Genomic DNA, 66566 nt, shown 5'->3' with positions numbered 1-66566 from the left:
ATAGTTACTTGTTCTGGTAACTGCTTATTCGGTATTTAAATTACAGCAAAGGATACTCCCTCTGACGCTGTACCGCAGCCTGCAATCTTCCGCTTGCTTTATGTATTTGCCACGAGGTACCGCGCAGCGATGCCACGGCCCTCTCGGGGGAGAAGCCGAACCTGCTCCGAGATGTTTTTGCAGCTGGAAGAAAAAGGTCTTGTAACGCTTAAGGATAAATTGGTTTCAAAGTATTTTTGTAGCCCATAAAATAATATTTTATATAGAGAGAACAAAACAGGCGAGGAAAGGATGTAAATTCCTCCAGTAAATTGCTCGGGGAATTTTTGTTCGACTCTGTTTCTACTGGAGGAAAAAAAATCTGCCCGTGACCACGGTGTTAAGTGCCAAGCAAAGGGCTCGGCCAGGAGCCAGGGCTGCCCGCCCTCTCCGGCGGCTCGAGGGTGAAAATGGGCGCAGGCGGGTGATGCTGTGGGTGCGGGTGGCACAGGGGACCGCGGGTGAGGCGTCCTTCGGGCACGCGATGCCCTGCTCCCCGCGGCACAGCCCTTGCAAGGAGCGGGGGGGTGCAGAGCTTCGCCCGACCCACCTGGGGACAACCCCTCCGATGGCCCCCTGGGCTTCCCGTCATCCTCGCAGGACGATGGGCATTAGCTCGGGAACCAGCATCTTCCTGGCAGAACGTTTTCTTAAACGGAAAAAACCATCCTTAAATCCGGTTGTTCACAGAATTTGAGTTTCCTGGGGAGTTTGCTCAGCTAACTTAGGAGAAAGCAGCGCTCCTGAACAAGCCTTTCTCTTGTCTCTCTCACTCGAAATAGAATTTTCGTTTCTGAAGTAAAACAAAAAAAAAAATCAGTTTCGAATCGACGTTTTGACTTGAAATGTCATTTTGTTTTTAATTGAAGAACCAGAGTGAAATGACATTTTAAGTCAAAATGTTAATGTTTTGTTTAGACATCTCCCATGGGAAAATTTAAATGTTTCATCCGAGCTGACATTTGCCTGTGAAAGAGTCCCCAAACCCAGGGTTTTCTCCAAACAGGGGGGAGCAGGTTTTCTGTGCTGGGGGTTTGGAGGGGCTGCGGGGGTGACGTGCTGGGTGGCGAGGGGCGGCGGGGCCGTCCTCAGGAGTGTCGTTAACCAGACGCGCTCGGGCTGCTCCCGATGGCGGAGAAGGAGCGGATTGAACACTCCTGCGGCAGAGGTGAGCGGGTCACCAGGCTAATGCCACGCTGTTAAGCTGCTGCATCTCAACGAAATCCTCTGGCACTTGAAATAATGAGCTCTGCTAATTCAGTGTGGTTTATATGCCCTTGCTTAGATGGAGAGATCCTGCCTTCCCTCCGCTCATCAGGCTGAGCGGCCCATCCCCAAAACTGTGGGTTTCACTAATTCCGTTTCAAGGAAACGCTCAATTACTGCAAAGTAAAGGTTTGCTTTGCTGGAGAGCCCCGTCCGCAGAAGCACCCACTTGTGCAGCAGCGAGACCCCCCTGCCGCGGGGCTGCAGCCGGACCTGGGGGCGATTTCCAGGGAGAAAGGAACAGAAAATAAAACGCGCTGAAGAGGATTTCTCGCCTGCATCACCTGAGCCGTGTTAGTGGTGAGGTTTCCTAATCCCATCACGCTCCCGTGGCACAAGGGCATGGGACGTGTCCGTGGCTGAGGGGCTGCGACGTGCGGGAGCGGGACCTGGGCTGCCCTGGGAAGGGCGAGGGATGGGGTGGGATGGGGAGGGACACCCTCTGTCATGGCAGCACCGGAGCAGTTCCCTACTGCCTGGGGTGTGAGCAACACCGTGAGGATGGGGAGGGCTGGGAAGGTCCTTCCCTTCGGCCGTCTCCCTGGGCTGCCCCTTGCAGGAGAGGTAGAGGAGGAGCAGAGGCAGGAGCTGCCCCAAGCGCTGCCCGGCGTGGGGGGAGCGTGGTGGTCTGTGCCTGCTCCGTGGTGTCCCCGCCGTGAGGGGCAGGTCCCCAGCTCCCACGGAGTCTGGACCGCAGCTCCACCTCTTCTTCCTCCCTCTCAGGGGGAGGCAGCTCAAGGTCAGCCAGAAATTGCAGGACCAGAAAAAAAAAAAATCTCAAAAGAGATTTTGGCAGAGTAGATCATCTCGGCGGCAGGATCAATGAACTGGAAACGTTCAGGGACAGGAGAGGGAAGAAGTGCTCTGGGGGAAGGGGGTCTCCATGGGATGGAGGGCTGCGTGTGCCTCCGGCAGGCTCGGGGCAGGGCTCAGAGCGGGGAAGGATGAACCCTGCTAACGTCCACCAGCACGAGCTGGTTCGTGGCTGCGGTGCCGGGTCTCGCTGCCTTGTGTTTAATGCCTTTGTGCAGGCGCTGTGCTGGGGGGCGGCTCCCCCGCCATGGCCCAGCGTCACCAGGGATCCGGCGTGAGGGCAAAACTCCAGCCAGAGCATCTTTAAACCACCAGCTCTGGGTGGCGTTTGCTCACAGTATCTCCAGTTTGATACATGCATCAGTATCAAATAAAGCAAAAAAAAACCCCAATCCCAAAATAGAACGAAAGATGACCCTTCCACGCCGCCTGCTTTTCTTTCTGGCCAAACTTCGAAAATGCCATGAGTCTCTGCAGACACCGGGCAATGGCTCCAGCAGGCACAGAAGCAGTTGACAGATTTGCCTGAGCCTCCCGAAAGACCCAAGTCCTGGCCAGTTCAGGTGGTTTTGGCTTCTCTGCACCCGGGGATACGTGAGCCCGCAGCACGCCGGCTCCCAGGAGCCAGGGACAGTGCGGAGCCTCTTGGGAGGAAATTAAAAATACATCGATTCTCATTCTCAGACATCTTGCCTCGGGGTTAATGCGGTGTCTGGTTTTTCCCCCTTAACCAGAAAGAAAATATCTTTCAAAAAAGCTTTGGTGGTTGCTTCTGCCGTGGTAGCATCTCTGGGGGGAGCGTGCTGGAGGGTCGGGCTGGCAGGTGACAGCGGGGGCTGCCGGGGGACGGCGCAGGGCTGTCTGAAAGGCAAGACGGGATCTGGCCCTGGGAAAGGGCACGGGGACAAGGGACTTCGGCATGGGCATCACTTCGGGCTGTTCAGGGCCCATCTTCTGCACAGAAACACACTTGTAGCCTCTAAATGACATCCCAGTTTGGAGCTAACAAATGCTGCCCGCACAGAAAAACAGCGTTTCCCACGCCTGCTTTCCAGCCTTGCCCCGGCTGCGCTGGTGCCCTGGGCGATTGGGTGCTTCCCGACACAGTGGGAGCATCGCGGCCCTCTGCCCTTCCCAAGACACAGGTTTTCCACTTCTTTTCCTGTTTTTGTTTTGTGACAACAAAATCCCTGTGGCGGCGCAGAGCTCTGCAAGCAATCCCTGCTGGTAAAAACACATCAATCCGCATAGCATCCGCTGCGGGCCAGGGAGATAGCATTGTTCTTCGTCTTCATTGTTTAGTTTTGAGGTGTTTGCAAATACTAAAATTATCTTTAATTATTGCTCAAAACCCAACAAACAACGTCTCCCGCGCACACAAAGCCCCGCCGTGGTGGAGCGCTGGGCTGGAGCGGGCTGGCAGGCGCTGCGGTGTGCCGGCGTGCGGTGCATCCCCGCTGCCAGCAGGACCAAAACCCTGGAGGGGCCATCAGGAGGAGGCTTTTGGCTTGTCATTTTGCTCTTGTGGGTTGTCAGGCTGCTTTGCCTGCCTGTTTGCCTTCACCGGGGTTTTCTCCCCCCGCCGTCTCCTTTCGGTGAAGCTTGTAGGGAGGAGGCGGCGTTGGTGTGACAGTGCCGGGCGAGCGCGGGGCGCTGGGAGGAGAGCAGGGTGCGCTGATCAAAGGTTGAAGCTGAGCAGTTGGTTCCTTTTGGCTATAGCACACGGCTCTTAATTTCACTTGAAGGGCGCTGCAAGCGCGTGCGACCGTCACCTCCTATTAATAACGCGGCAGGGCTCGCCCAGCCTCCTCTCTGCGGGGGGTATCGCAGCTCGCACCGCCCGTGCCGAGCGTCCTCCCGAGCTGAACGTCCTCCCGTGCCGAGCACCCTCCCGTGCCGAGCATCCTCCCCCTCATAGAACCATAGAATTGCCTATTTTGGAAGGGACCTTTCCGATCGTGGAGTCCAACCATCAACCCAACTCTGACAAAACCCATCACTAAACCGTACCTGTAAGCACCGCGTCTGCCCGGCTTTTAAATCCCTGCGGGGATGGTGCCGCCACCACTTGTCGCCGGCGTTTTGGCTGGGGGAGGCCGGGAGGGCGAGCTTGGGCGAAGGGCGAAGTTCCCAGCTTCAGCTGGACATTTCAAGTTTCCCATTACCCGGAGAAACCACAGACCCGTCTGTACTTTAGTTTAATTGCTGCTTTTCTGAAACACTTCAAAGAATGTTTCTAACCGCAGTATGTGGCACATATTATTAGATTTGTTTTTGGAATATAATGATAAACTGTTGCCATTATGGAGGTAGACGTAATTATCTGAAATCTATTTTAATCTATTCTGCCTTTTAAATATTCTATGTTCCCTTTTAATAAGAGGTAGCAGCCACCCTTTGATGTTATAGCGGAGGTGTAGAAAGCTCTCCTCTCCTTGCTGCAAATGTTAATTGAATAGCCTCCCTTTCTCTTCATTAGCTGCATTAGCTTGCATTAACACCTTTTAATATCTCTTTAAAATCTTGTTCAATTTACTTTCTTTAATCTTTTCCTTTCCCAGAGTGTTGCATCACTTTGATCCTCATCTTCTTCTTTTCTTTGATGACAACTTTGAGTTTAATTTGTATTTGAATTGAAATGGAAATTTACTAATTCCCCAGAATTCAGCGTGCATTTTACAGGGTTTTGGCATCCGCATTAGCATTTGGTGCTGCCTGTGCGGGGAGGGGGAGCCGGGGGGGGAGGGAAGAGCACAGCCGTCGAGATGGCTGCCCGAAAAGGCAGCGGCTGCCCTGACATCCCCACGTCCCCTCGCACACACCGGCGGGCGGGCGGCGGTGCTGTCAGATGCCTTGAGGATCACAGACAAGGTTAATAAAGGGCTTTCTGCAACGCCGCCTTCTCGAGGGCCCGGCTCCCAGAGTCTGGGTGTTCTTGGTCGTGCCGTGCCAGGTCAGGGTGTGCTGAGCTGTGCCAGTGCTCAGCACCGTGCCGCACACTTCCACGGGGTGCACTTAGGAGCGATCCCCGCTCCCTCCACGCCAGCCGGGCAGCAAAGTCTCCTGGGCACCGGCACAAAGCCATTTATCACCGCCTGCCCCGCAGACACAGCAAGGTTAAGCCTCCTGGGGGTTTTTGGGGGGAGCAGGATGGGTGACAGAGTGCTCTCCTCCTCTGCCGGCCCCCTCCTCGCTGCCGGCTGGGCTGGTGTTGGTGGGGGTTTGGGCAGGGGAATCGGTGTGGGCAGCACGGCCGGGCCCCGTCTGCCCATTGCAGAGCCGCAGGCTGCACCGCGGAGCCCTGCCAGGGATGCACGAAGAGGGGCGAGTGCCACGTGCATCGGGTGGGAGCGTTTTTCTGTTTGCCAGTCAGTGACCTGGAGATGGACGGTGTGACGGAGGGCGCTGGCTTCTCCCCTGCCTTCTTTTCCCAGGCGAAGTTGTGGAGTAGGACCTGGGAAGCCCTTCAGCTGCCTCAGCCTTGCTCATGAGTGAGGAATATCTCTACTTATCTCGTAGTTCTGCACGTGGTGTTGGGAAACAAGTGGTAGCAGCTGCTGGTTTATTGCTCAGGGATCTTTCTTTGCTGTTCCCCTGGTGCCCGGGCCGTGACTCGCAGTGGATTTCTGCTCCTGTCCTCTGAATGGTGGAGGATCCTCTTCGTTGCAGGCTGGTCCCGGAGCTGAGAATGGCTGCATCCCGCCCCATTCTCCAGGGGTGGACGTGCTCATTCTAGGTATGTTGTAGACCTTTAATAGAGGGCTTGGTGTCCTCTCTGCAAGTCACCTTAGCATCGCCTTAACCTCAGTTCTTCCCAAATCATTTGGCCTTTTAATCACAAACTCTCTCCGACGTTGATGAGCAGTCTTCAGCCTGGACCGAAAGCCGGGATGGCGACGCAGTGATTTCTCCGCTCCACGGCTGACGGGTCGCAGCACTGGGTGGATCTCGATGCCCGCAAGCCCCTTTCTGCTGAGGGTGGGTGCCGCGAGCTGCGCGAGGACGAGGTCTGCAGGGTGCAGCGGAGACCCGGGCGGTCGGCAGAGCAGGTGAGTCTTACTGAGGGCTCTTGGCCACCACAAACCGGCACCTTTCTGCCTCCCACCCCTTACACCGACGGGTGCCCGGCGACAGGGAGCTCCTGCAGGGCACAGGCTGGGACCCGGAGGCTGCCGGGGCTGGCAGGGCACTCGTGTGCCAGCTCCTTGGAGGAGTCTCCCAGTGAGTGGCGTCCCTGATAGTCATCTCTGGCGTTTGCTGGTTTCCCTTCACGTTTTTCACACGCACAGCGGTCAGGCTGGCGAGGCTGGCCGTGACGAGAACGGAACGAATGTGTTTAGAGGTCAGGAAGGTTTATTGCTCTCTCTGCAATTAAATTAAACGCCAGCCATGGACGTTCAGGGTACATATGGGCGGTTAATTGAGTTCTTCATGCCCACCGCCTCCGCTGTGCTTTTGCCCTACAGATACCTGCGTAGTCCCCGGGGCCCCGCGGCTGACTCCGTCCCCACCGCGCCTGTCGCTGGCAGACGTGGAGCCCTGCTCTGAGCCGCTGCCGCGCCAGGAGCTGCTTTGGCAGAGATGCAGAAAACGTTGTGATTTTTTTTTTTCTTATTTTAGGCTTAAAGCGTAATAAATCAGCTTACTCTTTAGAAAGATATATGAATTTTTAAAAGACTTTATTCCTGATGCTCTTCATCAGAGCACTTGATATCCCTTAAAAACAAATTGGTGTAGATTTTAACAATAACATCAGAGATGAATCACTTTGTTCTGAGCGCTTTGAATAGTACTTGTTGAGTCCACAAGAAAAGGTTGTTGATTGATATATTATTCACAGGCTCGATTTCTTGATTTCTACAAACATTTTCTTTCTTTGTGTACATTGGCCCAGTCCTCCAGCTGAATAACTTTGCTGTGGGGAAGGCCGTTACCACGGGCTGCCGGGTTACGTGGCCTGGGGCTTGTTCTGCAGCGGGTCGCTTGGCACGCAAGATGGATTCGGAGCAGGGATGAGCCTGCGATCCGCCCTCCTGCCTCCCCCAGCCCAAGAATCGGAATGGTGGCGATAGCTTCTGGCACCGCCAGGTGATGCCTTGTCTCCGCGTTACCCATCCCTGCATTTGCCCTTGACGCAACGAGGGACCAGAGGCCACAGCACCCCCAGGACCTCGGTGTCACTGTGTTGTCCCTTACGTAGAGCCGGCGCAGGAGCGGTGTATCCAGCTGGATGTGCTCCAGCCCACCCTGCCGCCCCGTGTCCCCCCCCTCAGCCCTTTCATCCACCTTCCAGCCTCCTCCCAAGCCTCCCAGCCCCTTCCTTGTGGCATGGGGGGGGGGGGGGGCGCTGCCGGTGTCCCCCAGACCCTGCGGGGCTCGACGCCTCCATCGCTGCTCGCTGGCGCGAGGACGTGGCGAGCGCTTTCAGCAAACCCGAAGCCATGCTTGCTTTTCAAATGAAACTGTCCGTGTTTTCCGGGGCTTGACAGCAGGGAGACGACGTTGTCCCTCTTAAAGCTGACAAACGATCTCTGTCTCCAGTAGGGAAATGAATTGGTCTCAAATCCCCGGGGAGAATGTGTTACGGTCACGGAGGACTGTGCCGTACCGTGCTGCCCTTGTCAGACGACTGCGTGCTCTCGCTTCTGTGGCTCTGCCTCGGAGAGATGGGAATTTATAGGATGTTTTGCATCTTTTTCCTTTTTAATCCCTGTAAAGGAAGCTCTGGTTTTTGAAGCATTGCTCTTTTCCTTCTTTTCCTTTTCTGGGCAGAGGAGCCTTGCTTGGAGGCTCGCGCTTTGCAGATGCTCCTGGGGAAACGGGAGATTTGTCACTTCCAAATAGCTGCGTTTTCCCCCGCTCTGTGTGATCCTCCATTTAAACCAGAGGCAGCATCTGAAAGCACCTCCCAGGCTGGCGGAGAAGAGCTGTGTAAGATGGAAGGATACAGGGAAGTGTCTTTAAGGGATCACAGCTTATCAGTGAGAATAATAAATTCCCCGGCTTGGGAGGTACCTTGATGGCAGGTTACGGAGCACGACCTTCCCCCAGGCACCTGTCCCTGAAATGGCAGAGCAGGAGCGTGTGGCAGATGCGGTTGTGAAAGACTGAGACAAACGGTGTCTGCGAGCCAGAACTTCCAGCGTTTTCTGTCTTTTCTCAGCCAGAGACCTGCTCCTCCTCCTGCTGCAGCTGGGGTGCCCGCTCTCCTGGGCACCCGTGTGCCTGCTCTCCTGGGCACGGGTGGCCTCTCGGATGAAACGGCATGAGATTGTCCCCATGTCAGGTGGGGGTCTTCTCAGCCCTTGCGTAGCTTTTGGACTGAAATGAGCCCGGGGATGTCACCTACCTGGGTCACCTACCCGGGGATGTCACCTACCTCTTCAAAGGGCTCTTGGCAAGTGCTGGCTCTTTGGGACGGGCAGCGGGGAAGTGCCATCACGGCTGAGCCTTGCACCTTGCGGCGTCCCCTCCCCAGCTGGGTCTGTGTGAGGGTGAGGACGGGAACCCAGCGTCACCTCCGCTCACCTGGGTCTCGCTGCTCCACGGCCAAGGGTGCGGGGTGAAGAGGCGGGTGTTGTATGAGGACAAGGCAAAGTGCTGTTTCAGTCCCAAATTTGGAAGGAACCTGGTGTGTTCCGTGCTGTTTCGGCTTGCTGTGGTCCTCTGTTGAGAGGGAGAGAGAAAAAGCCTGGAGCGTTGTTGGTCGTCCTCCCTTCTCATGTCCTGGGAGAGATGTGTCTGTATGCTGCACTTGATTGAAGTGGACTTCTACCTTCCTGCTTATTTGTCCTGTTTCTGAACCCCTCAATAAACCTCATGCACTGGTGAAAACCACCAGCCCTGAAACCCCAGATGAGCCCCCGCCGCTGTGCCTGGGTGGGATGGAGGGTCTGGGGACGGGTGGGTGCTGGTGCTGGGAAGCATCAACCCGTGCCCACCTCGGGCTGCCCTGCCCGGAGCACCAGCGACGGGGGATGCTTTATGTCCCCTCTGGGAAAAAAAAAAAACAAAACAAACCAACCAAAACCAAAACAAACAAAAAACACGGCTGATGGAGCTTGCGCAATGCCCCGTAACAAATTACTGCAGATCCCAAACCCCAGCCCAGGAGTCTCCCGTTCCAAACACATGTTGCTGCCTGATCCTGCCCGCCGGGGCTGCGGCGCTGCGCCCTGCTCTCGTGGGAGCTGTGCGTTAAGGAGGCCGTGGAACCCAGAGCTATTTCATTATGAGCATTAAGTAAAGGTCTGACGACTCCATGTCGTGAGAAGCTTTCCTTGCAATGTTTACATTGCTGTTGAGACTGTACTGTATTTTTTGCGCTCAATGGTATTTCTCTCATGATTTCCAGTAAAAAAAACCAGAATCTGAAATCCTTCCTCGGTCAGGTTTAATTAGTTTCTAGATTTGACAAACAAAGAGCTCCGAGGTGTCGAGGACCACATCAAATTAAAACTTCGCTCGCTGTGGAAGCGGTGATGGAGAGGTGGCGAATTGGCTGTGCCGGGGATACTCTCTGCCTGCGCCGCCTCTGAGATTTCCACGCCACCGCCTCGGCTGGCGGCAGGGCGGCGCTGAGAGCGGGCGCAGGATGCTCTGCGCAGAGGTTACGCGTGTTCGCAGGCTCCGAGACGGTCCCTCGCGCGAGTGCGATGGTGAGGGCTCCCGGCGGCCGCGCTGCCCCGGAGCACCGCTCTCCCACCGCCCGCCCGCAGCTGCTTTCAGCGGCTTTTATTCCTCTCATTGCTGGTTTTCACTGGAAAATAGAACAGGATCCTTCTGTGCCCGAGGAGCGGTGGCTGGGATTTTAAATGCTGGTAGACCTGAGGACCTCGCTGCGCTGGGGGGCTTTTGGGGGGGCTGGCTTGGTGACCTCTTGAAAAAAGGCTGCAACAAAGCGGCTCCTCGATAATTTTTAAGACTATAAAGAAAGGAGATCTGAACGCTGCCATGAGGTTGTGCCCACATGAAGGGAAAATAAACACGGTTTTCCATGTGCTTTGCTCCAAACAGCAGTGAGCATCCAGCACAAACTGCTCTACTGGAGAAGGATGTCTTCTACGAGGGTGGTTTTACTTCAGAGGCCTGTGCACAAGAATGATGAATATTTCCCATTATTAAATCCAGTTTTGTTTGCTTATAACTTTGCCGTTAGCTTGGGGGGAAAACTTTCTGTGGGCCATGTCTGCTTTAGGTTGAAACTTTGTATTTGGGAAGTTTTGGCGAAAACAATTCAACCACATCTGAGAGCAACGGGAGGGAAACGGTCTGCTTTGACATGTTTAAAAAGCAAAATAAAACGCACGCAACAGCACCGCTGACATGCTCGCCTGCACGGAGGGTGCAGCGAGGCGGGCGCCGGGCTCCCCGCCGGTGGGCTGGGGAAAGCTCGGCTCGCTGGCCCCGCGGACTCGGTCGCCCCGTTTGCTGCCCTCGGTGGCCGCATGTGCCCCGGTGCGAGGCTGATGGGTGAGATGAGGTGCCGGGGGCTGCTGAGGGCAGGCAGACATGGCAGCAGCCCTCCCCTTCAGCATCCACCCTCTGTGCTCCCTGCGCGGATGCCCAGAGGCTGCGTGGAGGGGAAGGGGAGAGCAAAGCAGGCGGAGAGCAGAGGGCTGCAGAAGAGCAGGAGATGGGATGCCAGGAGGAGCACTCAGGGAGTCCAACTCCTCCTCCGCCCTTACCACAAGGCTCCTAGAGGAAAGCGTAATGCTCTTGTATTGCTCGGGCACGTAGCAAGGAGAGAAAGTTGCTCCCAAGTCTGGGTTTCCATCGGCTAGAAGCCAGCGCCACAAATAGCCAGCCCGTTTGATTGTTGGGGGTTAATCTCAGCCTGATGTGCCCCACGTCCTGCAGGCTCTGGGTGATCCGCCGAGCGCCTGCGAAGCCTCTCCGGGGGCTGGGGCAGCCAGAGGGGGCTGGCAGGCGCCTGGCATGCTCCTGCGCTGCACCCTCGCACCGCTGAGCCGCCAGTTCAGGCGTGCAGGAGGTTAGCTCTGTGGGTGATACCCGTGTTCAAAGCGCCAGCGCCGCTTCCTCGGCTCCTTGGGTGAGCTCCTCGTAGCCCCAGATCCCCTCTGCCTTTTGTTCTCCCTTTTGAATGTGCTTTATGTGAACGCTGAAACAAAAGAGGCCGTGCTGACCTGGGCACGTGCCTCCCTGCGGGAAGTGAAGGTCTTTGCGAGGTCTCCAGGGGCCGCGTCTCCTGGCCATGTCCCATGGGATGCTCCAGCCCGTGCCTGCTCAGAGCTGCTCTCTGCTCAGCCTGGTGGGGCGGCTCCAAAGGTGTTTCTGTGCACCTCTGGGACCCACATCCCCGTCTGCACAGGGGTCCCGGGCTGTGCTGGCCCCCACGTGCCACATCCCCGTCTGCACAGGGGTCCTGGGCTGTGCTGGCCCCCACGTGCCACATCCCCGTCTGCACAGGGGTCCCGGGCTGTGCTGGCCCCCACCTGCCACATCCCCATCTGCACAGGGGTCCCGGGCTGTGCTGGCCCCCATGTGCCACATCCCCGTCTGCACAGGGGTCCCGGGCTGTGCAGACCCTGACCCGCCACCCCGTGTGCCGGGGGCAGCAGGGGTAGGAGGGGTTGTGCCGTTGGAAGGGCTGCCAGCCTGCGGGAGGGCAGAGACCTGCTGCAGTAGGGTGGTTTGGTGATGGCCCGCTTGTTTTGTCCCACTTTGCGGTGGTGGGAAAGTGGGGTTTCTTAGGCTGTAAGGCCGCGTCCTGCAGCTGAGGCGTACCTCTCATCTGGGGTACCATGCTCCATCCCCCTCCAGGAGCCACCACCTGAAGCACACAGCCACCTTGGGCCTGTAGCGTCTTCCATACGAAGGCCAAGAGCCATTTGAGCTAAAACAAGCCTGGGAAAGAGCAGCGCATCCCCAAGGACAGTGCGGTTTGGGACTCAGTGGGGTTGCAAAAGGACTGGTGTGCAGCAGGATGGGCCGTGCTCTCCCAGCACGGCCGCTCCATGCACTGGGCAGGTCAAACAGGGTTTGGAGGCTTAATTTCACGCTTTGGCCTGGGGGCTCTGCTACGGCCTCTTGTGGGCAGGGAGCATCTCAGGACCAGCTTCACTGTTGTTGTGTGGCATCTCTGTAGCCGTAGTCCTGGTCCTGTCCCTGGGCGTGGAACCTGATGGTGCTGCTGGCCAAGGGAGCCAGGGATCAGCAGCGGCAGCAGTTACCAGCTGCAAATACCTGATGGGGAGTTGAGGGTGGGGATGCTTGGGCTGCATCTAAAGAGGAGCACATCACTGATACCGAATTTATTCAACCGGTCCCGAGCTTCTCTCCCTCCCTCTGCGGCAGCTTGGTCCTGCGTCAGGAAAAAAGCACTTTCCCATTAAAAGTTGGGCCAGGTTCTCCCGGGCTGTCTCTCTGCAAATGCGGCGCTTGCATTCATCTGAAAGGCTCATTGAACAAGGCCCCATTTCTTTGCAGATATTTAAATGGAAATCCGATAGGGTTATTAAGCAGAGAGCAGTGAATTTATTCTGGTCATTTATTATTGATAGGTAACATGACACTATTTTAATAGTGTTCTCTGATCCTGCTGCAGCACGGCGCTGTGGGGATGGGAATAAGCTCAGGGGGAAACCAAATCCGTTTCCCATGTCGCTGCAACGTGCTGGTTCACCCGGGAGCCTGGGCCATCCTCGGCGTGGCTCCTTCCAGCCCAGCTCGCTCTGGTTCCTGGAGCGAGCCGGGGGCAGAGGGGATGCTGGAGGTGGGACGTGGCTCAGGGGCTCTTGCACAAAAGCCTGTGAGGTGCTGCAGCCGCCGGGGCCGAATCCTGACCCTGGGTCCCACGGCATCTCTGCAGGAGCTGGGGTGCCATGGCAGAGGGGCTGGGAAGCTGCGGGCACCCTGCGTGAGCCCCCGGGGCTCTGCGGGGGCTTCCTCCCCCCGCCACTCGCCGGCCGACAGCCTTTGCACCGCGACAGCCCTGCTCTGCCCAGGAGCAGATAATCCCACCGTCGGGTGGGGGCTGAGGGGTTGTGTGCGGCCCCCCCGGCGGCACAGGAAGGCGAAGTTGCCCGGGCTGTTCAGAGCCAAAGCCCCAGCAGCTGCGGGAGACCCCCCGGCCCTGCCCAAGCTGCACTAATCAACTTGTTAAGCCTCGCTAAACTAATCAAACCCTCTGCCTCCGAATGGGACCCCCGCTCCTCGCAGAGCTTGGCCGGCCAGCCGTGCCCGCGCTGAGCCCTGGCTCCGGCTCTTCCTGCCGCCGGCCCGGGCAGGGAGACGGCTTTGGCAGCACACCAGCCAGGCCTCGTTTGTCCCACGGATTTGCCTCAGCTCCCACTTTGTGGCTGGTTTGCGATTGTCCTTGTGAAGGAGCCATGGCCTCGAAAAGCATCCGCTGCTCAGCCGTTTTCATCAGGCTTCCCGGTGAAAGCGGGAGCCCGCTGCTCTCCGCGAGCCCGTTTTCTCTGGGGTGCCGTTATCAGACGCCTGCTGCGTGGCCGCCGGGGTGCGGGGGTTGCTGCAGGCACGGGGAGGCACACGCACCCATAGCGCTTCACCGGCCCCGAGCCCCCGCTCCCCGGCTGTGTGATGGCGCGATGCTCCCCATCCGGCTGGGTGCGGAGCAGCTCCCCGTCCCGCGGGTGCGAGCTGCGGGGGCAAACTCCTTTCCAGAGGAGCAGAGAGACCTCCAGGACTTCTCCAAGCTATTTATTCTGACACCGAACCACAGCATCGCTGTGCAGCTCTGCGCGGAGTTTGCTCTGGGTTATGATGTACAGGGGTCTGGAAATGAAAGGGAATATTTTGCCTTTGAAAAGGAGAAGGATCGTGTCTGCTGTGTTAAATTCAGAGACCTGGATATGAAAAAAAAATGTGCGTGCGTGTGATGAAAAGCGTCCTGCGAGTTCATCCCATGTAATTGGGATGAGAGCTCTTGCATTGTGCAAAATCGTGATGTTGGTCACAGAGGGGATGCGCGAGCGCGGGGGCATGCGGAGACGCAGCCCGTCCTGTTGTTTGAACGCTGCCTGCAAATCCCAGAATGGGCCATTAGAAATTAAAGAGATGCTGTTAATCTGAGTTGGAAATAAAACAGGACACACATGAGCTCATCTGGTTGGTCTGGACTGCTGCTGGTGTCAGCTTCAATTGGAATAAACAAGTGTTGCTCCACTGTACCGAGCTACTGGAAGGCAGAGCATTGCTGGGAGCGAGAGGCTGCTCCGCTCCCAGATGAGAACCGCTTGCCCAATTTCTGCTCATTTTTAAACATAGGCAGTTGTGAAACCGAGAGGGTACTCAGGGGTACTCATTACCACTTCTTCTTTGCAAGAGTTTTCCTCCAGCGCCCATAAAAACACTTCTCGCTCTCGCAAGGGATTCCACATCAAATATTCAAGGCAGATTACAGCGAGAACCACACAGGAGAAGGGGGAAGAGGGGGGAAAAAAAAAAAAAAAAGGTCTAAACTGTTCAGTTGCTTTAATAAAGGAGCCAAAAAGGTTAACACAGAGGAAGGGAGGTGGAGGGGAGGGGAGAGGCTCCTCGTTCCTCCTCGGGGCAGTGCTGCTGCTGGTGGATGCCAGCGCAGCCGGGGTTTTGAAGCGGGCGCTGCCGCTGCTGAGCCAACTCGGGGCACAGGTTGTTACCTGTGGCCAAGAGCTAAACCTTTAGCAGGGCTAAACGCGCACGTGGCGCTTCCCAGAACCGCCGTGCAGTGCTGCTTTAATAAAAAAAAAAAATTAAAAAAAAAAAAAAAAAAAAAAGGGTGGTGAGTATTCCTGCCCCGGAGGTGCTGGTGGCCTGCTCGAGGCGGGTTTGTTTGCTGTTGGTCTGCGCAGAGAGATCTGGGCTGTCGCTGCTGCGCCGAGGCTGGGGGGGGGGCTCCTGCGCTGCACCCGCCGATTGCCGCGGGGCAGGAGCCCCCCACCCCTGGGGCTGCCAGCCTTGATTTGAGGCACGGGGGGTGAGCAGGCCCCCAGTCCCCTGCTAGCTGGGCTCTTCCTGCTGTTTGCGTCTCGTTTTGCAGCTGGGTCCTGGCTGCCCACGCGGGTGAGGAGCCCGACTTTGGGGGGATGCTGGGGCGCGGGGAGCTCCCCGTGCTGGCACCGGCCCCGGCTCGCTGCCGGGTCCTGCTGAGCCTCCTCGGCACCTCTCGGGCACCTCTCGGGCACTCGCAGGCACCCGTTCGGGAAACGGCCCTGCTGAGGAATAAACTCGGCTGAGCCGAGTCCCCCCTCCCTTTGCCTTTGCTCAAGTGGGCACGGGCGCAGGGACATGGGGCGGGCAGGGACGCAGTAAACGGCTTTGGTCCCATTGCATCCGTGGGGATTTCGACCATGACGCTGGCAGGCGCTGGGACTTCTCCAGCCATTTGTTCCTGCTGCAGTTCTCTAAATCCTCTCTCCCCACCGTCAACCTGCGGTTGCTGAGCCTTGTTTTGTCCCAGGGGATGGGGCGGGGGGTGAGCAGGGGACGGGGCAGGGGGTGAGCGGGCGATGGGGAAGGTGCCGAGCGGGCGACGGGGCAGGGGGTGAGCAAGAAACAGGAGATGGGGCAGGGGGTGAGCTGGAGGCAGATGGGGCAGGGGGTGAGCGTGCTGGGGGGCACTGGTTTTGCAGTGGGAGGTGGGGAGAGGCGGTATCTGACCGCAGGGACGTGGCTTTGCCCGGCAGTGTGGGTTTTCTCCTGGTGATGCCGTGCCACACTAAAACATTCAAAACCTGTCAAAGCTCCTGAGAGTACAATTTTGCTTCACAGATAACATCTCCCCCCAGAAACACGCTTCGCTGTTTCTCTCGCATGTTTTTCTACCACGTAATTGTTTTTCTCCTCCTAATTGCGCTGCAGAGCATAACCCCGGCTTGCAGGGAGGAGATGCTGCTTTGGGTGAACCCGGGGCCCGCTTTCGGGGGGGCTGCACCGCGGCGGGTGAGGGCAGGGAGCGGGTGCGTGCCCGGGGGTGCGCGGGGGCACTTGGCACTCTGTCACTGAGCAGCGCCCGGGTTTATTTTCCCTTCTCGCACCACCTGGAGGGAGGGTGCACGTGTGGTCTCCGAGCCTTTCCCACAACTACCGTGTGTTCATTAGGGGATGCTTTGCTGTGCTGGTGCTTGGACCCGGGGTACCTGTGGTGCCCAAAGCCACCCTCTCCAGGGCCGCCCTGCTCTGCCTGGCTGCTGGGAGGTCTCCTGGGAGCGAGAGCTGGGGGCAAAGCCACCAAACCCGCCGGCTGTGGAGAGCTGTTTGCAGCAGGTGTGGTTTGGAGGTGGCAGTGAAGTGGTCCTGTTCCCCCACCACCAGCCCCGGGGAGGTCACGTTGCGATGCCCCGGCAGCCCCCCGCACCGCTGCCCCCCCGCAGCATCACCCGGCGGGTGGTGAGGGGTGGCCCAGGCGATGCCGCGGCCGTTTGCCATCGCAAACGGAGTGTTTCATGGAGGAAGCCAGGGGGGACCCCCGGTGTCCTTCCCAGGGCACTCAGCACCTCCTGCGGGGTCCTGGACGGCTCGTGTTTGCAGCCTCTAATTGCTCAGGATTTTCTTTCCCTCTTCCAGTGCTTAATTGCTGGATTTCTCCACGCCAGCAGCACCTGTATCGCTCTGCAACGCAGCTCCTGAGTCACAAGCCACCCACGTCGAGTGTTTTTTAACCCACAGGGGAAAAGCACCGGGCTTTCAAAACGCCGCATACCAGGAGAGTTACCCGGTGCCTGCCTCCGCCCCGCAGCGAGGGCGACGGGCCCAACTCTGCCCGGTGAGGGTGGCAGCACCTCCCTGCGGCGGGGGCTGCGGGGGCTGCGGGGGCGCGGGCTGGCCCCGCTCCGCGCTGCAGGTGCGATCCCTGAGCCGCTGCCAGCGCCGGGGCACGGCCCGCGCTCCCCAGAGACATCGCTCCACCGCACTGCAGGGGGGTGGGCTGGGGAGCCCCCGCTGCGAAACGGGGATGCCGTGGGGCAAATGACCCGGGAAGCGGGGGATGGCACCCAGCACCACTGTCCCCTCCCCGCCTGTGGCAGTGCAATGGCCCCATCCCTGCAGCCGGGTGCTGGGAGGGCTCAGCCCCCGACAGGGCACGGGGTCCCAGCCCAGGGGAGCATCGGGGCCAGCTCACGGGGGTTGTGGCAGCGTGTCCCGCCGGGCCGGCAGCACCTCGCAGCGGGGCAAAGCAGCAGGCAGGTGGTGGCACGTGTGGCCCTGAGAAGCAGCACGGGTTGCTGTGGTTTCGTGCTCATAAGCAAATGGATTTGTGGCTTCAGCCGACTGAGTCATAGCTGGAGCGTTACTTGGCAAGTGGAGGAGAGCTCCCGCCCCCAGCGCCGCTCCCCGTGCAGCCTCGTCGGCAAATAACACATCACGAGCGACAGTTTGAGGCAGGATGTGGCCATGGTTTCTTTTTCTTTTCTGCTTTTTCTTTTTTTTTTTGAAGGGGGTATTTTTTATTTTTTTTTTCCCCCCCTTCAAGCTGAGATCCTCTCTAAAGAAAACAAATCCCTGCGGTCGGGCAGCTGGCAGCGGCCCCCGCAGGGCAGTGATGCTCTCGCTGCCGCCAGCTCCCTGGCTGCAGGTGGGGTGCAAGTGGTCCATGTCAATGCAGGAGCAGCAGGTCCCACTTGTCCCCTCTGCTGCCAGCCCCCGGACGCCGAGCTCAGGAGGACGTGGGGACAGGGACAGGGTGTTCTGCTCCCCAAGGAGCGTGGGAGGCGATCCGGTCTGCGGCCGCTCGAGGGCTCGCCGGAATAAAGCTGGTTTCTGTTGAGTAATTTGAGAAACTCGTCTGGGTGCTGAAGCAGCCCCATGTCCCACTGGGCCCCCCGTCCTGCCTGTCGTGGGTGACGGGGATAAATCCTGCCCCGCAGCCCCGCGTGTCCCAGGCAGGGCTGGCTCCCGGGCAGGAGTCCCCGGTGATGCTGCTCTGGGACGGCCGGTGGCTGCAGGCTCTGCCCGTGTCCCTGCGGAGCCGGGGCAGCGCGGGGCTGACGGGGAAAGGCGGTTGTTTAAAAGGGTGAAATTTTCTCGTTTCACTCCCATCGGGCGCGGGCTCTTGCTGCACCGTTGCATTGGCCTGGGATGCAATCCCGCACCACCCCTGGCACGTGTGATGCCCAGAGGAGGGTTTTGCGGTGCTGTGTCCCTCCTGGCTGCTGTGACTTTCACCTCGGCTCTGGGGACATGCTCATGGCGGGCAGTTCACGTCCTCAGCCCGGTGCCATTTCTGCAGCAGTGAGCTGGACAAACCCACCGGGTTTCTGCCCCTCTGCTCCCTGTTTCCTCCGGGCATCCCTCAAGCTCTTCTCCTTTTTCCTTTCTCTGCTCTAAATTTTCCAACTCCAGCTTTTGGGAAGCACCCCTGGGGGAGCGGTTGGGATTTGGGCTTTGCCAGGTGGGAAGGTTTTGCAGCGTGGGGCGGGGGGAGGAAGGGGAAGAGAGGAGCGCAGCGGCGGGGCGGCAGTTTGCGAAACCACCCACTGAGAGATACAGCGAGGCGCTGCACGTTCCCGTCCACAGCCAGTTCTTGTGAAACGCTAATTTTGAGAGCAAGTGTCTTGCTGGCTGTGTCTGGGGTGGCCGTGACTTGTGGCTCTGCTGCGGGGGCCATGCCACCCCCCGGACTCACCCACACCTCCCGCACCCGAAATCCTGTTTGTGCGAGCCGAGGGTTTGTTTCCGCAGGGAGAAGTGAGGAGCGTGAGTGTGGCGGTGCTGGGTTCAGGTCAGCGGCTCTGGCTCGGAGCTCGATGCTGAAACCACTGTGGATCATGCGGTCGGTGCCGGGCTCTGCCTGCCCCGAGGCCACCGCCTGTCCCCGTGCTGGGGCAGCATCTCCAGTACCGTGAGACAGAGGGGAAGGCGTCAGGGCTGCCACTAGATATCTGCGGTGGCTGTGGCTCAGCTGTCCCTGAGCTCCTCCAAACTTCCCAGGTGGATCTGCAGGGCCGTAAAAGCCCATTTCCCCCCAAGAAAGGTGCTTCCTTGATGTGGGGCCGTGCTGCAGGATCTGCAGCTGCCCCAGCGCTGGACCAGGGCTGATGTGACCAAGCTCCTGGTGAGCCGAGTCATAGAATCATAGTACGGTTTGGGTTGGAAGGCACCTTAAAAATCACCTACTTCCACCTCCCTGCCCTGGGCAGGGACACCTCCCACCAGCCCAGGTTGCTCCAAGCCCCGTCCAACCTGGCCTTGAACCCCTCCAGGGATGGGGCAGCCACAGCTTCTCTGGGCAGCCTGGGCCAGGGGCTCACTGCCCTCACAGCCAAGGACTTCTTCCCAATATCTCATCTCAGTCTCCCCTCTTCCAGTGTAAAACCATTCCCCCTCGTCCCATGGCTCCCCTCCCTGCTCCAGAGTCCCTCCCCAGCTTTCCTGGAGCCCCTTTAGGCACTGGAAGGGGCTGGAAGGTCTCCCCGGAGCCTTCTCTTCTCCAGGCTGAACCCCCCCAGCTCTCTCAGCCTGTCCCCACAGCAGAGGGGCTCCAGCCCTCCAGTCCTGTGGGTTTGGGTTGGGGCTTCTCCATGTCTGCCCGCAGCGGAGTCGTAACCTCGCACCTCTCTCACACCCTGCTGCGTCCTCCCCGCCTGCACCCACCTGTCGCAGACCCCCCCCCGCCGCAGCTGCCCGCCTCCCGAAGGTCGGGGCTGGGGGTGCACAGCTCCTGGCCACCCGCCGGGCTCCTGCCCCTTCGTCACACGCTGGGAGCGGCTGCCAGTAACCTGGAAGGAAGTGGTTTGTGGAATGGTGGCAGCGACGAGCTGGTTCAGAAATGTGGCTATGGCTTGAGGTTTCTGCTCTGGAAAGCTGACTAATTTCCACCAGAAGTAAGGCCACAAGAGAAAAAAACCCAAACCATCCCAAGAAATGCCTGTGCCACTCATCTGTTGTCAGAGACCTTCGAAAGAGGCCGAGGGGCTTGGGGACATGGGGGTGCCCGGAGCTGAGCTTTTGCTCACGCAGCCAGCGCCAGGGTTGGTAACAGAGAGGACTCTCCTTAGGGACGTCCGTGCTGGGGGTATAAAGTATTTATTCCTCCTTGTTTATCTTATATTGGAGCAAAACCATGTGCTGGAGCGCTGCTTCCTCAGCCACAGCCCTGGTCCTGTCCCTCAGCCGCTGTCACGGGGATGGGGAGAACACGGAGACCCTGGGAATGGCTCTGGCCCCGGGGAGCTGAGCCTGGGTGCTCCCAAACCCTCTCTCCCCCGGGTCCCTGCCGCAGCCTGCAAAGGCCGCTGGTTTTACTTTTCAGGGCTGATTTCCTGAAATGCTTTATTTTGTAGCCTGCCTGTTGTCTAGCACACAAAATCTCCCTTGTTGGAATTTGGGCTTTTGGTTTGGTTTTTTTTTTTCTTTTTCTTTTAAATAGAAGATTCTGATATGGGAGTACCAGGATAACAGGAGGAAGTTAAGGAGCGGTTCTTCCTGCATTCCCGCAGCCGCTGCCGTGCCGTCGGCCCTGGCTCTCCGTCTCCCCGCACGAGCTGGACACGGGCTTCTCGACGCTTGCAGAGCAAACGGCCACGTCGTGGGTCTCCCGGTGTCCCCAGCTGGAGCCTGGAAACGCGGCTGCTGGGGGCCCTGGGGAGGCACCGAGCACCTTGCGGGGGTAAAACAGGCCGGTTCCCCTGGCTGCCGTTTTGGGTCTCTTCCAGCGGCACGGACACCTGCAAATGGTCCGGCTTTGCTGTGAAGAGGGCATTGAAAAAAAGGAAGGTGCTTGCTGAGATGTTGTTTTTCCCGGCGCTGGCGCAGGGAAGGGGGATGTGGAAGGGAGCTGTAAAAAGCCCCCAGTTACATCTTCCCCAGGCCCAAAGCGCGGCCCCTCGCAGCAGGTGCGGCCCCGCTAATTCCTTTCCTCGGTGCAGTTCGGTTTCTTGGGTGGCAGGATGCAATCTGTGTTCGGGTTTGGCTTTCTAGAGAAACTCTTGGCTTGTCACTCTCAAGGCACAACATGCTCCTTAAATAGCAGGCTAAATTTCTCCACCTAGCCTAAAAAAAAAATATAAAACACTCCTCTGCCAAACGAGAGGACATATTCCAGTATTCTTTGTTGTTGCAACAAATTGGGTGGATACTGTCAGACTTCTGTATTCTGGGAATACTTCCAGAGCCTCTCTTTGTGTGCAAGTCGGTTACCATGTAATTGTCAGCTGAAATTGCAGTGTCGGATAACTCGGCTCCGGCTCTGCCATCATCTGCCCCTCCTGCGCCGCAGCCCCAGCCGCGGGGGGCGAAGTGTGGGGCTCTGCTCCCCCCGCCAGCCAGCGGCGGGGGCTGCCCCGGGTCCTGCCCCCACGGGGACGGGGGGCGTTTGTGGCGGCACCTTCGCTAAAGACACCTCTGCCCGGGGGGCGAAGGAGGGATCCCGCCGCCCGCAGGGAGGGCGGCGAGGGCAAGGAGGGACGGGGGGGTCCCTGCCGCCTCCTGGCCCCTGCCCGCGGCCGTCGGCGGCGCTGCGGAGATAAAAAGGTTGCTTTCGATGCGATGGGAATCGTCTTCGCCCTCTTCCTTCCCCTTTCAAATTGGCAGCTCGTTTTGTTGTGTTTGTTTTAGCCCGAATCCCAGTGACAATTAATGCTAGAAGGCTAGATTAAGCTGTTTTTACTTGTTTTCTTTTTCACTTTGATTTCCACCTCCTCCAAATTCTTAATCCTACTGAATATTTCATCTCTCGTAACTCCATCAATTGAAAGTCTCCCAGCGGGACATGCAGGACCAGCACTATTAGAGCTGCTTTGCTTTAGCTAATGCTTCTCAACGCCGGGCTGAGTTTGTTGCGCAATTTATTTCAGACAAGAAAACCACAGCATCCGCCTCGGCGAGAACCGCGCGAGCGATTTGGGAACAGGGCTGTGCAATAAATGAGAACTCGGGCGGCTGATGAGAAAGCGGAGCACCCCTCGTTCCCACCTCGCGCCCTGCGCCAACGGCAGGCGGCTTCTGCAGGTGGGAAACCCCTGGTGTGGCCGGGAGCGGGGGATCCCGCCCTACACGTAGGGGACTTGCCGCGGGGAGGTGGCCGGCGCGGTGGTTACCCGGCTCCTGTCAGCCCCGCGGCGGGTCAGCCAGCCCGGAGACGGGCTGCTCCGGGTGAAAGGGGTTTGCTGGGGTGCAGAGAGGTGGCGGTGGCAGATCCTGCCCATCTGTTTGTGTTTCCCCAGCAAAAATCGCACTTTTGCCCCTTTTTCTGTGGTGACGCTTCCCGGGATGCATTTGGACGTATTGTTGGGTTTTTGCCCTAAACGTACACTGTCGACAAAAAAAAGCTTTCGGATGGGGAACTTCTTTTTTTCCCCCCTGTCAAAAAGGCATTTTCCAGCTTGAACAAGCCCGGGCTGGCTCCGCACGGAGCTGCCCGGCAGGATGGACGCGTTCCTCCCAGTCTGCCGCTTTCTCCTGTCTGGAAAGGAAAGCTGGGCAGAGGGTGGGGGTTCAGTGCCATGCCGGGGGCTTTGCAGCTCCCTGCGTCCCCCTGCCCTCTCCGTTATATCACCCCGGGGTGCCTGCTCTCTGTAACGGTGCCTTTTACCACCCAAATCGCCGCTCGCTCCACAGTATCCCAAGCGGTTTGCGGGGCCGTTTCTCTCGGAGGAATCCGGCTGCTTCTGACATGAAGCAGGGATGGGGCAGGCTCTGCCAGCGGGGCCTCTGAAGCTCGCAAAGCTCCGGCGCTCTTCACCTGCTCCACGTGTTCCTTATCCAGAGCCCCGGAGCGCCTGCAGCCGGGATGGGAAGAGCTCGCGCTGAGGCGCCAGCAGCCGGCTCCAGGCGCCTTTGCCAAGGGAGCGGCGGTGGCATATGTTCGCTCTCAGAGCAAGGTTACACTCTCGACTCATTAGAAGTTACTTTCCTCATTTTGGGGCATATGCAGGAGAAGCGGGTGCCAAGCTGGCAAGGCGTGCGGTGGAGCAGAGAGGGCTCGGGCAGGCTCCGGAGGAAGTTTGCTCTTGCACTTTTAGCCTCGGTTATTTTGTTTTGAAAGCGGCACAAACCCAGCCCTGAATGCATCCGCCCCCCACCGCGGGGCTTTCCTCCGGCATCCCGCACCGAGCCAGGCTGAGACCCCCTCCCCGGGACCTCTCCCGGGTTATTCCTGCAGGCACGGAGCACGGGGTTTGCTTAGGAACCAGGGCCCCGGAGGGGTGGGATGGGGCGGAGAAGGTGGGGGGGACACACAAAATCCAGCAGACCCCTGGGAGCGGGGTGCAGGTATTCGACGTGGTCTGTGCTTCGGGCAGCCCCGCTCGCTGATGAGCTGCCCCAGACCTGGGGAATTCAGCACGTTCCCAAATAACGGGGCTGGCGGCTTTGCGGGATCTGTAGCCCATACTAATGGCTGATTGCTGAACCATAAGTAGTTGTGTTATGCTTTGGATTTATTGGAGGCCGAGGGATTAATTTCCTGAAATATATGGTCATGATGTTGAGGTTAAATTAAGATCTCATTCAAAAGGATTCTTTTTATTATATTTAATTTGTAACCCCTTTTCTATAGCCATTTTACAGCTACTCCTCCCCCTCCCTTAAATGTTCAGTGTCATGTTTCCAGGAAGAATCTTATTTCATGCAGACTAATAGCATTTTTCAGTATAACCTTTTACAGTTCCTCACCGTTCGAGTTACTCTAGTCCCGGTTGTTTATACACAACAAGGTCTTATATCCTCTCTTCGAAAATAAAGATGTTGATGCAAAAGCAACGAGAGCTTCTGGCAGAGCTAAAAATCCATCCGTTCTCTCCTCCTTCCCCACATGCCACCCCCTTCAATCTGCTGTAACTAAAAGCCCTTTTACTTCAGCGCTTGAGCACTTTGATAAAACGCATGTTGAGTAAATCTTACATGACATTTTTACTCTGGGTGATATGTATATAAAGTTGAGCTGGCTCAGCGCTAGCCTGGCTTCACCCTCCTTCACCATGCCGTTATTACACTGGTAAATTAACTGTGGGAATCGGCGCTACGAGGTGCTGGAGGTGAGCGGGGAAGGGGACGCGGCCGTCGGGAAGGACGATGGGTGGATGCAGCCGCCGGCTCCGGGGCAGCCGAGGCCGGGCAGGGAGCGAGGGAGCATCGTCCGGCGCTGCCTCCGCTCCTTGTGCTCAGGGAAAGGATCCCCTGCTCTGGACCATCGCCGCCAGCGGTGGCTTCAGCCTGCGCCCAGCCAGTGTCCCCGTGCCGTGCTGTCCCTGTGGGCACACCTGCAACGCCAGGTTCAGGGCTGGCCCCACGAGGCGCCCAACCTGCACCCGTCCAGCCCGGGAGAGAGCGTGTCCCAGAGCGGTTGGAGACGTGCTGCCTGCAGGCGCTCTGCTCTAGGTCAGAGGGATGAGCTCATTGCCGCCGCTCTCCCCACCGCCAGTGAGGTGCGGGGAAAGGGTTGGCTCGCTCCGAGGGGCTCCTCTGGCCCAGAGCGGCCTCGGGCCCGGGGGTCTGGGCGAGGGAGGAGGACAGGCATTGAATTTGCCTGAGAGTCCAGACAAGATAGCTCCCCAAAACAAATCTTTTAGCCCTCAGATCTAGGTTCTCACTCTGGAGGACAAAACCCCAACCTTTTTCTGAGTGTGTGAAATGTCCAACAGATGATGTACAGAACGCACGTTCCGAGCGCGGTGAGGAGGAAAGGCGTTGGAGAGCAGGGGGCTGTGCTGGTGGTGGTGCTTGTTGCTGTATGTGGCTCTTTGCGCGTTGCTCCTTTGCTGGTTGAGAGCAGCAGAGCGTGAGATGCTCTCTGATTCCTCTGAGCAGATGGCAGAGCTCAGGCTGGACCCCCCCGTGCTGCCTGCTGTGCCCCCTGGGGTCCGGCATTTGAACCCCCTGGTCCAGGTGGCACCTTCCTGGCGTCTTGCAGGTTGGGAAACAGCTGTGTCCTTCCGTTCTCCCAGATGAATTTTCCTCCCCTCCCCGGCACCCAGTCCGTGGGCGCCCCTGCATGCAAAGCACAGCAAAGGAGGGATGAAACGGCAGTTTGGGAGGAAAAAGGGGGATCTGTTTGACAGTGGGCCACAGCGGAGGAGGTGACCCCCAGGGCCAGGCAGGCTGGGGGCAGCAGGCTGAGGGCTGGCCAGGGTGCCCTGGGCAAGCGTGCCCAGAGAAGCTGGGGCTGCCCCATCCCTGGAGGGGTTCAAGGCCAGGTTGGACGGGGCTTGGAGCAACCTGGGCTGGTGGGAGGTGTCCCTGCCCAGGGCAGGGGGTGCCACTGGGGGGGCTTTACGGTCCCTTCCAACCCAAACCATTCTATGATTCTATGACCACCCCAGAGCAGACATGCCAGAGGCAGCTTGAGCAGGCTGGGGGGCGGCAGGGACCCCCCCGCCGCAGCCCCAGCAGAGCATCCTCCTGCTGCTCCCAGTCCCCCCGAGACTCTAAAGTCTGTCCTGCGGTGCCCCTCGCCCCGGCTGGGAGGCCGTGCCATGCCATGCCCTGCTGGCGAGGGGTCCCGGAGCGGAGCCGGCATCCCCACCCGTGGGAACCCCCGCACCCCTTCAGGCTCGTGCAGCCCCAGCACCACCACTAACCCCATTCGGCGTGAAATTCCCAGCCCGGCTTCCCCGAGCAGCCTGCCCGGCACTGAGCCGCCGTGCTCCCGGCAGCTCCCCAGCCCGAGCTGTCAGCTCTGTCTTCTGCGGGGATTTTCTTTTTTTTTTTTTTTTTTTTTCCCAGTTCCACCTCCCCCCCCCACCTCCCGCCCCTCCAGAAGTGCTGATGGACAAGTTGAGTAACCGTATCTGCTTGTTACAGGACATCTTGAGGCTGATTGCGGAGGTCAGGACTCAACTGGAAAGACCGCAGCGGGTTGCTGACTGGCATCCACCGTCCAGATAAGATAAAAACAACTGATGACAGCAGGGAAGTGAAACAGTCATCTCAGCACTTGGATTAGTGCCCGGCAAAGAGGAAGGGAGAAAAAAAACCAAGGAGGGCCGGTGGGGAGGGGAAGGGGGTGGAATATGTATTAGAATAGAAACTCTGGAAAAAAAAAGCTATCAGGAGGCAGCAGATTTGGGTGTTAAATATTTATGAATTAGCGGCACTTGTCGCGTTCTCTCCGAGCCGTGAGTCTGCAGGACGGGCGCGCGTGTGGCTGCGGACCCGCCGTGGCCGCGGTGGGCACACAGGGGGCGGTGGGAAGAGCAGGGGCACGGAGGGGCAGTGGGAGCCGGGGGGAAGGTGACGGGGTCCGGCGGGTCTGGCGGTGCCGAGACTCGCCGCGGTGCAGGATAAATCCAGGTGAAGAGCAGGAAGGATAAATGAGGTGCCATAAAAGTGACTATTATTATTCAGAAAATTCTGCTGAAGAGCATTGGAGTAATTAAATCATAATTGCTTATTACTCAGCCGAAGTGACATTGTAAGTGGCTGAAGGTCTGTGACGAGGAGAGGAGGGGGGGTCTCGGCTTTTCTGCCGTGCTCCGGGTTCGCCTCCATCCCGCTGCCGACGTCCGCATCCCCGCGGCGGCCGCGCCAAAACTCCAGCCCTCGGTGAAGGTCAAAAGTCCCCCCTGAGCCCATGAAGCCCATTTTCAGCGTGGCGCCCGGTCGGAGCGTCCCGGGGGTGCTGCCGCCAGCGCAGCGTTACCGGCTGCTGCGGGACAGGGAGCCGGGAGCAGCTTCGCGAGAGGTGCCCGAGCGGCGTTAGCTTCCACTGCCCCGGCTGGACGGTTGTTGCTGGTCTCCAGCACCTTGGGGTTGGGCTGACCCGCTAAACTCCGAGAGCTCTAAAGGAGCCGTTCCCTGCCGCGAAACAAAGAGCCTGCAAATCCTGTAAGCGCTTAATTACGCAGCGGTGTTTTATGGAACGTTTTAAAGGGCTCAGGTAATTTGGCAGCACAGAGGAGATGCGGAGCGGAGGTTTGGAAGCGTGAGCCCTTCCCAGCACGCCATGGCGGGCTTTCCTTGCGCCAGCCGGGTTGGGATGACAAACCGTATTCTCGGCTTTAGGTAACACGTTCTGAATTTTGCTGGAGTTTCCTCATTTTTGTTTCGGTGTCGCTCTGTGTTTCACATTCTGAAATATTCTGAAATGAGGTCATCCGGCATGTAAGGGCAGCTGAGCGTCTCTTAGTTATGTTTTTTTTCACCCTTTTTTGCTGCCCCCCTCCCCACCTCGCCCTCCGCCATGCTGCCCGTGCCCTGCCGCCCGCCCCCAACTCCCCGGCAGCATCCGGGAGGGAGAGAAAAGGACCGAACCGTGGCGGCATGGCGCTGGCACGCTGCGATGCCCGGGTACCATCGCATCCCAGGTGAACTCCCCTGGGATGGGAAAGGAGAAGAGGAGAAGGCCCCCATCGCTGTTGCTGGCTGCTTGACTTTATCCTGCTCCGGTTCCAGCTGGCAGAACAAGGTCTGCGGTTCTGCACCGAGAACCGGGCAGGTGTGGTGGGGAAAAATGCTGGAAATGGTGGAAAAGAGCATCCCTTCTGGGGCGGTCTCAAGGATAACCCCGCGCTCACCGCGCCCCGTGCTGGTGGGAAGCGTCAGCCTCCAGCCCTTCGAGGAGCAGCGAGGCTGGTTATGTTTCCACCAGGCGTATTTATTTTTATTTTTTAAATAGCTGTAAAATGAGTCACCTGGCACCGCGGCAGAACGCAGCCCACCAGCACGGAGAGCGCCGAGGAACTGCCAGGGAATCTGCTGCCAATAAACCACTCGTGGCTTCAGACGGGCTCTTGTTTTGGGGCTCGCTGGAGCCAGCTGGGAGCCGAGCCCGCGGCCGCCTGCCAGCACCGACCCCCTCGCCGGGACCCGCCGCTCCCGCTGCCAGCCCCTGTTTTGTCTAATTACGCCGGGCTAATGGGGAGAGCACAAAAGCCCGTGGCTTCCCCGGCCCCTGCTCTTTGGGCAGAGCCCGGCCAGGGGAGCTTGTGCTCCTATATAAAGAAATACAATTTATTTATTTTTTTTCTTTCTTGCAGTAAAGACATCCCTAAATGAGAGTCATCTGCGGGTTTCTTCCCATCCTGGTGCGTAACCCAAAGCTTCATCCCGTTCCCTCACCCCGGGGACCGTGCCCAGCCGGGACACAGCATCGCCCCGGGGGCGGCCGGGGCCGGGTGCCCCCCTGTCCCCGCTCCCCTGGCTCCCGCAGCCTCGGCAAGGGTTAAACAGCCCAAGGCGAGGAGAGAGAACAGGGCTCTGGTGATGCAAACAATAAAAAGTCTCCACATTCCACTGAAGTTTCTTGAGCAACTGGCATTTGCCCATAAATGTACTTAAGCAGAAAATCACCAGAAAAGTGCTATAATCTGACAGATTTTTCACAGGCTTAAATATTCATGAATTAAAAGAATTGGCAGAATTTTCTACATTATTAGCTTTCATCATGGCTACAGGAGCAGTTGGTGCACTGGCTGCTCTTCAAAAACTATTAATCTAGTCTGTCATCACAGCAGCCATTTTTTAATTAGCTACTTTACTGAACGATCTGGTGCAGTAGTGAGACTGGAACATTTAAATGGTATTAAAGTTTTAAAGGTGCCCCTTTCCATTTCCAATCTAGGTTCTGAAACGCCGCAATAGGGAAACAAATGTGGCAGCGGGTTACTTCCTTTCAATGGTTAACTTCTTATTTTATTTTGGAAAAAATCAAGTCTTGGAAAGCCGAGACGCTTCTACCAGGAGAAGAAATTGCAAGAAATAAATTGTTCTTTAAACCGAAGTTCACAACATTCCTGCCCGATGAAATCAAAACGAGATGTTTGCAGCCGAAGCCCCGCGTGCGTGTTGGGGAGGCAGTGGCGGGACGTGGCACCGCACGCCTCTTGCTGGAGTTTGTTTTCGGTCGCAGGGTACCGCACCACGCTCGTGTCAATCCTCCTCCCGGCCCTGCGCGACCTGCTGCCGCGTCCCTGCGGGGCTCCTGCCACATTGGCTCTTGCCACAACATTAATGTGAGCTTTTCTCCTTGTGCAGGAGTTGTTAAGCGTTTTGCAGCACGTAACCCAAAGCCCTGGCAGGTTTCAAGTGGCTCCTTTCTAAAAAGAAAGGGCCCTGCGGTGAGCATGTGTGGGCTGCTCCCACATCCGTGCAGGCTGCTCCTGCATCCTTGACGAGTGCTCCTGCATCCATGCAGGCTGCTCCTGCGTCCTTGCAGAGTGCTCCCGCATCCATGCATGCTGCTGCCCATCCATGCAGAGTGCTCCTGCATCCATGCATGCTGCTCCTCATCCATGCAGAGTGCTCCCACATCCATGCATGCTGCTGCCCATCCATGCAGAGTGCTCCCACATCCATGCATGCTGCTCCCCATCCATGCTGGATGCTCCCCCATCCATGCATGCTGCTGCCCATCCATGCAGAGTGCTCCTGCATCCATGCATGCTGCTCCTCATCCATGCATGCTGCTCCTCATCCATGCATGCTGCTCCCACATCCATGCATGCTGCTCCCCATCCATGGTGGATGCTCCCACATCCATGCAGAGTGCTCCCACATCCATGCATGCAGCTCCCCATCCATGCTGGCTGTTCCCACATCCATGCAGAGTGCTCCTGCATCCATGCAGGCTACTCCCGCATCCTTACAGGCTGCTCCCACATCCATGCGAGCTACTCCTGCATTCGTGCGGGCTGCTCCCGCATCCATGCAGGCTGCCATGGGAGCGCATCTTCGGCCCCAGCTGGAGAGCATGGACGGGCTGGCAGCTCGGTGCTGCCTTCACCGGGCGTTGGGGCTGCAGCAACGCTGTCAGCATTAAATCTCTCTGTGACCCGTGGTCTGCCCTGGCCTCGGCTGGTGGGCGAGCTGGGCTCGTAACTGGGCTTGTATTTTGGATTCAGCAGCCCCCGAATTGCTGCACGTGTTGGCTCTGGGCTGCTCCTGGGGAAAGCACGCTCCGGAGGCGGGGATGGATACTGAAAAGCCCAGGTGGAAACATCTCCCGGTGTCACAGCTCTGGGGTTTAGCAGGAGGCGTGCTCTCTGGAGGACAGGACAAACCCCTCTGTCCCCAGCCCTGGGTGGTGACGGGGACTCCGGCGCTGGGGAGCGGGGCGGAGAGGTGCTGGCAGCCCCGGGAGGGGCACGGGTCTGGGTGTCAGCCCCGGTTTGGGTCTCAGCCTGTGTCCGAGAGCCCGGCTGAGCCCAGCACAGCGGGGAGGCCACCGTCCCCCCAGAGCCACCACTCTCGTGCCCTCCAGGGCTGTCCCGGAGGGGATGCCCCCTGCCCCAAGGAGCAGAGCTGGAGCCGTGGCTCCGGGGCAGCCCCGGGTAGCGAGGGCTCGGCTCCGGACCCGGAGCACGATGGCCTACGTACTGACTCTGAGCTTCTCGCTGACTAAATTTTATCAGCCGTGCGCTTGGCTCAGCCCGGCTTGAACCCTGCTTTGCTCTCGGTGCCAGAGATGCTGCTTTCCTGGCTTATTATTTGCATGTGAAAACACAGCAAAATTATGTCTTTATGGTGGTTTTAAATGTGCCTTTTTTTTTTTTTTTTTTGGCTTCAGTGGCTATGTCTCCGATCTCTGCTGCTCGTTATTGCCAGAGCTTTAATTTGTGCATTATAGTGCCAGCGTCCTGCTGACTGGGGACGGGAACTGCTGTACGTTTAAGATTTTCTTCCCTATTGTGATGTAAAGCAAGGAGCGTAAAGAAATTGGCAGCTAAAATGCCAATGCCGCGGCGATAACCTTTCAGAGAGTTGCTCTTTGTAAGTCCTTCTGCCATGAGAAGTCATTTTAAAGGAGGTTTTTCTTTTGCTTGACTCGATATCGTGCCTGCTGTTTGAGAGGACCGAGACAGGCGCTGGCAGGTTACTAACGGCTCCACGTTAATATCGAGCGCTGCGAAAGAAATACACGAACCCCTGCCCGGCTTTTGCTCTGCGCACAGCTCCAGCTGAAAAACCGCATGAGCGCGTTTAGCCCGGGAAGCACGAGGGTTTGGGGGTTTCTTTTGATGGTGTGGAAGAGGGAAAGTCTAAAACTCAGAGGGTTCAGGTAGGTTTTAAGGCTTTCTGGGAAACAATTATTTTTTTTTAAAAGTGTGAATGTTTGCAGGGGTGAGGCACGTCGGTAAGTGAACGTGATCCCCTGTGAAGCTCAAACTCTGCACCGAGATCCTGATTCTCAGGAAAAGGGTGAAAAAATCCCACTCTTCGTCGTAGCTTCAAGGGAGGAAGGATGGGGAAACATTCCCAGAAGATCTTTCATTGACAGTGAGTGGCTTTTCTTGGAGTTTTCTTGGTTTGTTCTGGTTTGTGGTTTTGTTTTTTCCATCACGAATACGTTTTCTGCCGGTTGCTGTCTTATGGGCTGGAAGAGTAGATCCCAGCGGGGTCCGTGTGGGATCTGGCAGGGGGAGCCTCGTGGAGGGAGCTGAGGATGAGGATGCAGCCCCTGGGGGTGCGCTGCCAGCGCGGGGGGCTCAGCTCGGCCACCCCACACGCAGAGGGAACGGGGCGCGTCTCCTGCACCTCCAGCCTCCACAGCGCGACTGGTTAACGCTCGGGATGGCGTGTGGAATGAGCTGGAAGGATGCAAGTTACTCCTTGGCCGTGCAGGCTGCTGCTGCGACCTCCGTTAAACACCAGGCAAAGGTCTGACGTGGTGAGACCTGGAGTATTTAACTCTGTAGCTCCTTCTCCTAACGGCAGGTGCCTCCGGCTGCTCCCAGCGCTCGTGACCCCCCCAGCCAGAGCTGCCTCCGCTCTGGGGTTGCCCAGCCCGAGAGCCGCTGCCCTCCCGCAGGTGCCGAGCATCCCTCGCTCCAGGACACCCCTCCGAGCAGGGAGTCGATGGGTTTAAAACTGCAGGGCGAGAAAACAACGGGAACAATCCCGCCCTTCACGCGCTGCCCGGGATTGAAACGTAACATTAGGGCTGGTGCATTAACGAGCCGACGCTCTTGTTAGTGTGATGGCAGCGAGGGCTTGTGTCACCCGCTCCTGCCTTTTGCCGAACGGCAGCGGGAGCTCGTGGATTTGCTGTTTCGCCGGTGCGTGGGCTGGGGGCTGTGTGCGGGACGGACACCAGGACGCACATCAGGACATACATCAGGATGTCCAAATTTACAGCCCAGGCCCTGGCTGCGGTTCCTCGCACCACCTTGGGCAGTCACAGAGACTTCCCCGCTCCTCAGCAGCCCCAGGAGAATCCAAGCCGCTCATCCTGCAAAGCACCGGGAGCAGGGAGGGAGGTGGGGCCGGGCAGGAATCGCTCTGGCAAAGCTACTCACTCTTACTGGGGTTAATAATTAGGACTTTTTTTTTTTTTTTTTTTAACTCTGCTTCATCATTTTTAATATGTAGTCACTTAAATGAGGCACACGCCCTTCTGGGCAATTATTCGTAATTGTTCCCTGCGAGTTCTTGAACAAAACACTCTTTATTAGTACTCAAAGCTTCCAAAAGCATTTCAGATCTGATAGAGATACTTTATTCAGCAGGCTGCACCGCACGCTAGCCCATTAATTAAATTTGCTAGATAGGATAATTTATTAGAAGAATATACTCAATATGGTCTTTAAAACGTAGGGTTGTCCCATGCTTTCTGTTGTGTAATACACAGCTCTGCTATTTGCTATTTACGTTTGGGGATAAAACCGAGTCTTTACATTTAAATTCAAATGCACATCTGAACAAAATGACTGGGTTTGTGGCAGATTACCCCCCCGAAATCCCGTCAGCCTGCCGGGGGGGTTTGCATAGTTTGAAGTCGCTGGGGAGGAGGGAAACGCTGCTGGTGTATGTGGAAGCGATGGGGAACGGCGGGGTTTAGAGGAGAAGCCTCTGCCGGGATGGGAGACGGGAGAGATGGGAGACAGGAGAGATGGGAGACAGGAGAGATGGGAGATGGGAGAGATGGGAGATGGAAGGGATGGGAGATGGGAGGGTTGGGAGATGGGAGAGATGGGAGACAGGAGAGATGGGAGACAGGAGAGATGGGAGACGGGAGAGATGGGAGAGGGGAGGGATGGGAGATAGGAAAGATGGGAGACGGGAGGGATGGGAGATGGGAGGGTTGGGAGATAGGAGACATGGGAGACGGGAGGGATGGGAGATGGGAGGGTTGGGAGACGAGAGGGATGGGAGATGGGAGAGATGGGAGATGGAAGGGATGGGAGATGGGAGGGTTGGGAGATGGGAGAGATGGGAGACAGGAGAGATGGGAGACAGGAGAGATGGGAGACGGGAGGGATAGGAGATGGGAGAGATGGGAGACGGGAGGGATAGGAGACGGGAGGGATGGGAGACGAGAGGGATGGGAGATGGGAGAGATGGGAGAGGGGAGGGATGGGAGATAGGAAAGATGTGAGACAGGAGGGTTGGGAGATGGGAGGGTTGGGAGACGAGAGGGATGGGAGATGGGAGAGACGGGAGAGGGGAGGGATGGGAGATAGGAGAGATGGGAGACGGGAGGGATGGGAGATGGGAGGGATGGGAGACGGGAGGGATGGGAGATAGGAGAGATGGGAGACGGGAGGGATGGGAGATGGGAGGGTTGGGAGACGAGAGGGATGGGAGATGGGAGAGATGGGAGAGGGGAGGGATGGGAGACGAGAGGGATGGGAGACAGGAGGGATAGGAGACGGGAGGGATGGGAGACGGGAGGGATGGGAGACAGGAGGGATAGGAGACGAGAGGGATGGGAGATGGGAGGGATAGGAGACGGGAGGGATGGGAGACGGGAGGGATGGGAGACGGGAGGGATGGGAGACGGGAGGGATAGGAGACGGGAGGGATGGGAGACGGGAGGGATGGGGGATGGGAGGGCAGCTCCGCAGCCAGGCTTTGATTCACACAGCACACATTTTCTGTGCCCCAGAGCCCCTCGGAACGCAGTCCTGGATGATACCGAAGGGCCCAAAAGAAGCTTACAGATCTATTAAAAAAAAAGAAGAAAAAAAAATTGGCTTTATTTTTCTGTGTTTGAACAATGAAGCCATATGCGTTTCTTCTCATTAAGCCCAATTTTTTTTTAAGGGAACTCCACCGCAGAAACAAGCGTGGAAGCCAACATAATTAAAGGCTTCTTTTTCCCCAGCCGTGGTCCTCTGGTCTTTGAAGAGCTCGGGGATCCCTGAGGAATGCTCTGAACTCTGCAATATTTTGATAGCTGCAATAACATAATCAAAAGATGCTTTCATGAAGAGAGCACCTTGTGTGGATTGAGGCTGCCCCCTCTCCCCCCACCCAGTGCCGATTTAATGGGGTCCAGAGCTCGAGCGCAGATGGGTAGTTTTATTTTCTGCCTCTGCTTCTCCAGGGAGGCTGCCTTGCGTGATGCCGGAGTGGTTTTTTTGGAGAGAGCCGGAGCTTTTCCTGCGTTCCCACTCGGCCGGGGACCCTGGCTGAGGCTGGGGGCAATGGGGAGAGCGGGGGCTGAGCCCCCCCCCCAGCCTGGACTCTGCTGCCCTTCAAATTACTGCGCACAGCAACCCTCCTCTGCTTGGGAGTCCGCCAGGCTGTTATTCATCCTGAAATCCTCATTAAAACACTTTAATTTCTCCCTTTCGTTAGCTAACTGGCTCATCTGTTTGTATGAATCCTTCTCGCTGGGCCCAAGCCATTGAAATCCTGATTTTTTTCCATGTTGTCTCTACAAGCTGCAGCCCCATGCGTGTCCGCTCCACCTGAGTTTTGGCAGCAGGGGCTGTTTGGAACGAGGAAATTGGGGCATTTCTTTAATCATTAAGCTGGAATCATTAAGCTTTAATCAGGCCAAATTAGGGTTTCGAATCCCGCCGCCTTGCATCAGTCTCTAGTTGTATGAATTCAGTCACTCTTGAAGCAGAGCCGTCCCGGGGCTCTGTCCTCCCCAGGCGGCCAGCAGCGGGCAGGGTGCCACCGGCATCCCCCCACACTGGGACCCCGCGGCTCCGGCGGCAGCGATGCTTTGGAGCCAGCTTGTCCCCGCCTCAGCGGAGAGACACCCCTGTGATGGTGGGGGGGAAACGGGGCTGGTCCACGGGGACCCTGCCCGGCCCCGCATCCCCAGCGCATTGCAGCAGTGCCGGGGCCACTGGTGGGGTGGGTGTTCCTGCAGCTCCATCCCTACCGTCCTGTTACCTCTCCTCCGACCCTGGGGGGGTTGAGAGGTTGGGTTTGTCCCCGTAGAAGCTGAGCCCACTCTTTTCCTCCCCTCTGCTCCATCTCTGCTCATCTTCCTTGGGTGCTTCCGTGGCAGCCCTGGCACGAGGGGGAGCGGGGAGCGGTGATGCATGGTGGCATCTCTGCCAGTCGTCTCTGCTCCGACTAGTTCATCACCTCTTGTCTCCCATAAAAGCAGCTATTCACAATATAATGTGAATGAATTCTCATTAAAGCCTGCTAAATTACTCCGAGACAAAGCAAGGCGCCAGCGCGCGGTCTGCTTTGCCAATTCTTCATGGCGTGTTTAATTTACCGCAGAGCCCTTGCCTTCCAGATTCAGGAGGGTGCTGCTCAGCCCTGGGCTGGCTGGGCAGGGGGGATGGCGGCACCCTCCTGCCCGCAGCACCCCAGAGCTGCACCCCGGGGGCTCGGCTGGGGCTGGGGCTGCCTGGGTTAGCTGGGAATGGGAACCCCAAAACCCCCCCTGCCCAGGGCAGAAAGCGGTGAGGGGAGTCACTGCGCTGTCTGCCGCCTCCCCCTGCCCCACGCTTCGCTTTCGCTCTCCCACTGCTGCAGGCAGGGCCGCGGCCAGGCGAGACCCCCTGAGTCACAGCGCCAGTGACTTGCCAGCCCAAAGGACACGTTCTGCCTATTGCTGCACCCACCGGCGTTACACCGTCCGGGCTAAAAGCGAGCTGCCTAATTCTGTTGCAGTAAAAGAGCAGAATTCATGTTGCTGATATAATTTTGCAGGATCACAGGATTTACCTTTTTTTTTTTTTTTTTTTTTTAAATGCATGTGTTTCACCATGCTTCCTGAATTTCCCGTAGCTCAGCTGGCTGCGCTGACTTCCCTCCCACTCACATGTTCGTACCAAGACAACGCACGTGAGAGGAGCATGGGTCGGTTTTGCCCCAATAACGGTTCCCCGGCACAGCTTATACAGCCTGGGGAACAAAGCATGGGGGTTTTATAGTTCCTGAGTGCTTCCCCTAAACCATCTGAGTCCCAATTTGTCTGAAATCTGGCTTTTCTCTACAGCCGTTTCCCCAGAGGTGATGCTTTGGAGACAACTCCTGTAGCTCCGCCATGACCCTGTGATGGCCAATGCCTTTCTGACAGCGGGCAAGGTGGTGGATCTCCTTGTGCGGAGCAAACCCCCGGGCAGGGGCTGGAGCCGGCGTGGTGGGAGCGGGGCTGGGGCAGGGGTGGGTGATGGGTGATGGATACCAGCCCCTTTTGTTGATCGTTGCTGTTTCGGTGTGCGCCTGAAAGGCCTGACACAGCCATGGCTCCAGCGGGTGACCTGTGGAAGGAAAATCTGTTTGATGACGTAAAGTGAGATTTTGGGGTGTGCTTGGGCTTTTCAGGGACAGGACTGCTGCAGTCAGCATGAACAAGCACATTTCGGTCGGTGCCAGCGTGCGCTGTGCCGGGAGCCCGCGAGGCTCTGCCGGCTGCTGCCTCGGAGGTGCCGGAGCCATCGAAGGCTCCCCCGGCTCAAGGTTTTTCCGTGGGTCTGTCTTGTACTTTAAGTCATGACTTCATGGGATGGTTTTCCCCCCGGCGAGGTTCGGGACCGGTACCCAAAGCAAATGCCCTGAGCATCCCCCACCCTAAGCCCCCGCATCATGCAGCCACGTGGCCAAAGGTACCCGAATTCAGGCTGCCCAATGCAGGGCGGACAACAGCCCCCTTCGTCCCCATCCCGACGCAGCCACCCGGCTATTGCGGATTCTCACAGATCGCTTGGCATCAGGCCGCGGCACGGTATGGCTGGGTTTGCATTATAACCTCTTATTACAAAACCCTCAGCGTTCCTCTGGATTGTTTCGCCTGTTATCATTTTTCCCACAATGCGCTCGCATGATCCTCTCTCCGACTTAACCACATGGCAACCACATCACATAATGCAACTTCTGTTCTGAGATTATTCATATTTTTTTTCCCCCCCTATTGTTGCTTTGCCAAGTTTTTCTTCTAATTCTGAGAAGCTGAATGTAAAAGAGCAGTGTCTCCGGTGCAAGGACACGCTTAGGAGGCAGCGTGAGCAAATCAACTCGACAAGTGTGTTCACAGGAGTCAAACTGGGGGGGGAGCTGTGAAAAAGCAAAACAAAAGCCCCTCCAAATGTCTATTTTTATTTTATTTCATTTTCTGGAATGTCTCATCACATGAAATAACAATGCATCCCGGCGAAGAGCCTGCAGACAGGCTCCAGTGAAAGGGCAGCTGAGGAAAAGAGTGTTTTATAAGTAGGGTTTTATATGCAATCTATCACAAATGCCAGTTCCCAGCAGAACGGGATAAACAACCAAAAAAAAGGGCTGCGCTATCTGGGATGTGTGTTTGCAGTGGTGCCGCTGGAAGGGAGCAGAGCCCACAGCCATGGGCACGCTGCCCGTGGCCCCCTGTCCCCGTGTCCCCTGCCGGCGTGGGGGATGCTGTGCGGCAGAGGGGTGGGCATCGCTCGGGTACCACTCCGGCTCCAGGTCCCGCTTCCCAGGGGGGATGTGAACGGCTCAGAGCTGGCCCAGGGGAGAGGGAGAGTGAGAAGGGTCTGGGCAATATGACGGATGAGGGAAGATGGAAAGAAATGAGGTTGGTTGTTCTGGAAAGGAGAAGGCGGCAGGAAGGAGGGGACGTTTTCAGGCCCTTCGGCTGCGCGGGGGCTGCAATACGGAGGAAGGGGCTGACACGGTTCCCGTGCCCTGGGACACCAGGAGTTGCCACAGCCAAGCCCTGGCCTTGGCACTGCAAAACCACTGCCGTCCAAGCCCCATCAGTCTGACGAGCACTGGGACAACAGGGAAGTGCACCAAAACCCCAGCATTTCTGCCCAGGGTTTCCCATCTGTGGCAGCCGCGGAGGCACTGCCCGCTTCATGGCATGGTTTCTGGTGCAAGTCCTCACAAAGGGCACAAACCAGCAAGGATCTCAGCCCTGCCTCCACTGTAGTTGAATATTTTACCTAAAATTAGCGCTTTCTAATTAATTTCCCAGGGAGCAGGCGGCTGACGTGCTGGTGTTTCACACGAGTGCCTTTGACAGGCAGGCGGGGGGATGCGGCCGGGGGCCCTTTGGTGCTGGGGGTGGCAGCGGGCGGAGGGGACGGCCGTTGTTTTCTGGGAAGGACGTTTCAATCTGGGGTTTTGCTTAGATTTGATTTTTAATAATTGCGAGCATGCGTTAGCTGGCGCTAACCGTCCTGGCCGAGGCGTCCTCCAAGAGCGGAGCTACGGGCAGATGCACTGGCATCCGAGATGGAGAGGGACCATCATTCCTGAAACACCTTCCAACACAAAGACCCTTTTTGTTCCTGTTGCTTTTCCTTTACAGCTGCTGGAAGCTGGATTTGTTTAGGGCCAAGAATTTACGCTTTGTGCCTTTTTCCTTCCAAAATCACCCTACCTTCATTTTTCCTCCATTTCTGCGTCTTTTATTTCTTGAGTCATCAGCCGTACCGGCCAGTTTAGCATAAGAAATGAAATTAATTCTCATGCTCAGGCTCCAAATGTAAATTTGTTTATTAATAATTTAAATGGATTTATTTATGCAGTTTGATATATTTCAGGTTCAGGGAAGCAATTCATTTTTCTCGCGTTGATGATCAACAGACACTGTCATTAAGCTCTTCCCCTCCCGCCCCCGTCCTCTTCTTCCATCTTAGCCTGCTAAACAGATAAAAGATGGGAGCCCGCTGGTCTCGGTGTGCTCCCAGGGAAGCTTTCCATGAACTGATGTAGATAAATAATTAATTTGACATTATCTTCTATCTACTTTGGATGTTTCCTCCCCATAAAAGGGATGGATTTTCCTTCCAAATGTTTCCCGTCGCTGCCATACAACGAGCTTCTGCCAGATGCACCGAGCCTCCAAGGAGCGCGGCGGCACCCACACAACACCCCGGCGAGGCCGGCGGAGGTCACACGCTAAATCCCCATGTGCTAATGGCAGCCACAACATTGTACCCGCAGCCAGATCGGGATGGATGGCGAGCCCGGCTCCATGGGATGCAGTGGAATATTTTAAGCAAGAGTCACTTGTATTTACTTAGAATTAGACGTCCCCAAAATGAAACCCTCCATCTGAAAAGCCACAAGCTTTGAGGCTGTAGCCCAAGCCTACCTCATGACAGCTTTTTGCACCTGGTTTCCATCTGCACAAAGGTTCCACCCAGCCCTCAGGGTAGGGATACCACAAAACCCTGGGAATGTTTGAAATTTAGGTCTGTTTCCTTGTGGTTTGGGCCCCTCTGAGATGCATTCAACTTTCTATCAATCTGGATTTGCTTTTCTTCTTCTGTGAGATGAAGTCCCTCTGCCGAACCCTTCAGACTCGTGTGAGTCTTGCCTGACTGCGCGCTATGTCACAAATCTGAAGTGGTATTTCAAAGATTCGTCATTTTTTTGCCCCAAACTGTTGAGCAAACCTGACTGCATCCATGCGTGGCCTCGGAGTCAGGAGAAACTCTTGGTCTTTGCTGGCTGAAGCACGGGGGACGGGCACCGTGCTGGAGGTTTCCCTTTCATCCCGGGCCTGTCCGAGGCACAGAAGACGCCAGCTCTGCCAAACCGCGACACTGGCGAAGCCCGTGGCGGCTTCTCTGCCATCCCCCTTCTGCTCGCTTTTGCAAAGCTTTAGCATTTCTCTCTTATCTCACTCTTGTGGGCTTCAAAGATGCCACGAGGCCAAGTTCTACCTTCCTGAGGAGGGGATTAACCAGTTTGTGCCTCCCGTACTCATCCTGCAGAACTGGAATTGATTTATTTTGGTTTCAGCAGCGACTACATGCAGTTCCTGGACGGATGCAAAACCAGGCTTCTCAGAGGCTTTTTAGCATCCTGGCTCAAAGGGCGCCGCCACCATCTTTGGCTTTTTGATTGCAAAAGTGTATGCAAATCAAAGCCCTCTTCCCCTGCATGGCCTGTTCTTGCGGGCAGGAAGCGGTGTGAAGTTTGCAGGAGCCATTCTGTTGGAAAACTCACGAAAAATCTCCCCTTGCCGGCCCCAGTGTGCTCCGGCATGGGCGTGCGACCATGGCTCCTCAAAGGAGCTGCTCCTCCAGCGCCGGCGGTGGGAGCCGGCGGTCACGGGAGGTCGCTGGCAGGAGATGAAAGTTATTTGCCTTACACAAGTGGTCTCACCAGCATCCTCAGGGAGCTGGCTCCCTCCCAGAAGAGGTCGGTCCTGCCTGGGAAAGGGGCAAGGACCCCCCCAGCATCCGTCCCAGGGAGGTGGGAGCGGGGCCAGCGCGGAGGGCAGGGGTGCTCGGAGGGGATGCTGCCAACTTGCGCGATGGCATGGTGACAGTTGTCCCGCCACAGATAAGCGAGAGAAAGCCACAGCTTCACGAGATGACAACGCTCGTGTTTCTTGGATCACAAGCCCGATCTGTCAATTAGCAGACGGAGTATCGACTCCAAACGCCATCCCCAGAATAGCAGCAGCGAAGTGTTGAAGCATCTATTAAATTTATTTTAAACTATGCAAACGGAGACATGTGGCTGTTCACGTTACTGCAGCGTTGCAGGACACACTGCTTGGCTTCCCCCTGGATTATTTTTGTCCCTGTGTGCAGTTTTGAGCAGAGTATCTGGAGGTATGGGTCAGGCCAAAAGTCTGTTTAACCACAGTGCTGCTTCTGATAGTGAGAACGGGTGTAAGATACGGGGTATGGCTTCTGGTGTCCTGGCTTCTCTTCTCTTCTCTTCTCTTCTCTTCTCTTCTCTTCTCTTCTCTTCTCTTCTCTTCTCTTCTCTTCTCTTCTCTTCTCTTCTCTTCTCTTCTCTACTCTTCTCTTCTCTCCTCTCCTCTCCTCTCCTCTCCTCTCCTCTCCTCTCCTCTCCTCTGCTCTCCTCTGCTCTCCTCTCCTCTCCTCTCCTCTCCTCTCCTCTCCTCTCCTCTCCTCTCCTCTCCTCTCCTCTCCTCTCCTCTCCTCTCCTCTCCTCTCCCCCATTCCCTTTCCTTCCCTTCCCTTCCCTTCCCTTCCCTTCCCTTCCCTTCCCTTCCCTTCCCTTCCCTTCCCTTCCCTTCCCTTCCCTTCCCTTCCCTTCCCTTCCCTTCCCTTCCCTTCCCTTCCCTTCCCTTCCCTTCCCTTCCCTTCCCTTCCTGTTCTGTCCTCCCCTGGATGGCTGACTCGGGATAGCCTCCGATGGGCAGGTACCCAGGGAGATAGGGTGGAGCTGGTGGGGGAAGTCTGTGGGCTCCTCACTGGTGCAACACCTGGCTTTCCCCTGGACATGGATTTTCTTCACTTTCTCCGGAGGGAACGAGAGCACGGGAGAGAGTTTTGCTCAAGCCCCATTTGCTGGGGAGCATGGCCAGCAGCTCTGCAGGCCAGCGAGCCCACGTCACCGGGAGCCAAAGCCTCGCTCCCTTCCCAGGGTTTTAAAGGCTTAGAAGAATATTTGCAGAGTTTCTGTGGCACTGGAAAAGTGGGATCTTGCTCTGGTGCTGCAGCAGGCGCATGGGGGGGGTCCTGAGATGAAGGAGCGGGTGTCCATCTCGCAATACGGGCGGCAGGTCCCTCCGGTACACCCCGGTCACTGTCACCCCCGCTCCTCGGCAGCAAACCTCCCTGAGCATCTCTGCGGGACCAGTCTGCTCTTTGCATAATTTCAATTATGTTTGATGATTAATTGCCCAACTGCAGGATCTCAAACAATGGACTGAATCGATTGAAAGCATGGTAATTCATGGGGGGGAAGTGCTTTTAAATGTGATTTTGCAGCAGATAATGCTCCCTGTAAAGGATTACATGTGATACCGGGGATGTAAAACACGGTGGTTATGCAGATAGCTCTCCCGGCCGGGCTCTGGGCTGTGTCTCAGACACCTCCGAGTTTACCTGCTGCATTCGCCTCTCGCTCGCGTCCTTTCCTGGGGCGCGGAGCCCCGGGGGAGCGTGGTCGGCGTGGGGCAGAGGCGTGGGGGCGGCCGGGGCTGTGCTCGGGGAGGCAGGGATGAGAAGCTGTGCACGGAGAGGACTGCCCCGGGCCCCAGCCAGCGCCTCTGCGAGTTGGTTTCCACTTTTTTTAAGGAAAAGTTTTTTTTTGGTTGTTTTTAGGGCAAATGATTCTCACGGGAAGCTGATGTTCGCAGTATGTTTCTCTGGTTTGTTCCGTTTTTGTGGAAAAGGATGGACACTCTCGTGCCAGTTCAACCCATCCCGAGCTCACACCGGAATATTTTCTCGCGAGAAAATAAAAGTCGCTTTTAAAAGGATGCGAATGGTTTCTGGAGGTGCACCAACAAAGGCCGATGACGTTTTCAGGAACATTTCTTATTTTAAAATGTACGTTTGGAGGAGAAGCAGAGGAGGCTGTGGGTCCCTGCGGGAGAGGGACGAGGGGAGCCCGCAGAGCCAGCGGCAGCGGGGCCACGGGGGTGCCCGGGACCCCCCGACCCGCCTGGGCTCCCCCTCTCCACACAGTATTTCAGAAAGCGCCTTTCCTAATTTATTAGTTTTTCTTCCTCACAGGCGGAGAAATGGAGGGCAGCGCTGCGCAGGCTGCCTGCGAGCCCGGCTTCCCGGGAAAGCGGAGGAAGGACATTGATTTATGATCAAAAGGGAAAAAGCGAAGCAGAATAAAAAGAATACTTAAGACTTAAAAACAGGGAAATCTCGTTTCTTCCTGTGTAGGTGTTACCTGGGAATCTTTCATGTTAAACTTAAATGGAATTAAGAATGAGGGGGAAATCACCCTGGGACTCGCGTGATCCTTGTAGCCCTCTATTAAAATTAATCCGGGCATTGATCTGTACAATTTATTAATAGCCCGGCGCGGGGAGAGGAGCCACCGCGATAAACAGCCCCAGCCCTGGCCCGGGCGGCCCGGCCCGGCTGCAGCAGGTCCCTCGCCGCGTTGTCACCTCGACGCCCGGCGATTTTATAATTGGTCTGAGTCGTTACCGTCCAAACCCCGCAGAACCAATTAGCCATCGTCCTCCCTGACCTGGGCTTTCTGTGGCCAGGGGGGTGCGTGTGGGGGGAAACTAAGGACTTAAAACGAAAAACCAAGAGCAAAGACCTAAATCTTTTTGGCTGCCTGATTAATAATCCTGTCAGGCCTATCACAGGCACTAAACAGTAATGCTGGTTGCAGCTGAATTTTTTATACTTTCTATTAATCTTTAATGATAGCTTGGTCACCTAGTCTCTTTTATCTTGTCAGATAAATGTATGGTTAACAGGATAATGAGATTTCTAAGGCTCTGTTCTAGCTTACAGCCATGCAGTGCATGGGGTGACCCCTGCCCCTGCCGGGGAGCGGAGCGGAGGTGATGGTAATTGCTGGATGTGCTGTGAATGTATTGGAAGCTGATGGATGGTTTAAACTTTGATTTGAGGTCAGGAGGTCCCTCGGCTCTGGAAGGCAACTGTGGTTTTATTACTTGCAGGATCTGATGGGGATGTAATTAGATTTAGCTATTGCTTTATTAATAAGTAATTGTTCCTACTCTTGCTTTGGGTTAGCAAATATATTCCACTGATAATTTAGGGCATTGATATGGCTTTATTTATTAATAAATGGGAATGTATATTTTTGCCTGTAGCAAAGACTAGCGCAGAACTCTGTCTGGCCACTTCTCCCGGAGTGAAGGATTTGTTCTTTATTAATTCAATAATTAACCTAATTCTGGGAACTGAGCCCTGCCGTGGGAAGCGTGTGTGTGCCGGCTGCACCGCCGGCAATCGTGCGGTCCTGCGCTTCACGCCACGCAGGGTGCGTGGAGGATCGCACCTGGGGACGGGGGCCTCGGGGGAGGCTGGATCCCCCCGGTACCCGGAGCTGCGCCTGAGCTCTCCCCCAGCTCGAGACCCCCCCCTGCCGCTGGCCACCAGCCCCCGTGCCACGCCGGCCCCCTGGGGCTGGGGGAGACCAAGGGCTGGTGGATTTGCCAGGGAGGGCCGATGCCAGCAGCGCTGCCAGCATCCAAGTTTGCTCGTGGCATGGGGTGTGGGCCACCGGAGCCCCCGCACCCCTCACTTCCCCACCTGCTTGCTGAGGGTGCTCCCCCCCGGCCTGACCCCTCTCCATCACCCCCTGGGGTGCGGGCAAAGCCACCACGGAGGCAGGGACCCCCAAGCCCCCTCCGCCACCCCAGGCATCCGCAGCCTCGGTGAGCGGCTGCTCGGAGCCCCTTGGTTTGCAGCCCACCGCGGGACACGGGTTGGGCTGGTTTCTGCCGGATGCCTTTTCCTTCCCCTTTTTCTTATTCTTTTAAGTTCCAGAAAGCTGGTGCTTGTGGCAGTACCAGCAAGGTTGCAGAGACCCCCCCAGCCCCGTTCCCAAAGGGCCGTGGGTGCTCGGTGCCGGAGCCGAGCGCTCCCCGCGCGCAGTCGGAGCAGGGCGCCCGTATTTTGGTAGCAGGATGGTTTTTTGTTGCTTTGCTGCTCAAAGGAAGCTCCTTGCATTAATTATGTTACCATGTAGAAAGCTCTGGCCTGTCATATACTTTTTTCCTTTTTTTTTTTTTTTTTAGCTCTGTTTTTCATAAAGTGGTCCTAAAATGACACGGAAAGCAGCTGCTTAAGCAATTGTGCCAATTAATGGGTCTCTGAAATTAAAACGCCTACACAGTCTAGATGAGATTTCTCCAGGAGGGAATTCAGCAATTGTCTTCATGATAATCAGGCTTGACTTGTCTTAGCACACATTAATAAAAAAGCAAATGCATTCAAAGAGATGCCCTTTAGTGGAGAATATCCACAATATAGTAATGAGTCTCCAAAAAAAAAAAGCGGGGGGGAGAGGAGGGATGCTGAGCTGGCTCCAGCCTTTCCTTGGGGGAGGGAGACTTGTAATTCATGTCATGGACTCGCTGGATTCTCCTGCTGCAGCTGCTGAATGTAAATCTGCACTTTGTGCCGAAGCAAAGCAGCAGTGGCGGCTGAAGGGAAAGGTCAATGCGGGGTCTGAACCCGCGCTGGGGGCACCGGCGGCAGCGGGGACTCCCCGGCCCACGAGGGATGGGGCTGGGGGCTCGGCTGGAGGTTCAGCAAGTGCCAAACTCATTATTTCCCCTGCTGTAATGATGCCGTCCGGCGCCCGGTCCTGCCCTGGCCCTGCCGGAGGGGATGGCAAGGGGTCGGGGCAGGCATGTCCCACAGGATCCGCTGCCTGTGCCCCGCAGCAGGTTGTCCTGGGGTTTCTCCATCCTGGCTTGGAGGGGACAGAGGGACAGGAGGACAGGGGGACAGCATCGGGACCGAGAGGCGTTGTGCGGTGTTGGCCATGTTGGCACAGGTCTGGCTGGTGTCGGAGTCGCCAGGCAGCGCTGGGGGGGCGAGGATGGGCAGCCGGGCCATGCGATGCCTGGCACGTGCCGGGCGGTGGGTCGCACTGGAGCACGCTGCCCTGCCGCCGCCTCCTCCTCCCCGCTGGCCGTTCGGCTCCTGCTCTTCATCCCCGGCGCGGCAAGGTCAGGGCTGCTGTCAGCATCCCAGCACAGCCCGGCAGCCACCGGCTGGAAGCACAACCGCCTGCGCTGGCGTCTTCTGCAAGAGGGCCCTGCAGGGGATTGTAGGTCAAGTGTAGATTTGCAGCTGACTGACAAGGGGTTTTGCTCCATCTGTAGAAGCTGAACATCACGGCCATGATCCCTGCTCGGAGGTTTTCTAGCATCTCCCTTGTTGGCTCGCCACCGAAGGAGCTTGTGGCTCAGCCACAGAAACCTCACGGTGGGGTACGGCATGATGGCAAGGGGGTGGCTGGTCGTGGAGCAAGAGTTCTCCGCTCCATTTGACTCCTCTTGACTTCATTTTCAGTTGTAGACAGGAGAAAAGAGATACCTGGGCTTTTTAGTGGCTGTTCCTGCAGAGCATGGTGGTGATGCTTGCTGTGTTTTAGGAGGAAGCCAGCGGTGGTGGTAGGCAGGGACAGACGTGCAGCACTGGGTGACGCGGAGCGCGGCGCACACCCATGGGCTCATTCGGGAGCCACACACGGCAGCTGAAAGCCCCCGGGAGCTGTGGGCCTGACAGCACCATTCCTACCCGTGGTGGATGGCCGGCTCGCCCCGAGCCTGGAAGAGTCGGGTCCCTTCTGGGCTCTGCTCGGCTGCATCCCTTCAGATCCTAGGGCACCCTGCGGAGAGGATGGGTCCCATCGCCGTGCCCTGCGCCCTCCTGCTGGGGGCTGAATTGGTGGTGGGTGGTTTTTCTGTCACCATTCGTGTCAGGCGTGAGAAGGCAAACGTTGCAAGTAGCACGAGATGTTTATTTTCCAAGCTAAAAGCAATAATAAACTCTGTTATTGCAGCAGCGTTTCCAGCGCTGTCCCAGGAGTGCGTGTGATGGCCGTGACAGTCCCGGGCTTTTTGCGGCAGAAAGTGCCTTCCCGGCACTACGAGCAGCAGCACCAAGGCGCTGGTGTGAGCGGGGCAGGCTGCGTGGGGCAGCCCAGGCGGGGCGGGGGGCTGCATCGCTGCTGCAGGTCGGGGTGTTTGAGGGGGCCACAGTGGAGGCACAGGCTCAGCCGGGACCAGAAACCTGGGAAACCAACACTGACAGAGCTTGTGTTCCTTCTTCACAGACATACACCACGTGGCAAAGAACCAGGAGTATACGCAAAGGAAAAAGAGCTCGGAGGTGGCAGGGGAGCGGTAGCAGCCCCGCGGCTGGAAGGCATGTCCCCAGCAGGGGCTGTGCATGTCCCCGTCCTCGGGGAAGGGCCACGGGGTCACTCTCCGCCGCATGGAGCTGCCGTGGTGGAGCGAGGGCGGCCGTGACTGAGCCCATCGCTGGAGCCCAGCATCCCTGCGGGAGGCCAGGGCAGGCGGATTTGGGGGGTTTCTTCCACTTCAGCCCTTTGCCATGGTGCTTGGGGCAGGGTGGTTTGGGGGGGGGGCAGTCTGGGGGGACTCCAGAAGCAGGGATGCAGACTGCCACAAGGTCAAAGGGATGCGACATAAAGCTGCTTCTGCACTGACCTGCGGGTCTGGCCCAGAGGGAGGGATCTGATCTCGCAACAGAAGGAGACGAACACCCCCATCCCTCCCCACTGCATCATTTTGCTAGTTTTGGAAACTGGGACTTGCATTGCTTGGGGCAATCCCAAGCACCGATAGAGGCTGGGCAGTGACTGGCTTGAGAGCAGCCCTGAAGAAAAGGACTTGGGGGTGCTGGTAGATGAGAAGCTCCTCACGAGCCGTCCGTGCGCACTAGCAGCCCAGAAAGCCCATCGTACCCTGGGCTGCATTGGAAGAAGCGTGGCCGGCAGGACGAGGGAGGTGATTCTCTCCCTCCACTCCACTCTCGTGAGACCCCACCTGGAGCACTGCGTCCAGTTCTGGAGCCCCTACTACAAGAGAGAGATGGACGTGCTGGAACGTGTCCAGAGAAGGGCCACGAGGATGATCAGAGGGCTGGAGCACCTCTCCTGTGAGGACAGACTGAGGGAGTTGGGGTCGTTCAGTCTGGAGAAAAGAAGGCTCCGAGGAGACCTTCTAGTGGCCTACCAGTATCTTACGGGGGCTACAAGAAAGCTGGGGAGGGACTTTTTAGGATGTCGGGTAATGGTAGGACTAGAGGGAATGGATTAAAACTAGAGATGGGTCGATTCAGACTGGACGTTAGGAAGAAGTTCTTCACCATGAGGGTGGTGAGACACTGGCACAGGTTGCCCAGGGAGGTGGTGGAAGCCCCATCCCTGGAAGTTTGTAAGGCCAGGCTGGACGGGGCTCTGGGCAACCTGATCTAGTGGGAGGTGTCCCTGCCCAGGGCAGGGGGTTGGAACTGGATGATCTTTAAGGTCCCTTCCAACCCTAACAATTCTGTGATTAGTGTTAAGCGGCCACCCCATTTTTCCCCAGTGTAGAAGAGTTTGGGAGCGTACGGTAAACCATTCAGCCCTATCCCAGGATGCTGGATCGCGTTGTTTTGTCCAAGAGCATCATCCGAATGACGAGGCTAACGCTGCCGGCAGCGTCCCACAGGGAGGGGAGAGCCTGCTGGTGCTGTGCGTGGTGCATCGCCGTGCGCCTGTGCTGCACCCAGGGAGCATCTGCAATTATCCCCGCGCTAGGCACCTCCTTTCCTTCCCCTCTTAATTATCTGCTCTGGTGCTGCAGCTCTGGCTGTGTGTGTTTGGCGGCTGCAGCCTTCTGACAGTTTGTCTGGAGAAGTCTTTTTGGTTTTGTCCCCCCACCCCCCCCCCCGCCCCCAGCCCCGGCCTTGTTATTTTCATTTCAAAAATTTAAGAAGCTTTAAAACCGAAAGTATTTAGAGCAAACACGATCTTTCTGTATGCAAAATTGATGAAAGAAAAAGACTTACAGCTCTAAAAATCCACCGCTGCTGCTTATGTAGGAAAGCAAACCCTTGAGTTCCCGTAAAACTAATTAGCGGGGGACTGGCACGAGCGGCGGCTGGACCGCAGCCCGCGCCAGGGTCCCTTTGGCCGTGTGCCGGCTGTCCCATCCCTCGCTGTCCCCTGGGGCCACCCCGAGGTGCTCCTGCAGCACCCACCCTCCGCCCCGGAGGTGTCACCCCCGCAGCCCCCCGGGCACCACGGGGCGGGCAGGGGCTGCCGGCTCGGCCCAGGAGGACGGGGAATCCCGCAAATCATTCTTTTTTCTTTTTTTTTTAATCCTCAATAGTGTTGAAGATTTTCAGATCCATCCCCGTTTGAGCAAATATTTTGATTGCGACTAAGTGAGAACATAACAAATGCTGTTTAGACAAAAGCAACACATTCGCTATTAGTTTTAGACAATTTGTCCTAATATTGTTTTGAATCATGCATTTATTCCCCCATAAAGATTTGATTACTTTGCTTGTTTCATTAATCTTTATTTGTTTAATCATCTGCTAAATCTGTTTAATCATTGGTTTAAGTGGAAAGATTACATGAAGATATTTAAAGCTTGGTGCCAGAGCTGCCCTCGCATCCCATCCAGCGCTCTCTTCCCTCGCGTTTTATCGCCCAGGCTCCTTGTTTTGCGCAGCCAGCGCCCGGGCTCTCACCTGTTGGGATTTTCCCCGGTTGTCCATCATTTCCCAGCTCTCCACCAGCCGCAGGTGGCAAAACCCAGGGAGCAAACCCTCACAGCCTGCTTCTGCTGGGATGGAAACGTTTGCCCGGGGCAGGGATGCTGTGCTGGATGCGGCTGCCCGGGTGGGGCAGGAGCCGGGAAGGAGGGTCCCCATCCTGGACCGTCCGTGTTTCTGCCACCGGATTTTGTGAGGTGAAATCAGTTCCCCTGGGAAGCAGGGATGCAGCCGGAGCTGGGTGCCAGCATCGTTTTTACAGGCAATGTCAGGGGAATTCAGAGACCTATAGCTTTGGGTGCAGAAACGGGGAATTGCGGCTGCAGCACCCGCAGGTTAAAGCCACCTTTAAGCCGGGAAAGAGGAACGTGTCTTCAGGCAATTTAGCAAGGACACTCAATGCGGTAGTTTAATAAGGATTTTCTTTTTTTCCGATGGCTTCTCCCCACTCTCCGACAGCTCGCCAGCCCCGCTCCGCTGCCGGCCGCCCGTCCCGCTCCGCTCTGCCCCTGGCCACAGGAAGGGATTAATATTTCATATGACGGCCGTGTTTTCACTCGCAGAGGCCGGGTAGGAAACATGCAATATTTCACCAGCTCTCGTGTTTGTCTGCTCCTGTAATCAGCGGCCTCAATCACGGGCGCGATATTTTATGAATTAATAAAAAAAAGATCATGGACGGTCCGGCGGGACTCGGGGAGAAATCTGCGCGCGGCAGAATTTTAATGAGCACGGTGGGGAATTTCAGCCCCAACAGCTTTCCTGGGGGGAGGAAATTTTTTTTTATTATTTTTTTTTTTTTCTTTTCTTCCCCAGCATCTGGGGGGGGTGCGCGGTCCAGCCTCCCCCTGGGCAGGGAGGTGCCGGCCACCCAGCGGGCAGGGCTGCCCCCGCCCCGGCACTAATTGCACCCACCATCCGGCAATTTGTGGCATGCACCGGGCGCTGGCGGATCTTTTATGGCAGATCTTGTACTCATTACTGAATAATTCATCGTTGCATTAATGTCTTCAGATCCCATCGCGCTCCCGCTCTCTCCTCCTCTCGCTGCTTCGCTCTGCCCACTTGGGAAAACTTTATTATGCCTTGCTCTGACGACAGAGTATACAGATAAAAGATAATTGCTTGGCTTGACTCCCCCATTGATATGAAAATAAGATTTAAATTATTCACTTCAGTTTAAAGGTTAGTTGAAGGTTATTACAGGGGATAAAAAAATCACTCTTCATAACATTTCTGTTGGAGATGAGACAGGTTTGAAAGGCCTAATTTGCACGGTGGGCCGAGGCGGCTTGTTGTGAATAAACCGGGAGACCCTCAAGAGATTTTAATCGCCAAGAAGTCAATTATTTATAAGCAAATTACGCTTAGCTGCTCGGATATATACAACACGGTTAGTCATGAATAGGGACAAGATGGAACCTATATAACTTAATATACCTCCCATTGTACGATAGTGAAATCTTTACCCGGTGCTTTCCTGCCTCTAATCCCGGCTGGAATTTAATGAGCGGCTGAATTTCAGAGGGGGGGCCTGATCCTGGCTCCCTTGGACTCCTGTTTATTTTATTCTTCCCCTTCGGTCTCTCAGCTTCCAGCTTCCGTCTCCAGCTCCCTTTTGTGTTGCCGCCTTGTAAATGGAATTAAAGGATTGTAAATTTTCCTGCCGAGCAATAGGTCTTGAAAGCGGGACGTCGCTTTGCCGAGCGATCGGCTTTACCCAAGCTTTCACTTAATGCTCTTTTATGTAGGAAACTATTTTAGCGTCTGGTGCTGGGAGAGTGGCAAATCTCCTGTACAGAGTTAATAATTAATGCTGCGGTGGCTTCTGGAAGCGGGGCTGTATTTCAGCAGTGGGCTCGCCCTGACCGCAGCGCTCTCTATTAATCATCTGCAGTCGCTGCTATGCAAATAAATAGCTACGGAAAACCAAAATTGTTGCCCACTGTGCAACGGGATCCCAAGCCTCTGCATATATAATACCGCCGCATAAATCACGACTTCTGTATGCCTACATATGTGTAAAGTATACATGTAATAGAGAGATTATGTATTCAGGCTTCAAACGTAGGTGCATTAAAAAGACATCTACGTCTTCCACTCAGATGCCTGCATTAATACGGGGAAATGCAAACGTGCCTCTGCCCCCCGGGGTGAGCGTCGCTGCGGCGAGGAGCGCAGGGCTGGCAGCTCCTGCCCCCGACTCCATCGCCCTCCGTACCCCGCTTCGCTGGAGCTGGCGATGCAGAGGCCAAGCGTCGTCGCCGGCGGCTCCTGCGGACCCCTCCCGGTAGCCGGTACCCCGAGGACGGGGCTCCCAAAGGCTCTCGGGCAGCGTGAGCTGGGCTGGGGCCGCCCGCACCGTTCACCGCCCGACCCTGCCTTGGGTTTGCCGCTGCTCTGCCAAAGTCGGAGCGTCCAGGCTGAGCATTTGCCTTGGGCTGCAATTAATTACTTGAGTTTTCGGGGGGCAACTCCAGCTGAAATAATGTTATCTGTTTCCTGGAGTGTGTTTAGAGGGAAAAAAACCGCTTTCTCTCTGCCTCTGCGCGCTGCCGGCAGTGGTTTGGGGTTGCTCCAGAGATCTGCCGCTCCAGACCCCAGCGTTGTGCCCCGTAAGGGATGCGCAGAGCTGGCTTCGCGGGGAAGCGGCTTCCTCTGGCCTTTGGATGATTTCCGTATGGAAAACCCTCCCTCAGGGCAGCAGCTCCGGTCGCCGGAGGTTCCATGGTCCTGGCTCTCTCCCGCTGCGGTGGCCTCGGAGCACTGGTGCTACTCATGTCCCTTCGCGGGGGCAGGACATCAACGTGCTCTAAAGCCTGTTGTTAAAAACATAAAATGAAATCATTCTCCCTGAGAAAAGATTAATTCTTTTTAACAGCTTTTAGAAAAGGGTGAAATCAAACCCAAAGACATTTGAAAGGCCGGGCCGGCCGTGTGCTCCGCAGCTCTGCGAGCTTGCCTGGGCATTTTGGAATTTTTTATCACAGTTTTTTTATGTAATAACACTGTAAAATGTTTGCCGGTCTGCTTTAGTTGTGTTACCGCTTGACTTGGATACTTTTATTTTTTGAAAATGCCACCGGTTTTCAATGAAATCGCCCAAGTTTTGGCAATGGAAGAGGGTATAGGCCACATACCGTGCAGTCCTCATTGGATCTAGGAGATATTTTGCCTTTTTTTGAACTAGATTTCTCGCACACGTCCTTGGGTGCGGATCCCTGTTGGTACACGTTTCTGCGTATCACATGTTAAAAACACAGGCTCAGCATTTTGCGGTGGGATTTGAGCTGGAGGAAGCTGCCGGCGGCAGCGCCGTGTGGTTGAAAGGCGCCATCCCTCTCCCCGACGCCAGCCGGGCCGTCCCAGCGCCAGCGCTGCCCCGCACCCTCCTTCCGCAAGGGCGGCCGAGCCTGGCAGGGGCAGGGGCCGCTGTGGGGACGGGGCGATGGCCCCGGGGAACCCCGTCCCTCCGCGCGATGTCCCCTGGCCCCGGGGGGCCGTCCCCCCGCACGGCACCGGAGGGGCTGTCGCTGCAGAAGTGCTGCTAATCAGGCGTCTTCCTCCGCAGCGCCATCAGAAAGGCTGCGAGCTGTCAGCCGGCGTTATTTATGCGTGTATATTTTGTTTGAAATGAGATGTAAGCAAAGCCCATGTGTGCCTCCAATCTCCTTTGTAGCAGAAGAAAGGAAAGAGCGAAGAATATGTTTGCAATCATGTCTGGCCCTTGATTTGTAGCTTTGCTCAGTGTCGATGCGGGGTCTGGAGCGTACCTGCCTCTGTAGGAAAGCGGGAGCGGAGCTATTTCTGTATGCACAGAGGTGTCGTGTTCGAGTTAAACCCTTTTACCTTTTATTTAAAATTCACAGAGGCTTGACAGGTAATCTCAGGAGCTGGATCATTATGGCAGCCAAAGCCAACCTGTAGCAAACGATGCCTTGTAAATCCCCTGGCTAAAATAATGGGCTTTATTCTGCCTCCCTTTTCTTTTCACAATTAGTGCTCCAGGCCCCAGAGCGACAACCCTCGCTCCGCAGCAGGAGGAGGTCGGAGCCCTGCAAAAGCACAGGGAGCTGTGGGTGCCTTGGATGGGGAGCGAGAGCAGCGCGTGGTCCATCGGGGCACTGGGGGAGGATGGAGGAAGGTGAGGAAGAGGAGGAAGCCATCGCCTGCCACTGTCATGGAGTCATCCCGGGGTCCTGGCGGTGGGATGCGGGGTTTGGGCTGTGTTTCTCCCAATAAAGCAGGAAAAGTGCTGGGCGACGTGCTGGCAGCCTCGCTCAGCATCGGGCAGGTATCGGGGGCTCCCCAGGCTCTGCCCTGCATTTGGGGTTCAGCCCCACATCCCAGGTGGAGACCACGGAAAGTCAGGAATTGCTCTCCGGGACAACCTGTCTGGCTGCTGTGCTGGGCCAGAGCAGCCATCGGTGCTGCCTGGGTCTGGCCCGTGCTGGTGGGCAAGGTCTGCAAATCTTAGCCATGTGCCGGGAGGGAGAGGATGCAAAACCCTGCGTAAGGCCTGAGCTGATATGAAAATCCCCAAAGTGAGGGTCCCACCGAGCATGCCAACCCTCAGCGAGTTTCATACAGAATCCTGCTGAGGTGATGAAGGGGCTGCAAATGATCTTTACTAATACCCCAAATAATAATAGTAGTAGTAGTAGTAATAATACTGATGATGCTGGTGCTGATGCCTGCCTTCCCTGCAGCCCCAGCCCTGTCCCCGCAGCGGTGGGAGCACGGTCCCAGCATAGGGGCTGCCGCCGGCTCCGGAGCGGTGGAGGCTGCGGTCTGCGTCTTCGCCCAGCCATTGCACGGTGCCTGGGCGGGGAGAGATTAGTGAACTAATTGGGTGGAATTGGTGGAGCTGGAATACATATTGATGGGGTTGTCGGGATGATTATGTTGCTAAGGGCATGTACAGCTGGGGAGGGAGCGCTTTGATCTCACAGAAACCACGTTGCCGTCTCCTGTTCTCATTATCAGAGGTGCCTTGGGAGCCTCTTTTAAAGCCCCCAGAGATTTCTGCCCCCGGGGCCCGGGAGGTGCAGGAGGCTGCTGGGGCAGGAAGGCTGCGGGCTGAAATGACGTGGGGACCAAAAGCGGCATCGCCGGACCCTGCTCTGGCGGCGGTGCAGCCAACGCCGGCCGGAAACAGGTGAGACTCGGCATCCTGCCGCTGCCGGGGATGTCCCGTTATCCATGGGGAATCGCTCTGCCTATTACTGGGGGAAACTCCGGCAGTAACTGGCCTCGCTTCGCAGGCAGAGCGTGCTTTCCTTGTTGCACCGTAACCTCCGGCACCGGGTATCAGCTTTCCTGGTGTTAAGTGCCCGTGAAATGAAATACTCATCAGGGGAAAAATTGCTTGGGAGAGTTAAATTGGCGTGCAGCGTCTCCGGGCGTTGCTGGGGGAGGAGGAGAAGGTGGCAGCAGCGCTTTTCCCCTCCCAACACCCCGCTGCCTCGGGGGAGCCTGGGGCGGAAAATACTGCCCAGCTTTTTAGCAGCTAGCGATGAGGCTGGGCCCCTCATGCACTCCCACGTTAGCCTTCCCTCCATGTTCAGAGGTATAAAAATTCCTCTTAAATCATTCAGTGGTTCTCTAATGTATTCACAATGTGGACTATAGAACAAGATCTGAAACACTCTTTTTTCCAGTAAGACTATTAAATGGTGACACTTTGACACCAGCAAGAAGTATATGAGATTAAAAAGTAAAAACTGCATAGAAATCTAAGTGCCTTCACATACTGTTAGAATAAAAATTGCTGTTAGGAGCATTAAAATAGAGTACTTGTCAGGAGCGACGGATTCCAGAGACGTGCCTGCCGGTCTCTGTGGCATCGACGCATGTGGTTTCCTCTTAGGTAAATTACAGAGCGTTTAGAGGAGGCAGAGGATGCCCTTGCGGGCGCTGAGGTGGAGGATGAAGGTGTGAGGGCGGGACGGGCGGCTGCTGGCGCGGGGCTGGGCTGTGGCCTCTCCTCCCGGGCCGTGGGCTGGTGAGGGACGCGGGGGGTCCCAGAGAGGCCGTTTCATCTGCCCGTGACATTTGAAATCCCCTGGAGGCAGCTGGTGGATGAAAGCAGCAAACGAAGGAGCCGGCTTTTCTTGGCACGATTAATCATTTATTAGCTAATCAAGAACGCTCGCAGGAGATGAGGAGAGCGAGGGAAGCTCATTTCTAATAGGAATTAGTTAGCTTACGGTTATTTTTTCCCTTCACTCTGATTTCCCAAGGAAATGATGCTTGAGGAGGTCTGCTTTTCCAGCAGTCACCCCCTCCTCGCTTTCCAGCATCCCGGGATCCCTTGCAGCCCGGCCGGGATGACCCAGAAAACCACTCGGTGTCTGAAATACACAGCACAGGGCGGCGAGGAAGCAAACCAAGGGCTTACTGGCCTACTTCAGACGAAATTTCTGCTCTTGCTAGGGTGGGGATCCTGCCCCATGTGCTGCCCTGGGTGGCGCGAAGGAGCCGCTGTGGGCTCCGGGCTGCAGGAAGCCCCTTGGCCCCCGGCTCTCCCCACTGACGCAGCAGGGTGCCCGGGTGCCGTGCTTGGCTGGTCCCAGCGGCCGCTGGCTACGGGGAAGCCGTTCCAGCCCCGCTGCCGGCCATCGGGCACGTGCCAAACTGGATTGACTCCTGCTCAGTTCCGATACCGCTCTTCCCAGCGGGAATCTCTTTGAATTGCAGCTGGCGAGGCAGGAGCTCGCGGCGCGGGGCAGAGCTATGGCGCCGGCAGCTCTCTTGGGGAGAAACGCGTTTACAAGCCAAGGCAAATCGGCAGCTGTTGACGCCGTGCACGCTGACACGGCTGCACAGGGGCTTTGTGCTGGCACGGGGTAGCAGGACCGCGTCCCGCAGCGCGGCCGGCAGCATGGAGGCGTGCGTGGAGCTGCTCCGAGGGCAGGCAGCATCGCTGCGGGTCATGCCGCCGCATCCTGGCAGTCCTCGCGTGCTCTCCAGCTGATGCACACAGCAAAAAGGAGTCGGGGAGTGGGTACGGAGATCAACCCGGTCGCCCACCCTTGTCATCTTCGGGAAAGCACGTCTGGGAGGGGTGCTGGCACGGGGAGCCATCAGCGCTCCCCACCTCCCTGCCAAGGTCAAGCCTAGGGCTCCGGCAGTCAGACTGGATGGCACACTCCCGTCTGGGATTCTTCGCCACTGTGTCAGCATCATTTCTTCATGCCCTACAGACAAACATGTCACGGCCTGGAAGGGAGAGGGAGACATGGGAGAGGTTGTCATTGTGAGGAGCCCGAGCGGGCAGAGGCAGGAGGAGCCGTGTCTGCGGGGAGCTGGAGGACCAGGAGAAGTCTGGCGGGGGGAAACAGCCCTCCCCAGGCCTGGCTGCAGCCCGGCCCGTGCACGGGAAGGCGGCCAGATCCAGACCCGCTTGCCACAGTGCCACGTGCATCCCTCCAGCATCCCTGCCCTGGCACGGAGGGAGGGACGGGAGCGAGAGGGGAGCTCAGGGCTGGGCCAAATCCCGCGAAAGGGCTCCCTGGGATGGGATGCTCCCAGCAGGAGCCGGAGCAGGCAGGGCAGGATCCGTGCCTGCTCCGCTCTGGAGCAGGGGGCTGCCCTGAGCTGGGCACCAGCCCTCGCTGCTGGGCCAGGCTCCCCGAGCTGTGGGAAAACGCTCTCCGGAGTTGTGGTTCTCCAGAAAGATCCCTGGAACCACCTGGAGAGGCACCGTGGGCATCAAACGAGGACCTGCACGTGCGACTCTGCAGCTTCGCGGGGCATCAGCCTCCGCCCGGGTTTTCCCGCGGGGTCCAAGGGCTGCGGCTGGCCACCGCCGCCTCGGCCCCTCGCATGGGAGCCGCAAAATAATTAGTGGCTTTTGTTAAACCTCCAGCTCCTGGAATCGTGTTGGGTGAAAATCTCCATTTCCTGAGAAGAGAGTCTGATTTCAACCTTCACGGCTTTAAAAAATGAGCACTAGTCTCTCAAACTAAATAAAAATAAGACAAAATATATTACATTTTAAAATCTTGTGACATTTTGGGGACTGACTCATGATTTTTGAATGTTTGGAACCAGTAGCGCCGCAATCAATTTTGCTGCTTCCTTGGATGATTGCTTTCCGAGAGGTTTTAATTCTACTATAAATACTTCAGCTTTACAACAGCAGCCTCAGTCAGATACGCAATAATACCCAGTTCTGCATTTCAGGTAAGGCTTTAAACTAAATTAAATCTCCTCAGTATAGCTAATCAGAGATTAGCTTTGATCACAGTTTGTTAGCCCAGGCCAATCCTATTCAAATCCTCTGGCAGACCTAATATCAAGAGTGCTTTGTCCTGCGCTTATAACGTGAAGCCCCATCCCCAGGGCAAGGCAGAGGCGCTTTTTTCTCTTCTACTTTGAGATATTTCTCTACACGCTGCGAAAGGTCTCCCTGGTGCAGTCGGTGTCTCCTGCTGCCCTGGGACGGTTGGTGGTGGCCACCCAGTGCATGCGGCTTTAGGTCCCACCTCTGCCAGCTCCCAGCCTTTCCTCGGGCTTTCCTTCCTCCCATGGCATCCGACGAGAGGGTGAAGATCCGTGCTGGAAATGGGAAGAGGTAATGGAAATGGGAGTTGGGGATTTTTGCTAGAGCCTGGCTATAGGGTACCAAGAACGCCACCGTGTCGAGGTCTGCACGTTCAGATTTAGTGATGGCTATTTGCAGCTTTCCCGTTTATGAAGTATACTTAAAAGCAGTGGAAATGGTGTCTTTCTCTTCCAGCATGAGGGATGTGAGAGCAGAGTGACACCAGGCAGGATCTGGGTGCAGCAGAGGTCACTTTCCGACAGCTCCCTGGGACGACGGGGGGCTGCGGAGGTTGCTCTGCCCGCTCCGTGCAGCTCACGCCTGCAGTTTCGTGCGTGGACGCGTGTGTGTGCACCTGTGTCTGCCAGCCGCGCTGCCCGGTGGGAGCACCGCCGGGTCCTCTGCCAGCCGGGGCAGAGCCGAGGGCAGCGGCCGGGCTCATTTTGCTGAGCCGTCGCCGCAGAGGCCGCCGCGATGCGGAGGAAGCCGTGCTCCGAGCTATTCCTCTCCTGCACCCGCTGCACAGCACTTGTTGCCCTCCTGTGATGACTTGAACCAGCCCTTTCTCCTGGTTAGAAACGTCCTCCGTTGCTGCTGTTCCTCTGTATTATTTATAGCCCAGTAAGTGTCTGAGATCACAAACGCTGATATTGAGCTTACTTAGCTACCCAGCAGTATTCCTGCTTGAAACAATATAGTTTGACTGTTGCTATCGATTTTAGGGGGTTGTGCGATGGGTTAGAGTTCCTTTGAGCCAACTGGTATATTAAGCAATCATTTCTATAGCAGATGACATAACTCCCCCGGCATCAGTTTGCCCTAATGGGCCTGGTATTACTCATGTGCTAATTGATTGGGCATGGAGAGGAGAAAAGCTAAATTCACTTGCGAGGTGATTTTTATGGCCAGGCTCATAACAGAGGTAATTTGCTGAAAACGTTCAGTCCCTCTCCGGTTATGTACCATCATCATCTGCGTTCCTGCACGCCATCTCCTTGCCACGCTTCAATCAGCAAACCGGGCTCCGTTCAGGGCGCCCGAGGTGAAATCCCCAAGGAGTCACCGTGACGGAGTGTTTCTCCCTTCTCTGTGTTGTGCTGAGGGATACACGGAGCTGGGGGGGGCCCAGGGAGCCCCGGCCATGCGGGACCTCCTGCCGCGCTTCCCAGCCCCAGCGTGGGCTTCAGAAGAGCCCCCGTTCTCCTGGTGAAACACTCTGTTCTGAGCAAAAATGTTTATTTCTGCAGCAGGCAGAGAGAGTTTCATCCCGGAAACCTTTGTGCCTGCATCTCCCGTGCACAAATCCACAGGGATGGGGAAAGGAAAGCAAATCCTCCTCCTCCGCTGTTAAGTTTAAGGTGGTTAAAACCTTGACTCGACCACTCATCCCAAAAGCAGTCCCTTGAAAACCCCAGATCTGTCCCGTGTCTCTGCCGGGGCGATGCTGGGCTCAAGGGCAGATGCTTTCAGGCAGTCGGGGAAATCGTCTAACAGATGAGGGCTGGTGCCTTTGAAGTCATCAGCTGCCTGCCTGCCTGCAAAATCAAAACTGGAGCTTAGAGCAGCTTGGAATATCACTAGATCTTGGAAGAGATGTCAGAGACTGGTCCTCGTTATCTTGCCAAAGACTGATGGGTTTCTAAAGCTGACAAGGTGAGCTCGTGTGTGTGTAACGGCACGTAACATCTAGCTAACCTGAAATTGCTGAAATTTCCCCAGAGCTGGAAGAAAGCCAGTCAGTCCTGCAGAAAAAAACAGACCCAAAGGCTTGTTCTGGGCTCTGCTGGATCGTGCTGTTAGGCCAGATCAGACACACTGTCAAATTTTGGGCAGTCCTTTGGTTGAGACAGATAGAGCCTGGGAGAAAAATGCCAAGCTCGCCCCATCCATCCCAGCAGAGCTGGAGCTGGATCGGCCCTTCTCCAGGCGGCACGTGGGATGCTGCCGTGACGCTGGCTCCAGCAGCACCAGGCCCATGGGAAGGAAAAAACGCATCTGTCATCACTCGGGCGGGTGGGGAACCTCAAGAGGGACCGGCTGCGGCCACAACCTGCATCGTGCTTATCTTTTGGGAGGGAAGTCTTGCGACGAGGCTTGACGAAACGTCCGGAGCTGGCGGGAGGTCTGGCCCCCATCCCCAGGCCCCGCGAGATAAGGGTCCGCAGGAAGCCTGGGGCAGGATTTCCCTCCGCTTTCCGCCTCCTGGCTTTGCGGAAAGAAGGAAGACGGTGAAGCGAGACGAGGGAGGTGACACGGCACAGGCTGCCACCCCCTTGTCACGGCGAGCGGCTGCGTCCCGTGGAGCAGCCGGGTGCCAGCGGGGCGGCGGGTTGCAACGGCGAGAGCGGGGAGGTTTGGAGAAGGCGCTGCCGGTTCGGGATGCAACAGGGATCCGCGCTTTATCCAGCGGGAAAACTCCCTCCCCCCCGGCAGCCCCCTGGGAGGCGAGCCGGCCTCGCTCGGCGGGGGGGGGGTGAGGGGTCCCGGTGGGAAGGCAGCGCCTCCGCCCTCCCGGGGGTGGGGGTTCCCCGGGGCAGCGATGGGGCCGCGCTGTGCCCGTGTCCCCGCGGGGGTCCGGCGGGGGGGAGGCGCGGGTGCACGGCCGGCCACAGCCACACGGTGGTAGGAGAGTCCCTCGGCGGAGAGCGGCGGGCCGGGGCTGCCCGAGCCGGCCGAGCCCCCCCGCAGCCCCGCCGCAGCATCCCCCCCCTTCCCCCGGCAGGGCGATCCCGGCACGGCGGTGCAGCGGCATCCCTCCGCTCCAGCCCTCCCCCTGCATCCCCTCCTCTGGCTAACGCCTCCAGCCACCCCTTCCTCCTCCTCCTCCTCCTCCTCCTCCTCCTCCTCCTCCTCCTCCAACCTCCTTCATCCCAGCCAGCTGCAGGGAGCAGAGCGCCGGAGGCTGCGGGGCTCGGCTGCCTTCTCCTGCCCCGGGGGGGACGGGGACCCCCGCACCCGCTGGGTCACCGGGCAGTTATTTGTTCCGTCGGGATATTCGCATCCTGTCCCGGCTGCGCTGTGAGTACCTCCAGTCGTCGGGGAGCTGTTTGCTTTGGTCTGACCTTTGTATCTGTGGCAGAGACTGCGGCCAAGGTCAGCGTTAATGAGAAGGCGGCTGCCTGCCCGCGATCGATGCGGGCGCTCGCCCCAGCACAGCTCCCCTTTGCACCGTCTGCACATCGCCGTCCCTCCATCAGACGGTGTCACCGGCAGAGATGACGTTGGAGACACACCGGCTCCAAACGCTGAGTGGATGGAAGTTCTGTTGCTGCCAGCGAAGGAATTTTCCTCACCTGTTGATTTGTTCCAGGCTAATCCCTTCCTCAAACTGGGCAAACAGTTTGGCTTGGCTGCCCTCCCGTGACTCAGCAGCAAAATATTTAATGGATCGATAGCCCCGTGGCTAAACCCTTCGCAATGCTGTCAATGAGGCTGTCTGCTAACAGGGCCGTGGAGACCTAGCCATTTAATTTGGGGTGAATGGGGTAATCCTGATACCCTCTTGCACTGGTTACGATCAGTTGTTTAGAGACTTCAGAGTGTATAAAATCTACTTTTCATAAGGAGATTTCTGAGACAAAACTACCTTCAGGAGACAAAAAAATGAAAAGGGATGCGATGCCTCGGCATTTTCCCGGCAGAGATCTCTGGGTGTAGGAAACCTCGTTAAGGAGCTGTGCATCGGCCATCTCCGTCAGCGCGGGGCGGGAGGCGAAGGGCTGCGTCGCGAGGGAGCAGCCCCCTTCAAAGCGCCATGAAACGCAACTCCAAATGTTGGCATTTTCTGCAAAGGAAAATGCCCTCCAATTCGTCTCGGGTTAACGCAAACATTTCACTGCAAGTTTGACTTCACATTTAGTAATAATTAGAAGAGATGATAGTAATAACAGGTAATGACAATACCTCAGAAGATTGAACCTCAGCTTTTTATATGGTGTTGGAAAATTTCTGTTCATTTCTGGAATGACTTTCGCAATGAAGTGAGATCTACAAAGTCCTATCTTAGCTTTGCGGGGGGGCACAAAGGAGCAGGATGGGGCTGCCAAAGCGCGAGCTCCCCGTGCCCGCCTGCGGGCCCTTCCCTCTCCCAGCACCCACGGCCCCCGTGTCCTTGCTGGCACCCAAGTGCACGGAGAACGGAGGGGTCGCGTTAGTCCTTTGACAGGCTACGGTGGGGCTATCCCATGTAAACTTGCTTGAAATTAAGGCCCCAGTGGACAGCAAAAAAATTCATGTGTAAAATGCTGAGGAGCCGGTCAGCATCGATGTGGGCTTCCAAAACGCTACATCTCAGCCCAGGGTGTATATTTGCTGAACCCCAAAGCTACTGAAACCCAAGTCCTGCATGTGAGGAACTTCAAATTGTGTTGGATGGGGAATGTTCCCTTGTGCGACTGGTTTAGAAGGCAGGAGGGCTGGGGGCCCGACCACGAAAGCGCTGAGCCCGTCAGCTGAGCTTTGCTCCAGGCTTTGTTAGGAACATGAGGTGTTCCACCAGGCTGTTCGCTGGCTTTGGCCTTCTTTTGGGGTGTGCTACCAAGGGGGTTTTATTTAAAAAACCCCAAAGGAAAAGAAATCTCCCATCTGAAAAGCATGTTTCTTTCCCGAGCAGCAGGAGATCGGCTCACCAGCACCCTGCCCCCTGCCCTTCGCTCCCGCTGGATGCGCCCAGGGGCACGGAGCAGGGCACAGCTCCACACCGCCGTGACCGACACTTCCATGCTACTCCTGGTGCTGCGTAACAGCTTTATCACAGTTATGGATGCTCTGGTGTTTCTGGAAATGCTGGTGAATCCATCCATTAAGCCCTTTTCTTCCCCTGTCCTCCGGGCTGCTTCCTCCCCACCGGCATTTCACCCACTCCCCAGTACGTCCCGGTCTCCGGCTGCAGCGACGAGGGGGTCCCTGGGGACACGGGGACGTTTCGTTAGCACAGGGGCGCACGTGGCCCTGGGGAACGGCGGGTCGGCTCATCGCATCCCTGCCCGGAGAGCCGGTATGTACAAAAAGGATGCTGTGCTGGAACAACCCCTCTGGCGAACGCGAGCACCAACCCCCCTGGTCCTCCTCTGCCTCCTCCTCCTCCTCCTCCTCCTCCTCCTCCCCGCGGGTTCGTGGCAGGTTCCCTGCTTTTCCTCCCCAAAGCTGCAGCGGGGGAGCCAGTCGGAGGAGCTGCCCACCCTCGAGGATGAGCAGGGATGAGGATGAAGGCACCGTTAGTCCTTCCTGGTTTGTACCCCGGTGTTGGGCATTTGACCTGCGGCTCTGACATCTCCTGCCCAGGCCTCCCGCCTCTGCAATAGGAGTCTCATTAAAACCCGCTGGTTTGCAGCAGCAGCCGGGCAGGCCGGGAGCTCGTGGCCCTGCCAGGGCTGCCTTGTCCTCGGCTGGGCACCCGGCACCGCGCTCGGCTTTGCCGTGCCCTCTGGTTTTCCTGGGTGCCTTTGGGCACGGTATCACAGGGTGTGCAGGCAACGGAACTGCGAGGGAGGGTTTCGTTGGCACGCGAGAGGGAGAGCTGGTGGGTGCTGGGTCTGCGGCGGCTCATCTGGAGAGAGAGAGAGAGAGAGAGGCGTCGTGCAAAAGGAAAGCTTTTCCTTTTGAAAAAGAAAAAAAAAAAAAGTCCGGAATTTTCATTAAAAAAAATATAAAGTAATTATATTTTCAGCGGACAGTTTCAGGTGTTGAGTTTTGCTTTTGATTACAACTGCCGATTGATTTGATTACGACGGCCACGGCTCTTCACTGGCATTGTCCGGAATTAAAATTTCAGTAGCAATGGCTGTAAAAAAAACAATGCCAGGTTTATGAGGGCTTTTTTATTTAAATGTGTTATTTCAGTTAAGGCGAATTCAGAGCAGACGGCATTTGCTGCCACGCGCTGTATCTCTTTAATGCAGGTGATGTCTGGGGATGCCGGCGGCACCCTGCTCGGAGCACCCGCTGCCATTATCTGTGTTTGAACAGAGGGAAAAACCAAGCAAAACCCACAAACGGCCAGAGAAGAGCTGTCTGGGATCAAATCAAACCAAGGAAAGCTGAGATTTATGGAGGCAAATGGCAACTTTTTTTGGTTTCAGTCGAGGCTGAAGGCGCATCTGTCCCTGGGCCCTTCCGCAAACATCTGGTGTCTAAGGCGGCAGCGGGATGCAGCCAGCTAAATTGCTAGTGGGAGAGCGAGCCCTCGCTGCGATTCAGGCTGAACAACCACAAATGGTTTGCACTTGCGGCGGGCTGGGAGCGGTGGCCGCGGCGGCTGCCAGCGGGGTCCCCCCGGGGGAAGGCGGCCGCTGGGAACCGCGGCCAAAGGCGGCTCCGCACCGGCTTCGCTCCGAGCCCGGAACCTGGGGAGGGGACCCAGGCAGGACCCAAAGAGCCTCCCGAGGAGCCGGTGCTGCCAGCGCGCCCAGCCACACGCTGCTTCCCTGACCTAGTTATTTTTATTTATTTTTTTTTTCCCTTTTTCACAGATGAGCACTCCATCTGCAAGAGATTGTTTCTTGACATGAAAAATTTACTTTTTAATGGGCCAAACTGCTGCAGTGTCTAAGCTGGATCCAAAATAACCTCTTAGCACATCACTCTAAAGGGATCTCCAGCCGTCACCCATAAAACTGAAACACAGTTTGTACTAAAAAGCCATTTACAAGCCATTCTCTCCTTGTCGTCTTGGTTTCGTGCAGTTGTTGTAAAGCTCCAGCGCTCGCTTCTGGAAATGGAAAATGATATTCTGGATCCAGGCTTCTCATGGCTTTTGTTTTCAAGTTAAAGGACGCTCAGAAATCAATACATTTGGATTTTTTTTTGTCCTTCAGGATCCAAGAGTGGGAGAAACACCAGCAGGCTGGCCCAGGGGAGACTCGTGGCAATGGATGGGTGCAAACGCTCTGGGACACTTGCAGGACCAAACCCGGCAGGGGAACGTGGGTGCTGCCCTGGCTGGGGGCAAGACCCAGGGCCAGGAGCGAGGTGGGTGCCTCTGGGTGAGTGAGGGGTGAAGTCCTGCCTGCCTTCAAAATGTCCAGAAAAAAGAAATAACCAGGGGGGGTAAGAAATAGTTTTCTTTGCTAAAAAGCAGTAGGTGCAAGCAGACCCAGAGCAGCTCGAGTGAGGGGCTGAGAGACCTCCCTGAGCCGCGGCACCAGGGCTGGCTGCGCGCTCGGTGCTGTCAATTATAGAATCATAGAATCACAGAATGGTTTGGGTTGGAAGGGACCTTAAAAATCACCTACTTCCACCTCCCTGCCCTGGGCAGGGACACCTCCCACCAGCCCAGGTTGCTCCAAGCCCCGTCCAACCTGGCCTTGAACCCCTCCAGGGATGGGGCAGCCACAGCTTCTCTGGGCACCCTGGGCCAGGGGCTCACTGCCCTCACAGCAAACAATTTCTTCCCAATATCCCACCTCAATCTCCCCTCTTCCAGTGTAAACCCGTTCCCCCTCGTCCCACGGCTCCCCTCCCTGCTCCAGAGTCCCTCCCCAGCTTTCCTGGAGCCCCTTTAGGGACTGGCAGGGGCTGGAAGGTCTCCCCGGAGCCTTCTCTTCTCCAGGCTGAACCCCCCCAGCTCTCTCAGCCTGTAATTCCTCCTCCCGACAGGTTTGCACGCTTCTCGGTGTGCCCTTCACCACCGCGCTGTGCCGGGCCATGGCAGCCACAGAACATCACCTCTTTGGCAAGCGGCGCTGACTCAACACATGCCACCACCGAGGCTCGGTGGCCCTGCCAGGATGCTGCTGCCTGCCCCGGGCATCTCCATGTTATCCAGCAAAGTGCAGCAAAGTGCTCTCTGCAGAGGTGGGGGATGCGTTTCGGTGTCGGTGCGTTGCTCAGAGGTGATGGCACCCAGTGAGCCCGGCGGGGAGCCACGGGGAGCGGGCAGGGAGCGGGCAGCGGTGCCAGGGCTGCCCACGGGCTGCGGCGCTCCTCTTTGGAGCTGCACCAAAGCGCCTCATCTCGCCCTTCATCTTCATCTTTTGTTCCATGCTTTTAATTGTGAAATATTCCGTGTGCGTTTTGTACGCATAATTATGGGGCAAAAGATGGTGATAAAATAGTTTAAATTAATAAGATTATTAAGTAACCTCTGCTGCTGGTAATTCCTCACTCGAACAGGCGCGCAGTTCACTGTAATTAGTTTTCTGCTTCGCTGGAGCATGCTTAAAGGAGCTGGGAGGTTTTTTTGGGGGAGAGAAAGCTGTAAAGCCAAGCTTGTAGCAGAACAGGGTTTTGTCAATGGAAGGTGACAGTCGGGGAAATGTCCTTCCTGGCCCCCCCGCAGCACGGTGTGGCCGCGGGGGTTCGGTCTGTGGGGCGGCACGGAGCGAGGGGAGGGCGCTGGGGCATTGGCACGGGGCAGTGGCCACTGCCCGCGTCCCCCTGGGCTCTGTGCCCAGGGCAGGGCTCCCTGGCAGGGGCTTGGTGCCTCTGCTGACGGCTTGCACGGTCCATCAGCACGGCAGTAATTGCCCCGTTTTGCCCGACCTCTGCCGCAGGATTATTTTTTCTGTGAGTGACCAAGGGTAGAGCGCCCTGCGGCGGGTGGTGCCACGTGAAAGGAAAGCCTTACAACGCATTGGCCAAGGAAATCATGAATAATAGATCAACGCCATCGGCCTGGGCTTGCAGAGATAATCAACGGCCTCACAGGCAAATCGTCTTGTCTGGGCCACAAAACGACGTCCTCCTGCTGGGAAAGAGGGTGAATAGGCGTCTGTCCTCCTGGCCGCAGTGGTGGTCAGTGCTGGGCAGGCAGGGCTTCGCGTTCGTGTTATTAATTTTCATCTGCATGGAGTGCTGGGTGTCCAGCCCCAGGGCCAGCTGGGCCACCATACGGTGCAGCCACCCAACCGTGAGCATCCCTGCACCCACGGCATGCCTGCCTGCCTGCCTGCCCACGCCTCTGCCTGCCC

At 56.8% G+C, this 66566-nt stretch overlaps 2 long non-coding RNA genes across 4 annotated transcripts in view; both read left to right on the top strand.

The window, feature by feature from the left end:
- The first annotated feature begins 25827 nt into the window (after positions 1-25827).
- On the top strand, positions 25828-34522 carry LOC134521143 (uncharacterized). 2 transcript variants are annotated; one of them, XR_010072639.1, is made up of 3 exons: positions 25828-28046; positions 31079-31236; positions 34286-34522. It is a non-coding gene; the product is annotated as an uncharacterized LOC134521143 (long non-coding RNA). The 2 variants fall into 2 exon arrangements; XR_010072640.1 differs by lacking the exon at positions 34286-34522 and adding an exon at positions 34003-34265.
- Positions 34523-64475: 29953 nt separating this feature from the next.
- Positions 64476-66566, top strand: part of LOC134521142 (uncharacterized) — a 4858-nt gene continuing 2767 nt past the window's right edge. The window contains exons 1-2 of one of the 2 annotated variants that reach the window (XR_010072637.1): positions 64476-64626; positions 65254-65451. This is a non-coding gene — a long non-coding RNA (uncharacterized LOC134521142). Of the gene's footprint in view, positions 64641-65253; positions 65452-66566 lie in introns of both variants that reach the window. The other variant, XR_010072638.1, reaches the window with a different exon arrangement.

The sequence above is a fragment of the Chroicocephalus ridibundus genome, chromosome 9 (genome assembly GCF_963924245.1).
Source record: "Chroicocephalus ridibundus chromosome 9, bChrRid1.1, whole genome shotgun sequence".
Classification (NCBI taxonomy): Eukaryota; Metazoa; Chordata; class Aves; order Charadriiformes; family Laridae; genus Chroicocephalus; species Chroicocephalus ridibundus.
The sequence above is the reverse complement of the archived record's forward strand: the minus strand, read 5'-3'. Positions and strand labels throughout refer to the sequence as shown.